At 35.3% G+C, this 72,089-nt stretch overlaps 5 protein-coding genes across 5 annotated transcripts in view; 2 read left to right on the top strand and 3 right to left on the bottom strand.

Annotated features, from left to right (window-relative positions):
* The window catches only part of LOC104114803 (uncharacterized), a 2,706-nt gene extending 2,240 nt beyond the window's left edge, over nt 1-466 (top strand). Inside the window, exon 3 of the mRNA XM_009625333.4 lies at nt 339-466. Within this exon, the coding sequence (XP_009623628.1) occupies nt 339-437 (99 nt within the window). The 3' untranslated portion in view covers nt 438-466. The remainder of the gene's footprint in view (nt 1-338) is intronic.
* A 17,926-nt stretch (nt 467-18,392) lies between these two features.
* LOC104114801 (uncharacterized) lies at nt 18,393-22,487 on the top strand. Its single transcript, XM_009625332.3, has 3 exons — nt 18,393-19,227; nt 19,760-20,299; nt 22,209-22,487. The coding sequence occupies exons 1-3, from the start codon at nt 18,421-18,423 to the stop codon at nt 22,305-22,307; spliced, it is 1,446 nt and encodes a 481-aa protein (XP_009623627.1). The 5' UTR covers nt 18,393-18,420; the 3' UTR covers nt 22,308-22,487.
* Nucleotides 22,488-23,435: 948 nt separating this feature from the next.
* LOC104114800 (uncharacterized) lies at nt 23,436-26,657 on the bottom strand. Its single transcript, XM_009625331.3, has 3 exons — nt 25,819-26,657; nt 24,583-25,122; nt 23,436-23,687 (listed from the first exon to the last, which is right to left on the bottom strand). The coding sequence occupies exons 1-3, from the start codon at nt 26,611-26,613 to the stop codon at nt 23,589-23,591; spliced, it is 1,434 nt and encodes a 477-aa protein (XP_009623626.1). The 5' UTR covers nt 26,614-26,657; the 3' UTR covers nt 23,436-23,588.
* Nucleotides 26,658-28,298: 1,641 nt separating this feature from the next.
* On the bottom strand, nt 28,299-39,251 carry LOC104098194 (protein RETICULATA-RELATED 4, chloroplastic-like). Its single transcript, XM_070188995.1, has 9 exons — nt 38,715-39,251; nt 38,164-38,375; nt 33,077-33,145; nt 32,232-32,363; nt 31,694-31,747; nt 31,548-31,592; nt 29,658-29,791; nt 28,809-28,934; nt 28,299-28,714 (listed from the first exon to the last, which is right to left on the bottom strand). The coding sequence occupies exons 1-9, from the start codon at nt 39,097-39,099 to the stop codon at nt 28,630-28,632; spliced, it is 1,242 nt and encodes a 413-aa protein (XP_070045096.1). The 5' UTR covers nt 39,100-39,251; the 3' UTR covers nt 28,299-28,629.
* Nucleotides 39,252-45,584: 6,333 nt separating this feature from the next.
* On the bottom strand, nt 45,585-68,921 carry LOC138902081 (uncharacterized; the record flags this gene model as incomplete). Its single annotated transcript, XM_070189892.1, has 5 exons — nt 45,585-45,887; nt 58,921-59,151; nt 59,812-59,932; nt 60,345-61,197; nt 68,696-68,921. Coding segments are annotated over 5 exons (1,734 nt in total), but the record flags the coding sequence as incomplete, so codon positions are not given.
* Nucleotides 68,922-72,089: the final 3,168 nt, after the last annotated feature.

Here is a 72,089-nt window from a genome sequence, read left to right as displayed (position 1 = left end):
GCATTATGGTAGGCTTTCGACATCACATCACTTGTGATGCGGCCCTTCCCCGGACCCTGCGTAAACGCGAGATGCATTGTGCACCAGGCCTTAGATAATCTACAAGTTACTGAGTATCATCCATAGATAGTGGCAGGAACTAATAACCTCAAAATTAAGCAAATTGAGTTAAACCAAGAAAATCTCAATTATACATTTTCCTCGTCTTCCTCCCCAAAATAGAAAGGAAAAAAGAAAAAAAGTGAATATATAATAACATCTACTTGTGTAAAAATTACAAAATCCTCGACTCTGATCTCTATATTTTATTATTTTTTGTTTTTCTTTGTTTTTTTCAGATTGATAGATGTGAATGTTGTGACATAATCCTTGAGGCCGGATCCAATAAGGCTGATATCAAGTATAGGGAGTGTAAGATAGATGAGATAATAGCTTGATCGATTCATCAATTAGTTGCTGTATAATATATATAAGCATTTGTGTTAATTATTGTCTTCTTTATTTATTTTTCCCAAACAATAATTTTTATGTACACTTGAAACTACGAGTCATGTGAAGCTGAAGGAACTAATTCATCGTAGTTTGGAACATAAGAAAATTCGTGAGAGAGATAAGAACGGATGAAGCTAGATTATTAGGCACGGGTTTAGACAATTTTAATATAGCTTTTGCTTAGATTATGTATTTGTATAGGAAATACATTAAATATATAATATATATTTAAATGTGAATCTAATAACTAAAATGACTATGCATTCAGTAGCAAAATAAGAATCTATAAACTCCAAATTAGTACTATGGTTGGGAAGTACGAATTATTCATTATTTATATGACTGAATAACTGAAGCATCATACCTTCCAAATCCATAATTAGTTCTCAATCGGAGTCCAGAAAGTCCTTTAAATTCATGATTTTCTAATTGTGGGAGCATCATTCCTTCTAATTAAATCTCATGTTTTTAGTAATAAAAAAGTAGTAATATATGCTTGTATAAAACTCAAATAGTAGTTTAGAATCCTTACCTCAAACCAATAGATCCTTATTCGCGTACTTCTTTCCCTGGTACTACTAGTATTTTCCTTGTGTTCCCTATTTTTAGATTGATACTATTAATTACTTGATGTTTCCTTTGCGTCATTTCTTATTTTTTCTGACTGTCATTATTATTTCGTTTTCCTTATAAGTTTTTTGTCATTACTGTTGTGATTTTGCTTTATTGAGTCGAGGGTCTTCCGAAAATAGACTATCTATCTTTACAAGGTATGGGTAAGGATTGCATACATACTACCCTCCCTAGACCCTACTTAACTATGAGAATATATTGGGTATATTATTGTTATTGTTGTAGTATTTCATCAAGAACTCCAACATGTGGGTTAAATTAAGTACCAAAAATGAAGTTGCAATGTGGGATTGGCGAACTCTATCGTTTATGTTTGTGGGAATCCTATTACCCTTGCATTACTTTGGTCACGCAGGAGTCAAAGTAAGCTTATATATACTTGACCAACTTTCCAGAAACATCATCATTAAAACAAAATCGGAAGCTTATAATTGGGATTGGGGGTTTTAATATAGCAGATGGCACGACCCAAAATTCAACTAGTTGTGATGACGTCTAACCCAACCCGTTAGGTAAACCAATTATCTACTATCCAATCCCAATGTAATTTAACAAGACAATTAAGTAAAAGAAAATATCTAAATCTTATACATTCCCCAAAGACTGGTAGTACAAATCATGAGCTTCTAAGAATAGAGTATACAAAGTTGGTACAAAGTAAATACATACTGTTTGAAAAGTACATAAACAGAGTTTTATAAATCTAAGGCTACCAAGAACAAGAGGCAGCTACAACCGGAACGCAGGTACATCTTCAAATCCAGATCCCAACGAACACAACAACATCAGTAACCAACATCTGCACACAAGGTACAGAAGTGTAGTATGAGTACAACCGACCACATGTACTCAATAAGTAACAAACCTAACCTTAGGTTAAAAGTAGTGACGAGATTGTACCAAGGTCAGAGTCCAACTCCAATAACCAACAGCATAAAGCAAGGATTAAATGAAGTAACTGACAAATAAAAATGCTCAGCTTAATCATGATTTCTGAAAAATAGTTTTGCCTTTTAAGTGTATCAGTGAAAACCCAAGTCGTTTACCGAAGTTGCCAAAAATATAAGTAAGTTTGAAAACAGTAATTTTCCCAAAAATCCTTTCAACAATAAATAAGATGTTTCATTTCCTTTCGAGATAGCCAGTGGAAAATACATCACTATGCTCATATGCCAATATGTGTGAGAAGTCATGAATGATGTGATACCGTATAACATGAGGAAAATACATCTATATGCTTGTATATTATGTGTGCATGTCAATGGAATGTATCTCAATGATAAAACCATATGCATACTCTCAGAGTATCAATTCACTCCTCACAGTCACTCAGTCCTCCCAGTCACTCAGTCCTGACAGTCACTCAATCCTCACAGTCACTCAATCCTCCCAATCGCTCGGCACTCGCACTCAGTAGGTACCTGCGCTCACTAGGGGTGTGTACAGACTCCGGAAGGTCTCCTTCAGCCCAAGCGCTATAACAAGCCAATCATGGCATAAATCAATCAACCATGTTGCGGCATGCAGCCCGATCCTATTTATATATACATATATAAAGCCAATATGGCCTGCTATGGCGTGCAGCCCGATCCCATAATCATCCTCACAATCAGGCCCTCGGCCTCACTCAGTCATCAATCTCTCCAGTCTCTCGGGCTCACAATGTCATGACAATAAGCCCAAAATTATGATATGATGAATCAATAAATAGCAACAGAGACTGAGAGATGATATGAAAGGAATGCACATGACTAAGTATGATGTTACAATTTAAACAAATAATTCGATAGCAGAAATGACCTCAGTGGGTCTCAACAAAATAGGCATGCCGTCTAGACATGGTTTCTAATATGGATCGCAGCGCAATAGCTCTAGTACATAGAGATTTCACGGTTACATATAAGTTCAGGTAACTACACAGTACCATATAAATAACTGAGTCACATTTCACACAGTGCACGACCACACGCCCGTCACCTAGCATGTGCATCACCTCAACACCAAACACATATCACGTATAATCAGGGTTCATACCCTAATCTTAGAAGAGTTACTTACCTCTAACCAGCCGAATTCAATGTCGAGCAAGCTAAACAATGCTTCAAAATTTTTATTATGTGCGTATCCACCTTCGAACAACCCAAACCCCGATGATTTCCTTGAAAATCCCTCGGCAAAAATCGCCACGAACCGAGCTTTCTTGATTCAGCTCTTTAGTAATATTAAAACCTCTCACTATTCTTACAACTTTAATCTACATCAACATAATTCAATTGGACCAATATTAGTAAATAATTTCCAGATTTTTGGTCATTTAGACATTTTAACAAACAATTAGTAATGGTGTTTCTTCATCCAACAAATCATCCCACCAGCATTCCTTAACAACTTATACTCCCAACATCACATGTATGACCAACCATTCACACCCAACCAATAAAATTCTACTAAATAATTACTTTTCAATCTCTACAATGGGTATTTATTTAATTTGGGAGTCTATGGCTTCCAATCACCATACCATGAATTCTAATAAATGATTCATACTCATATTCCCTTAATATTGTTACACCATGTACGTCCCAAGGTGACGTATAATAAATATGAGACTAGTTAATTATGATTTAAATGATTTTAAAATTATAATATGACTATATATGATATTTGGACAAAACACATAAAGTTTGGGGAAAATCGGATTTAAGTTGCGGAAAAAATCGACTAAGCATTTGCCATATAATAGAGCTTTTTGAGAAATATATTTCGTATACTATATGAGGTCTTTTGGGGACATATTATATACCAAATTGAAGGTTTTATAATGTAATTTCCAACACTCTTAACCGTTCATTTATATGATTTTCGGATAAAAATATATAAGCATCGGAAGGTGGGTGAATCAGAGGGTGCCAAGTTAGCACCTTTTGACTTTTCAAAAGTTTGATAAATATATTTTAACTCGTCTCTCTCTCTTAATTTTACATAGAATCTGACCAGAGACACCATAAAAGAACGTTCATTGAGCTCTCTAATAGCTTCAAATAATACTAACATCCCGGGTACGAAATCGAGAAGCGATAACATCAGAACGATCCCTACGACGTAAGTATCACTATATCACCTCTCTTTTTCTTTGTAGTTTGAGTTTTGGAATGTATTTATTAGTTAATAAAAAATATTAATTTCTGTATTTAAGCTTTAAAATATCAAGAAAAGTTGATAAATTCGTTTTCTAATAGTTAGACCTCACGGGACGGTGATCGGAAGCCGTGAGTTCGAGTTATTTGACTTGTAGTGGACTGTTTTATGGGTTGTTTTGTATTGATTTTGGGCTGTCTATTGTTCTTCTAATTTATGGAGTTTGGAAGGATAAAAATAGCGTGGAGAAATACCACATGTGGTAGGGTAGTAGGTTGGTCGCTCGTCGTTGTAGTTGCATGCTAATTGATAATTTGTTGATTGGGTATATTATGGTATATTTGGGGTTTTTGTTGTATTGAAGATCCCGGATTATAATTAGGGTGGTTTTGAGTTGCTGATTGTATTATGTTTGTATCTCGCTTATAGTAGGCTTGAGGGAGCAGTAAAATCAGGGAAAATGTTGTCCGTTTTATTTTAGAATCGAGTTATCGTTTGAGATACGTAATATGCTACCGTCATCTAAATTGTACACGTATTTCTTTGCTATAGGGTTGGTGCGCTAGTTGTCATAAGCTTGTTGTTGAGTTTTATTGACGACTTGAGGTATGTTAAGGCTATCCTTTTTTTTTCTTTTTGGCATGATCCAAGTGATACATATGAAACAAGCAAAATACGCAACATTCATAAATAACTTTATTCATAGAAATACTAGAGGTGTCTATATTCTTGATTTCCCATGTGAATTATTATTATATCCTATGTTCATGGGTCCCAGAAAAATACATATTTGATAAAGTTTGTCCGAAAGGAATATTAATTTTATGATATTCGAGAAATCTTATTAACGTAATATTTCTTATGCATTTCATGCATTTATACATGTACATTGACCCATGACCAGAAGGCGTTATATACGCGTATATTATATGTATATGGGATATGGGAAAAAGTTAAGGCGTTATATACGCACCACCACTTGATCAGCTGGTATATGTTGATGATTTTGCCCATAGTGGCCGAAATGATATGATGGGATGCCCTCAGAGGCTTGATGATGTTATGTACACCTATGAATATGCGTGGATCATACCTTTCATTCCACTTCCAGTCCCTATGTTAATAGGAGCGGGACTTATTCTTTTTCCAACGGCAACAAAAAGTTTTCGCCGTATGTGGGCTTTTCAGAGTGTTTTATTGTTAAGCATAGTCATGGTTTTTTCAATCTACCTGTCTATTCAGCAAATAAATAGCCGTTCTTTTTATCAATATGTATGGTCTTGGATCATCAATAATGATTTTTCTTTAGAGTTCGGATACTTGATCGACCCACTTACTTCTATTATGTCAATATTAATCACTACTGTTGGAATTATGGTTCTTATTTATAGTGATAATTATATGGCTCATGATCAAGGCTATTTGAGATTTTTTGCTTATATGAGTTTTTTCAGTACTTCCATGTTGGGATTAGTTACTAGTTCGAATTTGATACAAATTTATATTTTTTGGGAATTGGTTGGGCTGTGTTCCTATCTATTAATAGGATTTTGGTTTACACGGCCTGTTGCGGCAAATGCTTGTTGTACACTCTATTAGAGGTCTGTAGACAGTCATGTATAGTTATATAGTATGTGGCCTTGTCGGCTCTCCCTACAGTATATATATGTATGTATATATGTCTTTTGGGCCTGTTTTCCCACGTTAGTTGTTCATATGAATTAATAGTTTATTTTCAGACGTTATGCATGACCTACACTTTTTTCATGTTTATATCTTAGACAAATGCTTATGGGTGTTCGATAGGTAGAACTCATGCACTCGTCACGGCCTATCGGTTTGGGTCGTGAAAATATATCCATGCATGTAAGTCTAAGGGCGTAGGATTACCTTTTGGAAGAAATCTTGCAAATCCCTCATTTGAGTTCTTGAAGAAATTTCTTGAAGATCTATGTATTTTGTGTGTAGATCTCATCAATACTAGTGTAAAAATGATGGAATTTCACACCAAGATAATGGGGATTGCTTAACTTGAAGATGGGAGGAGTTGGTGGTAGGGCTGCTTATCAGGAGGATCGGGCAGTTATTTACTCTTAACGGTTCGTCTTATCGATTATCGGCTTTAAAATGAATTAATCTGCTAGCCACCCGATAAGATATCGGGCGGGTTGGTATCGGTTTAGCTATTATCGGACGGTTATCGATTTAGATTGTGCTTTTTTAATTAGTAAATCGTGTAATAAACCGAAGTATAAATATAAGATACGGAAAGATAACATTTTATATCTGCACGAGTTCCAGCAGCAGCAACACATTTGAGACCTTTCTTCAATATATGAAACTCGTTCCAGTGAACAAGCTTGTTGGGTCAAAGTTAAAAGTTTCATACATACAAGTTGGGAGTAATAATTAAAAACCTGTTTGGACAACACCTCTGCCCAGATAACTAATTAACCCACTACTTAGAAGAAATAACATCCAAGAATATCAATTCATATTTATGGATAAAAATAAATCAGTACAATTCACTTTGCACTTCGTACAATTGTCCAGAGCAGTAATATGGATAAAAATAAATTTTATATATATATGTATTCTCAACGAGTTAACGGATTATCAGTTAAGAAAATTGAATAATCCGCCCCAAAACCGATAAATCGTTAATAAAAAAATTTTAATTTGTTCCCCGTTCGTTAAACCGTTAAACCGATACCCATAAGCCATTAAGCTTCGGTTTCGGTTTCGATTTCGGTTTCGATTTCGGTTCGATTTTCGATTTCGGTTCAGTTTTGAACACCCCTAGTTGGTGGTCTTGAGAGAGTGGAGAAGAGCTCCAAAATTCGTCCAAATAAAATGTGGAAAATGAGCCCCGAATTGGTTTAAAAAGAGCTGGAGCTGGTCCGCGCCCGGTCTGGCGAAGTGACCCTCACTTCGCTATCCACTGTATGCAAGAGAAGGCAGGATCCACGCCCGGTCTGGCGAAGTGACCCTCACTTCGCTGTCCGCCAAAATAACTGGGTGATCTAACTTTGGTAATTTGATCATAACTTTTAGTAGGAATGTCCAAATGACAAATAACTTAATACGTTAGAAACTAGACTCAAAGAGATACACTCTAGGTGCAAAATTCATGGAAAGTATCTACACATTATGAGAGTTATATCCGTCCAAAGGTAGGTGTTTTGCAAATTGAGACACATTTTCTACTTAATATTTCCAACTTTCGCCAATTAGTGCCGAAACCTTCTAGACTTATACAAATGCAAATCATACGTCCAAGTCCAAAATCACCATCCGGACCTAACGGAACTATCAAAACTCTGATCCGAGATTGAATACTAAAAAGTCAAATTTGGTCAACTCTTTCAACTTAAGGCTTCGAACATGGAATTTATTCTTCCGAACATGTTCCGAAACACCTGAAAACAAAACTGATAATTCATACACGATAAGTCGGGTCGTTACATTCTCCCTCACTTAAACATACGTTCGTCCTCGAACGTGCCAAGAGTTCTTCCTAAACCTTCAAATCGCTATTCCACCTTACCACGCACATTCCCGGGGGTGATTCCATATCACCCTATTTCATATAGGCATGACGACACCACATAACTGAAAATTACTATTTTAGCATTAGCCCATAAACCTTGGAATCCAATTTCCAACATCCAAAAAATTTCTTTTCAACACCCGAATCTCATATCTACACTCTGTATGAGTCTTAACAAGTTGAATTAGTCCTTAACCATACCCTAGATATAATCACATAACATACTACACAACTCGCATACTCGTAGCACCATTTCCGATCACAGTAACTACTCAAAACCAACCTGGTACTAGTATTAAAGCTCATATCAAACAAAACCTCATTCCCAAAACATTCGTACACTGTTGATAATTAAAGAAACACGTGGAATCACATAACCACTTATCAGATCAACTAGTCATGGAGTTATCTCGCCCCAACCAGAATCATAATTACTTTCTAAGCTGACTTTCGATATCATCCTCCCAAATATACCATTATCAAATCCGATTGTACACATTCTAGGTCCAATGACCTTATATTTTTAAATACAACTATCCCACAGATATGCCACACCAATATAACTCAAGCCACAACTGTGCAATCTGTGTACCCAAAAATGAAAAATATCTCAAAGAAAAGAACCGTATTGCGAGTTCAACAAGCACTACCACAACTGCAATGCTATAAGCTCATTATATATAGTAGAACCAAGACACACAAGTTTATAACAGTAACCAGCTCTTCTAGAGCTCACATTAATATCACTCGCACAGACAACTCACGTGCTATAGTATCAATATCTGGACCCGCACGAACAACTCAAATGCCAATAACATAATCCGCCTGGCATGGTCACAGCCCTCCAGTCCAAGCATATCATATATGAGTAATCAAATAAGTACACATGTATATGATAAATGATATAAGATTCACACGCTCCTCGACTGATATAAATAACATGCCATAGGGTAGGCATGTGCAAGGTGTGCTATCACAACTTAAATCGGTAAGTTAACGCAGAATTAGTAACTACCCGATTTATTCAGGGAATTAGCCTCTTTGTAACCTCAAGTATAGCCTAGGTAGTTCTCGACAAAGGTACGAATACGAGAAATGTTATAAATTTACGCTTAACAGTCAAATCTAGGCATATCTTTGCCTAAGCATTCTTCCGAGTATGAATACTTGCTCTGATGCCCGCACATGGGCTCAAACCTCACATATATGCGCACTCATAGCGCGTAGCTATCACAAACAATTAGTGAAACTAGTGCCTCTACCGAGTTTAAATAAAATACTCACCTCAAATAGGTCGCAACCCTGAAACAATATGCTTTCGAGAACTCCCAATCTCCAGATTCATAGAATGCATAAATCACCGTAACTGATCCCTACTCCAGCACTCGAATGACTAACACATCTTTCATGCATGATCATCCCACGAGGAATACTTCTATAATTCTCCCGTGCCACATAGCAAAAATCTAAATATTAGCAGTCGATCAACCAGGCGAATACTGCAATATCAACGAAACATCCGTAAGTCAAAACACAATGTGCCCTTTTGAATGTACACTCTTCTGAGGTAATACCATTAGTGCCAATATCATAAATTATTTGTGCGCCATAAACTCATTACTTTCCTTTTGGAACTGAACTGTATACTTGCACATGCAAATCCCAATATCACTCCATGCACCGCCTCTATTAGGCCATCTTATGAAAACACGAGAACCTCATTAATACTTTGAGTCACAAGCAAAATACATACCTGGTTAGTTAGAAACCTTCAATTTTCTTCCTTCTAGAAGGAAATCACAATACACAACACGTTCCCCATACCGGTAGAAAATATCTGGTTCAAACCATGGTAGAAACATCAAGAACACTTTGAAATCTATTTGCACATAACCAAGCAATCAAAACTGAATTCCTCTAACTCGACCAAGCCACGTAGGTCACCAAACCCAAGAATACTGCAACCAAAAATATTTGTAGAGCCTCACACATCATACGTAACTAAAGAACCAATCATACCATTACCATACTGGTTCAGCCTACTACCCAGTCGTTCAATTTTCTCCGAGTTTCTTCTAAATTATCCTCAAGTTGACACTTCTCCTTGTCACAACTCCACAATCCTTACTCAAAGCTCACTACAAGACATCCTAACATAAAACCACACTGCCCTAAGACCCATAAGCCACTGTATTCTTCTTAAGCACCTTCATAAATACCACAACCGAGACACTCACTTTTAAAGACCTTATGTGAATTTAAAATTATTCATATTTCCTTTCTTCTACTAAAATGTAGAATCCATAGTGAAACAGAATCACCGCACGTCCCGGGACCATTAAACATAAATCTCATATTCTATCTATACACCAATCCGGAAAAATTCTCGATTGCTATATATAAATCTCAAACCTATTAGAACCTTCTAGAGAGTCATCCACTCTGCTCAAATCTAAATTGCACCGCCCAAACGGTCCCAAAGACACGTGCTCCCTTAGCTTAACAATACTCAAAGAGGTAACCCCACCTTAACACCACCAATCAATTCATACTCCGTGCGTACTACATCCAACAATAACAACCCAACTCATTAACTGATTTTCATATACTCATAAAGTGCGATATAACTCGTATCCAGGAATTTCAGTACTCGAGTCATCCTCGATCTCAACCTCTGCAAGTCATAACTAATCCAAAAGTATGCCTCAGACTAAAAATAAAATTTAACATATAACCATGAAATTGAATTGTCAATAGCAGGCTCCCCTACTTGGCTCAAATCCATAAATTAAAACACTCGATAACTCACAATACTCATACTCTATTACTGCCATAATACCGCAGTCAGTTCAAGAAAAATTCTTCACAAGCTCATGCAGTGCCAACCATAAGAATATTTCAATCATCCGCTAAACTCGCATTCATTCTCTTGACACTCAAGTTAATTTCTCAACCAGATTCAAATTCAAGTCTCAACACCTATGCCCCGCTGGCAGAAAAGAAAATCTCTACTCAATATTATAAGAAACACACCTAAATAGATTACTCTGTGGGGGATAACCCACATCCTTAGCCTCAAATTAGCATCTTGTTATACCCTTTCGCAGTCACAATTACTATGCAATCACTTAATCTTTCTGAGTTTGAACTCATCAACACGACATGAAAATCTGCTTCGCTCCACAATTAAATAGCATGACAAATCCCTCAACGCACTCACAACTCAAGAATGTACATCACATCAAAACAGGAATCAAGTACCCAATAGCAGACTCTTGAGGGACAAGTAAACTTTATTCGTCTTATTCAGCCCACCTGAACACATCCCGCATTCATATCATACTCATCATATAGTCATTCAACTGTTCATCGAGACACAAATTCCACTCATGGGGACACTACCGGACATATGAGTCCAAATGTACAACTTCACACAACTGAAGCTACCGAGCCTAAGCTGTGGTCTAAACCTTCCCATCACAAAAACACAGAATACACATCTCGAACCTCGTTCATGGAATCACAAGCCAGTGATGCACAGTTGATACCGAGCGCTCATATGCGCACACGAATACGTGGAAGGAATTCAAAGAGTTATATTTCAAGCTGAATCAATTCTACACGATAATGAGAAAAAGATGGGAAGTTTATCCTAAAATGCCTTGTAGCCTCTTGAAGATAAGTATGGACGTCATCATACCGATCCGCAAGACTCTACTAGACATTTTCTCATGACTTGTAGAACCTATGAAACTAGGGCTCTGATACCAACTTGTCACGATCCAAAATCCAACTAGTCATGATGCCACCTAACCTCAACCCGTTAGGTAAGCCAATTATCCATAATATAATTCCAATGTAATTTAACAAGACAATTAAGTAAAAGAAAATATCTAAATCTTATACATTCCCCAAGGACTGGTAGTACAAATCATGAACTTCTAAGAATAGAGTATACAAAACTGGTACGAAGTAAATACATCACCTGTTTGAAAAGTACATAAACAGAGTTTTATAAGTCTAAGGCTACCAAGAACAAGAGGCATCTACAACCAGAACGCATGTACATCTTTAGATCCAACTCCCAACGAACACAACAACATCAATAGCCAACATATGCACGCAAGGTGCAGAAGTGTAGTATGAGTACAACCGACCCCATGTACTCAATAAGTAACAAACCTAACCTTAGGTTGAAAGTAGTGACGAGCTTGTACCAAGGTCAGAGTCCAACACCAATAACATAAATCAAGGAATAAATGAAGTAACTCACAGATAAAAATGCACAGCTTAATCATGATTTCTGAAAAATAGTTCTGCCTTTCAAGTGTATCAATGAAAATCCAAGTCGTTTACCGAAGTTGCCAAAAATATGAGTAAGTTTGAAAACAGTAATTTTCCCAAAAATCCTTTCAACAATAAATAAGATGTTTCATTTCCTTTCCAGATAGCCAGTGGAAAATGCATCACTATGCTCATATGCCAATATGTGTTAGAAGTCATGAATGACGTGATACCGTACAACATGAGGAAAATACACCTCTATGCTTGTATGTCATGTGTGCATGTCAATGCAATGTATCTCATTGATAAAACCATATGCATACTCTCAGAGTATCAATTCACTCACTCCTCACAGTCATTCAGTCCTCCCAGTCACTCAGTCCTCACAATCACTCAGTCTTCACAATCACTCAATCCTCACAGTCACTCAATCCTCCCAATCGATTGGCACTTACACTTGACACTCGCACTCGGTAGGTACCTGCGCTCACAGGGGTGTGTACAGACTCCGGAGGGGCTCCTTCAACCGAAGCTCTATAACAAGCCAATCATGGCATAAATTTGTCAATCATGTTGCGGCGTGCAGCCCGATCCCATAAATTTTATATATATATATATATATATATATATATATATATATATATATATATATAAAGCCAATATGGTCTGCTCCGGCGTGCAGCCCGATCCCATAATCATCCTCACAATCAGGCCATCGGCCTCACTCAGTCATCAATCTCTCCAGTCTCTCGGGCTCACAATGTCATGACAATCAGCCCAAAATGATGATATGATAGATCAATAAATAGCAATAGAGACTTAGAGATGATATGAAATGAATGAACATGACTGAGTATGAAGTTACAATTTAAACAAATAATTCGACAGCAGAAATAACCTCAGTGGGTCACAACAAAATAGGCATGTCGTCTAGACATGGTTTCTAATATGGATCGCAGCGCAATAGCTCAAGTACGTAGAGATTTCATGGTTACATATAAGTTCAGGTAACTACACAGTACCACAGAAATAACTGAGTCACAGTTCACACAGTGCACGCCCACACGCCCGTCACCTAGCATGTGCGTCATCTCAACACCAAACACATATCACGTATAATCAGGATTCATACCCTCATCTTATAAGAGTTACTTACCTCTAACCAGCCGAATTCATTATCGAGCAAGCTAAACAATGCTCCAAAAATTTTATTATGTGCGTATCCACCTCCGAACGGCCCAAACCCCGATGATTTCCTTGAAAATCCCTCGGCAAAAATCGCCACGAACCGAGCTTTCTTGATTCAGCTCTTTAGTGATATTAAAACCTCCCACTACTCTTACAACTTCAATCTACATCAACATAATTTAATTGGACCAATATTAGTAAATAATTTTCAGATATTTGGTCATTTAAACATTTTAACAAACACTTAGAGTGCATAGCATTTAACTACCTCTAGTAATGGTATTTCTTCATCCAACAATTCATCCCACCATCATTCTTTAACAACTTATACTCCCAACATCACATGTGTGACCAACCATTCATACCCAACCAACAAAATTTCACTAATAATTATTTTTCAATCTCTACAATTGGTATTCATTTAAATTGGGAGTTTATGGCTTTCAATCACCATACCATGAATTCTAATACTTGATTCATACTCATATTCCCTTAATATATCTATACATGTAAGTCTAAGGGTGTAGGATTACCTTTTGGAAGAAATCTTGCAAAACCTTACTTTGAGTTCTTGAAAGAATTTCTTGAAGATCTATGTATTTTGTGTGTAGATCTCATCAATACTAGTGTAGAAATGATGAAATTTCATACAAAGATAATGGGGATTGCTTACATTGAAGATGGGAGGAATTGGTGGTCTTGAGAGAGTGGAGAAGAGCTCCAAAATTTGTCCAAATGAAATGGGGAAAATGATCCCCGAATTGGTATAAAAAGAGCTGGATCTAGTCCGCGCCCGGTCTGGAGAAGTGACCTTCACTTCGCTGTCCTCTGTATGTAAGAGAAGGCAGGATCCGCGCCCGGTCTGGCGAAGTGACCTTCACTTCGTTGTCCGCCAAAATAGGTGGGTGATCTAACTTTGGTAATTTGATCATAACTTTTAGTAGGAATGTCCAAATGACGAACAGCTTGATGCGTTAGAAACTAGAATCAAAGAGCTACACTCTAGGTTCAAAATTCATGGAAAGTATCTTCATATTATGAGAGTTATCCCCGTCCAAAAGTAGGTATTTTGCAAATTGAGACACCTTTTCTGCTTAATATTTTGAACTTTCGTCAATTAGTGTCGAAACCTTCTAGACTTATCCAAATACAAATCCGGGCATACGCCTAAGTCCAAAATCACCATCCGGGCCTAACGGAACTATCAACACTTCGATCCGAGGTCGAATACTAAGAAGTCAAATTTGGTCAACTCTTTCAACTTAAGGCTTCTAACATGAAAATTATTCTTCCGATGTTCTGACACACCTGAAAACAAAACCGATGATTCATACGCGTCATAATACATCATATAAAACTATTCAAGACTTCAAATAATTGGAAGAAGCGTAAATGTTCAAAATGACAAGTCGGGTTGTTACAACAGAAGGTGAGGAATTCAAAAGACGTTTAAAACGTTCATAGGGTAATAGGATCCTAGAAATATTATTATTGAAAATTAGGCCTTAGTACATGAACATTCATGCTTTTCCGGAAAAAAAGCATGAGTAATCAAATTCATTTTCACTACTAAAAAATTGCCTAAAACCATCTAGAAATACCGGCGGAAATCGGTCGGAAAACTGGAAAAACCGACCGATTTTCGACCCACTTCAATTCGTTGTAATTAGGCTGGTTGGTAATAAATAGCGACCGAAGTCGGTTACAATTTTCAACCGATTTCGGTCGATCAATAGAATTTTACAAGCGACCAAAAAAGAAAACATATGTCGAAATAGTCGGTATTTTTCGACCAAAGCCGGTCAGTATTTTAATTATGTAATTAAAAAATTCATAGTTTGAGAATCGAACTGAGGTCTATATTGTGGCAGGATACTATTTCACCACTAGACCATTAGTATATTTTCATTTAAGACTATCTTTTATTTTATTTGTACTCTTTAATTGCATTTTCGCGCGAAAATAACCGATCGATTTCGGTCGTTTTATTAAAAATATAAAATTACTGAACGAAATCGGTTGGTTTTTTTAAAATGAACGACTGAAATAACCGATCGATTTCGGTTCATTTTTTAAATATTAATTTTAATTTATTTTATATGAAAACCCAACCGAAGTTGGTCGGTTTCTTAAAAAATAAATTTCGGGGGACTCCAAAATAGTTTCCCGCATTTTTGCGCCCAAAAAACCGACCGAAATTGGTCGGTTTCGTAATATATATATATATATATATATATATATATATATATATATTTTTAAAATACCGATCGACATCGGTCGATTTTTTGACCGGCCGAAGTCAGTCGATTTGCCGTGGTCGATTTTGACCGAATTTCTAGTAGTTTAATTTGAAAGTGAAATGTGCATTTAAAATATGACGTTATGAAACATGATAATTTACTACTTCACATGTTTGTTTCTTTAAATTCTGTATTACATCAGGAAAGAGAAGGGATAGGGAATATTATGGTATTGATAGGGTGTGAACCAGTGTTTTAAAAGGCGTGGGTGTAAGGCGAGGCATTTTATATATGCATCAGCGAGGCATAAGCCTCGAGGCACGGGGCGTAAGCCCCATAGGTATTTAATTTTTAATATTTTATAAAATAATATAGTTACAGTAAATATTTATAAATAGATAAAAAAGTATAAAAATTAAAGAAAACTATAAATATGTGAAATATATATATATAGATGTGCTCCATCCCCATAAAAAATTAGTCAAAACAATCTATTATACGCTACTTACAAGCACAAATAACTTGAGTCAAAAAGAATAAAGTTTTCTACATGGAGGAACAAAAAGGATGACTAACCTGCAATTTGAACCTTGAACCTGCTGCTATGAAGGAGAATGAAGTTCTCTTTGTATTTGTAAAAAAAAATATTCAATTCGTTGCTTTTGGGAGATATTAGCAGACAAGATAAAGAATTGGGAAACCATGAATTAGGGCTTCAATCAATAAAAAATGTCTTGACTTTTAAATTTGATACATTTCAGTTCCTTTTTAAAACTTATGAGTAATTTCCAAGCTGATTTTTGAAAATTTGGGTATTATACAAAGAAATTATTTAATAAATTTTGTTTTAATTTGAAAAAGTCTCTGGGGCTTACACCTCACTAAAAGACACGCCTCAAATGCTCGGGCGTACGTCCCGAATTGATGGACGTACGCCTCTTGGGATTTTCGCCTCAGAATATTTTTGATACGCCTCACCCCAGGACTCGCCTTTTAAAACACTGGTGTGAACCCTCCATCAACCGCAGAATGTAGAGAGCTGCTCACCACATGAGCTCGCCCTCGCCCCTACTTCACATGTTTCAGTATATTAATTAAAAGTGAGCTTTTTTCCCACCTTTTTCCTATTATACTTCATTAAGAAAACAAGTCAACGCGGTAGAACCTGAAACCTTCCATTGTGAGGAAAGGTGTTAATTAGACTTGTAAAAGAAGATTTTTAGTATTTTCAAAATGCAGATTAAATTAAATATATTCCTTGCTAGCTGGTCCAAGTGGTGATATTTCTTAGTAATGTAAACATTCTTAGACCAATGCATGTTCTTGCGTCAAAATTAAAACAGAGAAATGAAAATTTTGAAATATAGTTGAAGACTTTAACATTGTTGTGGATCTAATGTATAAAAACTTAAAGCGAGAAGTACTTTTAATATTTGAAGAATGGATGTATATACAAGAGTTGTTATATCTATCCTTATAGGATGATAATATTAATAAAAATAAAGTGATTAACATAAAAAAGATTGTTCGTCATCTGTAACATTTGTCCATTTGCAATTTCAAGTAGCCGATTTATTGAATAAATCTTGAATAAATGATTATAAATTGGATAGAGATTCATAACAATGAGACTTAGATCCCAGAAATCTCTGCATCTCTAGATAATTAATTATACTATATATATATAGTCCAAGACTTTAGTAACTGTAGATTAACTAACTTGCTTTGAGTAAATTAACAGACTAATAATCAAACAACTGATTAATTAAAGGAACAGTCACTTTGAAGCTATTCTCTAAAATTAATTTATTGTTGCACAAATAAAACAGCTGCATTATGAGTGGGAGCTGAAAGATAACTTAAAGATTCAATTCCTAAAAATTTCCTTGTGATGAACTTAAAGAGATAACATTGACTTGTTTAATTTTTTAAATAAATCACATGAGCGCAGAGCTATGAAGTAACCTTTACATTAAATATCTTGATAAGGAAAATTATACGTTGACCTAATTTTTTAACCTTAGTTTATTTTTCAAAGTTAGGCAAATAATGAAGTAAAATGTCCTTTTTATTAATTATGCTCAAAGGTAAGTCAATAAATTTAAAGCAAAACAAAAATACTAGTATACTTCTAGTAGCAAACTCTTTACTTTCTAAAAACGCATGGATAAAATATAAATACTACTATTTTTTATTTTGTGAATCACCTCAACTAATTTCTTTTTATATATATTTTGGTATAATCATTTGGTGTCAAGAGCTCAGTAGCTCGACTAATCCAGATTCATGTTGCATAGAGACTTTAAAGGAAAAAATGCTCTCTACCAAGTGTTTCTCTATTCTCATGTTCGAACCCGAGACCTTTAATTAAGAAGGGATCATACCATCCCGCCACTCCATCTAGATGTACCTCAACTAATTTCTGAAACAAAAGTGTGAAATAAAAAAAACAATATATCGCAAATACATATTCTTTTGAAATAACATTCTGATAATCAAAAAAAAAACATAGGCGCTTCGACATTAAATTAGTGTTTGTTTTAAGAAAAGGTATATCACAAATACTTAGAAAGATGGGTTTAAAGATACCAAATTTTGGCTTTAGAAAGTCAGAACATGTTTAGAAAAGACACAAAATTTTTAGTCAAATAAATTACTACAAAGCCAATGTGACAAATTATGTTAGAACATATCATTATATTGTCAACTTCCAAAAGAAAAAGAGTCTATGGTACTGTTGTTGTTTTGTTTTTTTTTTCGTTTTTTTTTTTTGGGGGGGGCGGGGGGGGTTGCTTAGAACTTTGTAAAGAGAAAATAACTCATATAAGAATCAAATGATCATTGGTTCATTTGTTTACATTCAACAAATTCTCTCTACCTATTCTCTCATTAAAAATGTCTAAAATTGACAATTCTGCTGTCCTTAGCATTTGCAAAACAGTGCTAGTTTGTGGTTTAGTCCTATACGTGGGCACCATTATTTTTTTCAATGACTCTCAATGTCCATCTTCTGATCTTTTCTTTCCCTTGAAACTCACTATCTCTCCTTCTAATTCTCAAACAAATACATTATCAAATGATGCAAAAACCAATAATGCCACAAATATTAGCCATCTTCTTTTTGGACTTTTGGGGTCAGAAAAAGCATGGCATCATAGAATATCCTATGTTGAATCTTGGTGGAGACCAAATATTACAAAAGGATATCTTTTACTAGATTTTCCTCCTAAAGGTGATCTTTTACCTTGGTCAATAAATTCACCTCCTTATAAAATATCCGATGATGTTCCAAAACTTGTTGAAGAAACAAAACATGTTGATCCAACAGTTTTAAGATTAGTTCATGGGATTATGGAGGTGTTTCGAGAAGAACATGAAGGTTTAAGATGGTTAGTGATGGGGGACGACGATTCAGTATTTTTCGTGGATAATATGGTTGATATTCTCGCGCAATATGATCATACAAAGTATTATTATTTTGGTGGACACTCGGAGTTTATATTGTCGAATTATTGGTACTCATTTAATCAAGGTTTTGGTGGTGCCGGATTTATATTGAGTTATCCTTTGGCTAAAGCATTAGCAAATAATATGATGTCTTGTTTAAAGAGATATGCTCATTTGAAAGCTGCTGATAGAACTACAATGACTTGCATTGCTGATATTGGTGTCAATCTTTCACCTCTTCAGGGTATTCATCAGGTAATTCTTTTCAAAAAAAAAAAAAAAAGAGAGAGACAAGAATCAAAAAGGATAATGAAATGCACAATCATTAAGTAGTTATGTGTTTGGATAAAAGTGCTGAAAATAATAACAAGCAGTAAATGTATTCGATTTTCTAACGATTAAAATGCCCTAAAGTTATTTACTGAAAATATCAACTACTAGAAAGTATCCTTAGAAGGAGAATGACAAATGATGAAAAACACCCATAAAGATACTTTAAGGGTATTTTTAAAAAAAGGGTATTTTTGAAATTACAAAAAAATATTATGAAAAAAATTTTGGTCTAACTAAAAGGTCTTTTTAAGCTGAAAAATCATAAGTTGGGGTGATCAACTTACAACTTTTAACTGATTCCGACTTTATAAACACTTAGTATAAATAATTTTGGTATTTACCAAGCACGTAAATTTAATAAAAAGTACTTTTATGCGGCTCAAACCAGCTTATAAGTTTACCAAAAAACTATCTTTCTTTTAATCTTTATTAATTCTTGGATATTAATTTGCAGATTGATCTACGTGGTGACCTATCAGGATTTCTATCATCTCATCCAAAATCTTTATTAATGTCTCTTCACCATTTTGACATGGTTGAACCAATTTTTCCCTCTTTAGACCGTGCACACTCAGGATTTCATCTCTTAAATGCTGCAAATTATGATCAATCAAGAATGTTGCAACAAACCATTTGCCACAAAAGATCAAGTAATTGGACATTTTCAGTTTCTTGGGGATACTCAGCTCATATTTATGAGAAAATTATGCCTAGAAGTTGGATACAAAATCCAATTGAAACATTCAAAACATGGAATAAAAGTCCTAGGCCACCACATTATATGTTTGATGTTAGAAGTCCTTCTTTGGATCCTTGTGAAGCTCCTCATGTTTTTTTCTTCAAATCTGTTGAGAGAAATCCAAGAAATGAAATTGTTACTATTTATACTAGAGGATGGCCTAGAGGGATTGGAGCTTGTTTGTCTTCTGGAAATTATTCTGCAGAATATGTTTCTGAAATTCATGTTTACTCACCAGCAACAAAACGTATTGAGGTAATGTTCCCCACTTCCATAATCTCCTAATTTTGTATGATGATATAAATTGTAGGGGAGCTTTGGAGCAACGACGAAATTGTCTCCGTGTGAACTATAGATCACGGGTTCAAATCATGGAAGCAGCCATTAATGGTTATATTAAGATAGGTTGTTTACATCACATCTCTTGGTATGTGGCCCTTCCCCGGCCCCTTCGTGAACGTGAGATACTTTAAGACTTTTTTTACTTTTAACCCGTGCCAGAAACTATTTATATTTGGTAGCCGAAAAAGTATATAAAATTTGTATAATTTTTGTATATAACATACAGAATGTATATATATACAAAAAATATAAAAAATATATATATTTTTCGGCTATTATTTTAAGAGCGGCTATACAATGTCATTTTCCCGATACTTTATGCACCGGGTTGTCCACTTACCTAAAAGATAACTTCACGTAATAAATTAACCATCCGTTAAAAAATGAAATTAGTAACATAAAAAATAGTGTAAGGTGATATTCCTGCTAGAATAGGTTAAAATATACTGCCAGTATAAAGTTAAATAATCCATTTATATACTGAAGGCAGTTGGTTTCAATAGTTTTAACTATTTTTCTGTTTCAAAATTGAGAAGAACTGATTTTCTACTTAAAAGGGTGAAGAAATTATTAGTTTACCATAATAATATATTTTGGATTCAGAGACTGCATTAAAAATAAATAGGAATCAAACAGGAAGATTCATTCATTTTTCTTTAACTTGCCAATTCAGGAAAGAGAATTAAAGAGATAAATTGAAATTTGCTCAACGTACGTGATTGCAATCATATAAAGCAAGAATAAGAAAACAATTCTGCTAACAATTCTGCTCAGATTTATTATAAGTTTGCTTCTGAAATAATGTGAGTGAGTCTGTGTTAAAGTATTTCTATTGCTTAAAAATTAGTTTTAATTTATGAATAATCTCTAGGTCAACAGCCATAAGTTGAAGAAAGATAATAACTTGCAATTGTTGTCCTAATTAAACTAGCATATAGTAGCTGGTTTATCACAACTTAATTGTAAGGTGTGCAAAATGCACCATTTTCTTTTGGAATAGTTGATTTTCTTTTATAAATGAGCCAAAATGCATCTCCTTTCTTATTGACTTCTACTTTTCTATACATTTTTCCAATTATAAAATTAATTACCTTGAAAGGGTGAGAGATTAGGTAGACCCTATATAATTTATAAAATTAGAGCTTTTTTTTACATTATGTTAAGGACTAAGAGAAGTATCTCTTTCTTAAGGTTGGTATAAGCTTTTTTTTCTTTTTTCACAAACAGCATTTAGCATTATGAATTAATTAGCTTAATTTGAAAGTCAACTAATCATAATGCTAAGTCCTACGTGCTATTAAGTGAAGACAATTGGAGTGAAACATGCTGTCTTTAATTAGGGAAACCCCAAAGTATATTTTCCCTCTTCTAGAAGTACTTTGACAAATGGAGAAATAATAATAATAATAATAATAATAATAATAATAATAATAATAATAATAATAATAATAATAATAATAGTAATAATAGTAATAATAGTAATAATAATAATAATAATAATAATAATAATAATAATAATAATAATAATAATAATATAGGATTCGGAGTCGATGTCACTTTTAAGGAAGCAATATATATATATATATATATATATATATATATTTATTTATTTATTTTTATTTTTATTTTTTTGATGTTTTCACATCTTTGTTGAATATATAAGTTTAACCGAAAAGCAGGCCAACCTCGTATATTCAAATTACAAAAGTCATGATTGAAAATGAGGTTTCGTTCAATTGTGTTTGATTATGTCAAAAATCTCTACTCTGATCATTATATTATGTTTTTATTAATGATTTTTTTTTCTCATTGTAATTTTCAGATTGATAGGTGTGAATGTTGTGATGTAATTCATGAAGCTGGATCAAATAAGGCTGAAATCAAGTATAGAGAGTGTTTGATAGATGAGATAATAGCTTGATTAATCCATAATATGCTGTTGTATAAGCATTTATGTCAATTTTCTTTTTTTCCTTATTAGTATTTTTTTTCCAAAGGATAATTGTTATGTATTTAATTCAACACATGAAAGAGTCATGTAATGCTGAAGAGATATGTAACGTTTACGCACATAAATATGTAGCTTATCCATTTTTTTAAACGGAATTTAATATATTTTTATTTTGATTCACATCGAAAAATCGAACAATCATCTTGTGTCTATTACTTATCATTTGTAGTTATTCTCCTCAAGGAAAATAGATACATAAATAGAAAAAAGAAATTACAAAGAGAAAAAAAAATAAAGTTATCGTAAATGCAATCACATGTATAGTATATAACAGTAGTACATGAATTGTGAAGAAAAATTTCACTGTCTATGTTATACTTGAGTTATAGAGAAGAAAAATAGCTCCAATGATTAATTTTTTCACCTTATCAAAAATCTTCAACAAATGAATAATGTAGAATAGTAATGGAGTCCTAACCATTGCACCTCTTCCTTTTTAATTTTTTCTTATACATAACAAATTTTATATATATATATTTATTTATTTATTAGGCACGAATCTGATGACCAATATAGGTTAGATCGTGCTCCAAATTAATCCTCATTCTTGAAAGGTCGTTGAATTTTATTTTTTTTTATATTCATGTAGTATCTTCGATTAATTATATTAATGTCATGTAGGATCCGTTTAAAGGGGAAACGGTCCCTATCTACAGAGTTTTTTAAAATTCTTAGGACTCAAATTCGTGAATTATGATTAAGGATAGAGGAATTTCATCCATTTCGCCATACCACTTAGTGGTTGAAAGATCGACGAATTGCCTATTTTTTCACCTCTCCGAACTTCAGTTATCAACATATCCTTAGGGTATTAGTATACCAACAATTTGGTTATTAGTATTTCTTTTTTGTAAGTTATGTTTTCTTTATATCCAACTATATTTTTTCCTTATTTTAATATCCTTTATATTAATATTTGTCATATATTTTTATTCTAGCTCCATATCTATTTTTTCCTTTTAGAAAAAGGAACGAGAAAGATGAAGATCCCAACTCCCAAGCATGGCAAGGGTGGTTGTTAATTCAATGAAATCAAAATAAAAAATGACAACATTCCTTTGGAGATAGTTGCCAGATATGTATGAATTTGAGCCATTCAAAATACTATATAACAATTTTCTATTGGAAAAATTGGTAAAAATGAGAAAAATAAACTGATATTATTGCTTTTACAATAATGTTATGGATTGATCAAGCTATTATCTCATCTGTCTTACACTCTCTATACTTGACATCAGCTTTATTGGATCCAGCCTCATGAATAATGTCACAACATTCACATCTATCAATCTGGAAAAAAAATATATAAATAAGAGAATAAATAATTAAATAAAAGAATAGCGGTTAGAATAGAGATTTGTTTGTAACTAGTGGTTTAATTTTGATGTCTATAAATTTACTAATATTCTAATATTTATTTATGAATGATGTCGACGTCCATCGATGAAATCCACGCAAAAATTTTGTCCATTTTTGTTCAAGAATAAGTTAATTCGCCGTCTGCCTAAAAGCAACTTCTTATTAGTATTTCTTTTATCAAATAGAAAGAAATGTGCAGATCATTGCTTTCTATTTCTTGGTTTAGATGACAATAGCTATGTAACTTTGCTGATTTTAGTTTTTCTCTTTATTTATCTTACCTAAAATTTTCAAGTCATAGCAAAATGAGCAGATCTTATTATCAAATTCACATTAATTTGGATTATTTGCACCATATGGCCATTTTTGATGCCTCTTTAAATCTTGTCCCTCGTTAGTCCAGTGGGCTAAGTTTCAGCTTTAAAATAGAGAAATTTTCAGAAATCACTATAATTAAGTGGCTATTAACTTGCTATAGCTACAATATCTATATTTATTGGCCGAAGCTACAATTTCGTTGCTACCCGGTTGTATATGATGTATTCGCGTGATTGTTTTATAAATACAATAAGGTAATTCGCCTAATAAATAGGGATTACAACATATGATTTATTTTGTTTTTGAAAGACAATTTTAGCAGACTGGACTAACATGACACAAATTTATGCAGTGGCCTCAAAAAATGGTCATTTGTGCAAATGGCCATATTGACTTCCATGAACAATTCCTCATCAGTTCAGTCGGCTAAATTTTGGCTTTAAAAATACTATTGAGAATTTATGAGGAAAAAAAATGTAGAAGGAGATATGGAAAGTGAAAGACTTACCTCAATGCGTTTAATTGCAGGTGAATAAACATGAATTTCCGAAACATACTCTGCAGATAAATTTCCAGCATACAAACAAGCTCCAATCCCTCTAGGCCATGCTCTAATATATGTTGTAAGAATTTCATTGCTTGGAGTTTTCTCAACAGATTTGAAGAAAAATATATGAGGAGCTTCACAAGGATCCAAAGAAGGATTTCTAACATCAAACATATAATGTGGTGGATTAGGACTTTTTTGCCATGTTTTAAATGTTTCAATAGGTCTTTGTATCCAACTTCTAGGCATAATTTTTTCATAAATATGAGCTGAGTAACCCCAAGAAACTGAAAATGTCCAATTACTTGATCTTTTGTGGCAAATGGTTTGTTGTAACATTCTTGATTGATCATAATTTGCAGCATTTTGGAGGTGGAAAATTGATTGGGAACGATCCATTGAGGGAAAAATTGGATCAACCATGTCTAAATGATGAAGGGACATTAATAAAGATTTTGGATGAGATGATAGAAATCCTGATATATCACCACGTAGATCAATCTGCAAGTTATAAATTTCCAGTATATATATATATATATATTAGTAGTAATAAAGAAGAAAGAAGACAAATACATGTGTATATGCAGATAATTAATTTTCTAAAATATAATGTGTAAATATAATAGGCTGACAATGTTTGAAAAATAACGTAGAGTAAACATTAATTTGGGATTGGAAGTAAAGCTAATGAATCCCATTAAACATAGATCCACATTGATGTACAATATGAACTGTGACCAGGGGCAGAGCTAGAACATATGTTACTAGTTCGGCCAAAGCTAGTAGCTTTAATCCAAATCCTATATTTGTTTTAAGAGATCTATTGGATATGTATAAATTTTAAATTTAAAACTCGGTAACTTAACCGGACTAGAATCTCGTAACTCATAAACTTCAAATCTCGACTCGTCCTCTAACAATGACAATATGTCAACAATGCTTGTAAAAAAATCTTGCTTACGCCACTGTTAAAAGTCTTTATATTACGATAAGGATATAGTCGTGATGTTCCTTTATGGCCGGCGTGTTTAATATGGAGGTGAATGTGAGGATTTTCAAGAATATAAGACACAATTTTCTTTTTCTATCTATTGATAAGACAACTATTTTTATTGTTTAATTTTTGTTCGAAGTTTAAGAGAAGTGAGAGAAACCTCTGAGTAAATTTCTTTGTTTTTTTGGAAGAAATTAACATACCTGATGAATACCTTGAAGAGGAGAAAGATTGACTCCAATATCAGCAATGCAAGTCATAGTAGTTTTATCAGCAGCATTCAAATAATTATACCTCTTAAGACAATTAACCATATCTTTTGCTAATGCTTTAGCCAAAGGATAACTCAATATAAATCCAGCACCACCAAAACCTTGATTAAATGAGTACCAATAATTCGATAATATAAACTCCGAGTGTCCACCAAAATAATAATACTTCGTATGATCATATTGTGCAAGAATATCAACCATATTATCCACGAAAAATACAGAATCGTCGTCCCCCATAACTAACCATCTTAAATCTTCATGTTCTTCTCTAAACACCTCCATAATCCCATGAACTAATCTTAAAACTGTTGGATCAACATGTTTTGTTTCCTCAACAAGTTTTACAACATTATCAGATATTTTATAAGGAGGTGAATTTATTGACCAAGGTAAAAGATCATCTTTAGGAGGAAAATCTAGTAAAAGATATCCTTTTGTAATATTTGGTCTCCACCAAGATTCAATATAGGATTTTCTATTATGCCATGCTTTTTCTGACCCCAAAAGTCCAAAAACAAGGTGGCTAATATTTGTGGCAATGTTGGTTTGTGCAACATTTGATTGAGAATTAAATGGTGCCCATTTTGATCTAAAGGAAGAGAAAAGTTCAGAAGATGGACAATTAGAGTCACTAAAAAAGATAATAAAGGTTATGTAAAGGACTAAACCGCAAATAAGAACTGTTTTGGAAATACTAATCACTTTAGATTTGTCAAATGTAGACATGTTTGAGAGACTATGTAGAGAGAAGAAGAGAGTGGGAAAATGGTGAACTAATGCTCATTTGGTTCTTGGTATGAGTTATGTGCAAGGAGTATTTATGTGAAAGTTTTAAATAAATAAGATTTATGTTATATTCACTGGCTGTGTAAATTATTTTTATACAACCAGTACAACTTAACCTATTGTAGAAGGTTATTACCGTTATTTTTCCAATTACTAATTTTACTTACTATTAAAAGTTATCTTTAATTATTTTTAAGTGAATTGACAGCGTAATTTACAGTATTAGTGTATAAAAGTTAAACATAAAAAAAAGGATAATTAAACCCCCCCCCCCCCCCAAAACCACAACAATACACACTCTTTTTCTTGGAAGCTCATAGTCTGTCTTAATATATTTGTCTTGTTAGCTTTCGACGAACTCTATGATTAAAACTAAGACGAACTTTAATATCTCTAATCCCAACACTCAAAACAATAGAAAAATACCTTTGCTAAAAGTTAAATATTGCATCTTGTAGTACTGTAGTTTCTGATGTCAACATATTCTTTCCCAAAAATATACTCTCTCCGTCTCAATTTATGTAATATCGCGAATCTCAAAAGTCAATCAAGTTTCTTTTTAGCGTAATTTTTTAATATGTCATTTACATATTTTAAATTATTAATTAGTGAAACTCATAGTACTTTATATAGTTTTAAATTATGTGAAATTGATTTCAAAAAATTTAAAGATTATATGTCCGACAAAATCAAGAAGATTGAATCCGAACGGTGACACATAATTAAATAGGGATAGAAGACGTAATAATCATATTATAACTTTTATATCATAAAATAGTTGATAAGATCATGTGAAAAGGAAAGTGTGTATCGTAATTTTTCCGAGCTCTTAAACGTATATATATAAGAACTTACGTTAAGTATTAACTATTAATCATGTTGCTTTAACTCGAAAAGTCTTAATCAATGAGTAAATAATTCAGTTCAACATGGGTTAAACTAAATCTGGAAAAGCAAATAAGATTAACAAAATAATTAGCTTGGCCAGCATATTCTTTTCTCATTAAAATATGCATTTTATACGTGAAGGTTGCTTTATAGAGTTCCTAGACTCGTGTGACACATCTTCAAAATAAGCAAGTCAACGTTGTTTCCTTAAGTTGAAAATTTCTTCAAATTGAATCCACCGTACATCACAAGATTATGATCATTAACAGAGAATTAATTTCTTCAAAAAGACTAATCCTCACATTAGCTGCTTGATTATTAGACTATTAACTTAGTCAAACGAGTCGGCTAATCCTACTGGGTATGAAACATTAACCCAGTAGTTACGCTACACACAAATTTGGCCACTTTACAAACCAGCAACTAAATATCTAGTCAAATTAAATAGTGTAATACGATTTTTTTTCATTGGTAAATAGTACTAACACAGATTTATTTTTTATTACAAACTAAACGACTCCTAAACACTTCGAAACAACAACAAAAAACACAATATAATCTCACAAGTGGGATCTGAGGAGGGTAGTATAATTAAGCGGACTCATATGTTTATTACTTTTTAGTAGTGGAAAACAAACACATTAAACACAAATGTAAACACTAGTATAAAGCATAATGAGATTGAACTGCAATAAGTCTGTTCATGTTCAAGAAAGCATATCATCAATACGTATCCAAGCGCGAAAAAAACTGTGCTCTTATTATGAATCTGCTCAAATGAAAGTTGCATTCGATTTACAATCAGAATCCAATCCTGTAGTTGGTACTTATCAAGTACCAGAATAGATAGAAAATTTCAAGCAAAAACTTAGCAGAAGATATCTCAACCCAAAAGGAACATCATAAGGTCTTCAAACTACGATACACGTATAAATACTTGAGAGGCCTAAGAAGATGCTAGGTCTATAACCTCTGCTAGAGCGAATCATTTCCCGCTAACCTACTTCATGTCAAATGGTCTAACAAGCAAACATCGACATTTTGGAATTCAAAACCAAGCGGATGTACCTATGACTCAACTTCCTGAGCCTTTTGGATAGGAACTTCGTCATGAGCCTTTTGAATTCCGATCAAACGAGCATAATCAACCCACCTGTAAACCAATTGTCGAGTTTTTGTTATGTGATTAATGAGTTGAAGGAATATGAGGTATTTGTAATGTTTGTTAAAGGACTGAAGAATCTTACAATAGTGAACCCAAGAATGTGTTGCCTGTTCGCACAGCAAAGCACATTGCACTCAACAGCAACTTGTGTTGGTGTAGCATGGGATCCAAAATTCGTTGCTCAATTACACCAGCCACTACTTGATATCTGAGAAAGAAAAAATGTGCCCATTAAATGTATTGGCAGGGTTTGGCTTGGGGGGGGGGTTTAATTGGATTGGGTTGACAATATTAACATCCAGATGTCTACACTTGGTGTTTTCAGAATAGATCCCTGACAAAATATGACATCAGAATACCATTTTATATCATGATTATTCTCGCATTATGCAGCAACATTTTAGACCCTTTAACCCCCCCCCCCCCCCCCCCCCCCCAAAAAAAACAGAAAAATGAACAACAGCCCCTCCCTTGATAACAGGTGGCTGCACCGGAGCCCTGGAACACCAAACTGTATTCATTCAAACAATGAGAAATACTCTTTGCACGCAAGCTACATCAGAAAAGCTGTACCGCACCGAGGAAAAGAAGATGATTTCTCTGGATTCTAAGTTTAGAAAGTAAAAGGGTACGTTGCATGATACTTTACAAAATTGTGACCAGTGACATTCCATTCAGAAAGATGCTTATATTGGAGGAATATCTTTTGGACTAATATATGAAAGAATGTGGAATTATACAAAAATGAAAACAAGTGTTACTGGACTAGAGCTTCTATTTTGCTTCTTAGGACAAGAAAAATTATGATATTTTGAGAAAAGGCAAGTATGAGAAAAATAATGACATGAGAGGGCAGATCATAAACGATGAAGATCTCAAAATAGTTGAAACACAAATGATTAAGTGATCATACTCATCTAATCACACTCACCGAAGGTTGCTAGAAACTGCCATATAAACACCATAAGCTACACTGGTTGATAGAACAGGTAAAGTCTCCACCTCTTCGGACTTATCAACAGCCTTCTTAGCATTTAATACTGCATTTGTCACTACTGTGCCAACCTGGTGGAAAAGAAATTAATTTCATTTAGGTACCTCTAGGACCCATATCATTGTGCAAAGAAATTTGTCCAAGAAAGAAAACAATCTTCAACAAAAGGCAAGAAAGAAAATATTAGTGATATGTTTGAAGTGAAGTTAAATAAAAATTCTAATATAGAATCCATGACTCTTTTGAGGATTGATGACAGAAGTTATGCCAAAAACATTAATCACAGGACAGTGAGGTGATTCAAGTCAAAAAATTGCTCTTTTCCCTTCCAAAAACTTTCAACATTATCTTGGGTCAATGTGAATATCTTAGGATAAAAGTTCTAAACCAGGCTGCTGCGAGTGAGATCCATTGGTGCACAACAACTAAGCTCAGCCTCAGCATAAGGAATGGGCCCCAGGCTGCGTGCTATACAGCCATCCCCGCACACTCTTCAAAATTTCTAGCCATTCCGTGGCTTTATGCAAAATCCGCAAATAGTGTTGCCTCTTACTTTTTGCATGAGAAAAGTTTCAGCTTTTCTAGGAGCATTTTTTTTTTTTTGAGAAGGACAAAGTATTACGGTTGAGAGAGGCTCGAACAGTCGACCACATTTCTCGGAGCAATTTTTCCTAAGGAAAAACTAGCTCAAAAATAAAAGTCGAGCATTAAATTTCTGGTATTTGTTAAATATTAAGAGTTTCATGGTGCAATGGGCTGTGTAAAACATTGTCATTCTAAAATTAGTTCACTTTTAAGCTTAGTATGCTGGCTCAATTGAGTCATAGTTGAAATCTTAAAGTCACTATTCACCAGTTATGCAGGAAGAAACCCAGTGCCTTGAGCCCAATAAGAAATCGTAGAGCGTATAGTAGGCACAAAATATAGGTACTTTTAGGGCATCAAGAGATGGTCAACCAAAGTTGAGGCATTGGACAACAACGAAGAAATTAATTATAGGGGAATGAAAAACTAAACACCCTTGTATTCTTTTTCAAAAACCTTTGTTATCAGGAAAGAGCCCAAGAGTGTCGGGGACTTGGAGCATGTGGTATGTGCCTAGGCTTAGATGATTATGAACCTTTTGCATGCTATATGATAAGAAGTTTCAACAATGACCCTCAAAAGAGAATTTTGCTGGATAGCAAATGCTACTTATGTGGTAAGAAGCCTGGAAGTGTTAGCCACCTCTTTCTACAACTGCCCTGCAGCAGACCAACTATGGCAGCTCTTCCTCAACATTGTTAATCTTCGGTGGATTATCCTAAGACTACAGAACAAATGTTGAAATGTTGGAACAGGAAAGGGACTCAAGGAAAGATAAAATGGTGGAACACAATTCCCCCAATCCATATGGTGAATAATATGGAAGGAATGGAACATGGGAGGTTTTCAAGACAGTCAATTCCTTACAAAATCAGCTCAATTGTACAATTGTATACTTTTGTTTTCTTTTGGGGTAAAGAGGAACTAGTAGATGAAGCAGAACTAGTTTTAGACCTCACAGAATCCTTACAAGACTACAGATTGGATTGATTTTGTTTTTGCTCGATATGTACAGCTAGAGCACATCCTTGGTGCTGGAGCAATAAAATTTACCTAACACTTCAAAAAATAATAATGACCTCACAAGCACATCACTAAAAGGATAAATAATGATAGGATCTTTACAGAAAAACAATCAACGCCAACAATGAGTTCATTTGTAACATATAAGGATAAAGGCAAAGACGAAAAAGTCTCAGCACAAACACATCTAAGACGAAAAAATGAAAAGTTGAACATTACCAGGGAAGAGGCGGTTCCAACAGCGAAAAGTTTACTCCCGTTGCGCTACAAATTTGATTCAATCAAAACCAGTTATTAGTCAGTAGTTCATTCTTGAAGCTTTAGTTCCCAAGAATGGGGCATGAAGTAAGACAAGAATTACATACCGCTATTGCACCTAATCTTTGCAACAATGAGTACGATGTTCCAGGCAGGGCCATCTGTATATAATAGCCCGTGTTATCAAAGGCGAAAAGCGCAAAAAAGCTCTAAGGCCCGTTGGGGCTTTAAGCGCAAATAAAGCGTGGGCTTTAATGAAAAAAGGCGCAACTGGAGAAAAAGTAAAAATATGTATATGTAGTCCAAGACCAATAATTATAAGCATAAATAACAAATATATGGACAAAAAAATTTAAAAAAAAATTCCAATAAAGTGAAATATCAATTGTTCAGTGCGCCTTTTCAAGATTACACTCATTGGCAAGGAAAAGTATGCCTTAGAGCCTTGATGTGACACTGAAGCGTCCCCAAAGCGAGGCGAAACGCTCAACATGTTTTGAGCCTCGCTTTAGGGCTTAAGCGCGCTTTAAGCGTGCCTTTGACAACACTAATAATAGCAAGTCAAATTTTATTCTTTAACCTTTCTTAGCGTACAACCCAGTGTTTATGACCCAAATGGAATTTAAAATGATAAACATTAATGACCTGAAAGGCATTATCTGGGCAGTTGTAGAAGAAATTGGCAATTCGTCCAGCATCAACTGCCATTCGTGGTCGGAGAGAAACAGTAGGAGCAGGAAGATAGACGAGCATGAAATCTGCTATTACGGCCATCACCTATGCAGAACAAAGGAAAAATATTAAAGATAGAACTGTGCGACCTAGAGCATTGTTTGGTCCATAAGAGTGCATCGTTATCTTCCTTCTTCCTAAAAACAAAAGTTGCACTGAAAGGAATGGATTTCTGCAGCTCAAGCGCATTGAGGAAGTGCACCATTTTCTTCAGAAGTACATGTATTGACAAAATGATAAACATTTCTGGATAAACATGTAGAACTTCTTAAAACCTGACCTTCTCACTTACCAAGGATTAACAATACCTTGGAGAGAATCATCGGTGATTGTCCATGAAAATATCAGTTTCTCATTCACAATGGATAAACAACACCTTGGAGAGAATCATCAATCATTTGCAATTTAAAATCTAAGCTTCTCATTAACCAATGATACATGACATCTTGGAGAGAAACATCAATTATTTGTCCAAGGTAAATGGAAAATGTTTCGGGCAGTGAATTTGATCTACTTTAAAGAAAGATGAACTTCAGGGAAAAAAAAATGGAAATACAACATATATGGATAAAAGGAAATTGCTCCCGCGAAATTGACGGCCTCCATGAAAGCTCAATAATTCTCACATCATAAAATCAGAGGAAGCAAAAATAGGTCCGCATGGAAGAAAATCTTGTTTTCTGTTAGCATTACAAGCAAAAAAAAAAATCAAATGAAAACAGATGTATATATTAGCAATCAGAAGAAGAACAACGTACCACATCTGCCACAACAATTTCCAGCTCGTTAAAAAAGTTTTCCCGGCGGCGCTCATACTCAGCAGCAGTCTGAAATAAAGCAGATTAAGTAACAAACAAATATTCGTACTATTTTAACAGGAAAGTAACAGAAATTTGCTGTAGCGCACAGGTGAAAAATGAGTTACCAATTAAAAGCACAGAGAAATAATCTCAATTTTATACATAAACAGATATAGACAACACGAAAATAATCTGCAACAAAAAAGTAACATAACATTATTTTTCTTTTTGTTCGCCAAGAACAGCCAGAGCAGCCTATCATGCTGAACTTTCAAGATCTTTGGGAATGGAGTCCCTGTTAATTGGGGTGATTGGGAACATTTGCAATAAATTTTCCCTATACGGCACAATGAAAAACCATAATGTTGTCGACTCAAGTTCTTACGGACCCATACGCCCAAAGATATAAAGATGGATCTCTAGCTTAGCCAAGTATGGTGACATTAAAAGCCATAGTAATAGAGATAATAAAGTAGACCTACCAATATAAAAAAATATAAAAATTATAAAGTAGACCTATCCCATAAGGAAAGCAATATGTGCAGGACAAAGGTTGGTAAATTATGCACGCCTGAAAGGGAACATGAATCCAGAGAAGGAAATATAGCTGTTGGACTTTGGCAAGCGATCAAGACAAAAAGAGGATTCAGCCAATGAGGATTGCCGTCTAGCAACAACAACAACAACAAACCCAATGCAGTCCCACAAGTGGGGTCTGGGGAGGGTAGAGTGTACGCAGACCTTACCCATGCATTTAAAAAGGTGGAGAGGTTGTTTCCGGTAGACTCTCGGCTCAGGAAGGGAAAGGGAAGGGGCGATAACAAGCAACTCAATCTGACAACCGAAGCGAAAATACAAAACTAACACTAAGTAATGTAATCAGAAAATCGAAACAAGGCAGCAACAAGTAATAACAGCAATCTAGGGATAAAACACGAATGACACTAAGTGATGTATCAAAGCTACAATGATAAACAAGGACAACACTCGGCTACCTAGCCTTCTACCCTTTATTCTCAACCTCCACACCTTCCTATCCATGGTCAAGTCCTCGGTCAGCTGAAACAATGCCATATCTTGCCTAATCACATCCCCAATACTTCTTCGGCCTGCCTCTACCTCTTTGTTGTCCCTACAATGCTAGCCTCTCACACCTCCTCACCGTGGCATCAGTGCCTCTCCTCTTAACATGCCCGAACCATCTAAATCTCGCCTCCCGCATCTTACCGTCCACAGGGACCAGACCTACCTTGTCTCGGATAACTTCATTTCTAATTCTATCTAACCCGGTATGCCCGCACATCCATCTCAACATCCTCATTACCGCCACTATCATCTTCTGTACATGGGAGTTCTTGACTGGCCAACACTCACCCCATACAACATAGCCGGTCTGACCACCACTCTATAAAACATACCTCTAAGTTTTGGTGGCACATTCTTGTCACACAGAACACCGGAAGCAAGCCTCCATTTCATCCATCCTGCCCCAATACGGTGTGTGACATCCTTGTCGATCTCCCCATTCTCTTGTATAACAGACCCAAGGTACTTGACACTTTCTCTCTTAGGAATGACTTGTGAATCAAGCCACACGTCTTCGTCCACTCCCTGAGTCGCGCTACTGAACTTGCACTCCAAGTATTCTGTTTTGGTCCTGCTCAACTTGAAACCTTTAGACTCCAGGGTCTGCCTCCAAACCTCTAACCTCTCGTTAACACCACCTCGCGCCTCGTCAATCAGTACAATGTCATCTGCAAATATCATGCACCACGGCACCTCCCCTTGAATGTGTCGCGTCAACGCGTCGATTGCCAAGGCAAACAGAAATGGGCTAAGGGTTGACCCCTGATGCAACTCCATCACAACCGGGAAGTATTCCGAGTCTCTTCCCACTGTCCTCACCCAAGTCTTAGCTCCATCGTACATGTCTTGAATAGCCCTAATGTATGCAACAGGAATGCCTCGAACCTCCAAACATCTCCACAACACCTCCCTTGGCACTTTATCATAAGCCTTCTCTAAGTCGACGAACACCATATGTAAATCCTGATTCCTTTCCCCATACTGCTCCATCAACCTCCTAACAAGATGAATAGCTTTTGTAATAGAACGCCCCGGCATAAATTCGAATTGGTACTCTGAAATAGACACAATCCTCCTCACCCCTTGCTTCACTACCCTCTCCCATACGTTCATAGTCACCCCCTGCTTCACTACCCTCTCTCATACTTCCATAGTATGGCTCAGTAGCTTGATACCCCGATAGTTGTTGCAATTTTGGATCACCCTTGTTCTTATACAATGGGATCATCGTACTCCATCTCCATTTCTCATACATCTTCTTCATCCTAAAAATGACATTGAATAGCCCAGTTAGCCATTCCAAGCCCGCCCTACCCACGCTCTTCCAAAATTCCACCGGGGTTTCGTATGGCCTGGTCGCTCTTCCCCTGCTCATCTTACGCATAGCCCCCTCTACCTCCTCAACTTTTATACGCCTACAATACTCAAAGTCCCGACGACTCTCGGATTGTTCTAAGGCACCTAGCACAATGTTCCTATCCCCCTCTTCGTTCAAGAGTTTATGGAAGTAAGTCTGCCATCTCCGACGAATAAGTGCTTCATCCAACAACACTTTACCGTCCTCATCCTTGATGCACTTCACCTGGTCCAGATCACGGGCCTTCCTCTCACGCACCTTGGCTAGCCTGTACAACTTGTTATCCCCTCCCTTGCCTCCAAGTTCTTCATATAGGCGTTCAAACGCGGCAGTCTTAGCCGCAGTTATTGTTGTCTTCGCTTCCTTCTAAGCCACTTTATACCACTCTGCCTTCTAGTACTACAGAAAAATAATCCACAGCAATGACTTTGGAATTTCCCACTTCTTAAAGCAAAGATGAAGCAGTTGCATGCTTGCACAAGAAAGAGTCCTTTATCGAACATAAAAATTATCGACCATGAGAAACAAGTTTTCCATAGCTGCTCCAAATGCTTCTCTGACTGGTCACATGAAACTATATTGGTTAGGTCTATACGAGTATAATTTCTTTTTCTATATATTTCTTTCTCCTGTGAAGAAGTTGAAGCTCACTTACAACCAAGGGTGTGGCCTAGTGGTCAATGAAGTGGGTTGAGAATCATGAGGTCTTAGGGTCAAATCTTTGCTTAGGCAAAAAACACTAGTTGATTTCTTCTCATTTGTCCAAGCCTTGGTGGGAGGTAGTAGGTAACAATGGAATTAGTCGAGGTGTACGCAAGCTGGCCCGTACACTACGGTTATCAATAAAAAAAAAAGGAAGTTGAAGCTCACTCCGGGCAATCTAATTTTGGCCATATAAGAAGCCCACGAAATAACCTTTGAAATACTCCACTAAAACATCTCCACCCTGATCCCAACCCTCAAAGACCCTCAAAACTGCATCTGGATGAGGGGTCTGTGCAACCAAGAGTTCATAGCTATCCCGCTTAAACCCAAATGGGCCCCAGCTTTACAACAAAGAGAAAGGAGAGGCCGAATCCAATACTCTCATTAAATTTCATCTTACCTAATCAATAAACAGACATGACATTTTACCAAGCATAACATACATAAAATAAAAGTTAGGAAACCCGATGTTCCATTATAACTAAAGAAAAATTTCAAATATTCTTATCGTTAGCATGACCACATAGGACGTTAAGGACTTGAAAGGATTCTTGGAAAGCATCTAGAAACTAGATGTTTTGACTATTATTTAAAGAACAAAGATTGAAGAAAGGGAAAGAGATAAACAAAGACTTGTAGACTTCCCCTGGTTCCATAAATTTTTGAAGGTTGCACGGTAAAGCACAAAGTACTCCCCACTTTTCATCATCTTGCTCTCCTACATGGTAAGCTTACTCCTATTGTCGACAATTCCCGGATAGTTCTATTACTCATAAAAAAATATGTAATTTTTAATTTTTTTCTAGAGTAGGATTTCACCTTTCACTCACCCCAAATGCAGTTTAACTAAAGTCTTAACACCAAAATACCAGCAAAGTCTTAATATCAAACACAAAACTATGAAAGAAAAAGGCCTATTTTTTAAAAAAATTAAATAAATTCCTCAAGTACAACGTTTTTCTTCATAACCCAAGTGTGCTTCAAGAAGAATGCATCCTAATAGTTAAACGAGAGAAAATAAACACATAATATGAGCTCGATAAATCTCCTTTATTGTTAGTTTATTACGAGGCAATGCTCATATTGTCTGAACCGATGAGTTCACAGCCTACTAGTAAGCTCAGCTGCTGATAATCTCTCCCAATGATGGTTTCTTGATCGACTCCAACACTTCAGCAAACAGACAATAGCCAAATTAACAAATATCCTCCCAAAATTTCAATCTTTACTCCCAATAACTATACCCTCTTGCAGCAATCTTAATTTTTGCATAAAAGTCTCTAGTTCGTCCATATTATATTCGTCATGACAGTTAAAACTTAGAAAATTCTCCATCCTATAGTATGTCTCCCATCTAGGAAATCACTACAAATGTGTCAAAAAGGACAATCAAATACTACCTTATCCATCCATAATTAAACTCAATTTTGACCAACTTCCAAAGTTACATGACCTAGATAAATTCACCTTTTAATAATAGACCCGACATTTAAAAACTATAGAGTAAAATTACAAATTTTTACCATTTCAGCGTGACAACATAGTACAGAAAAAATGAAAGAAAAGTCTCTTATATTTAGGAGTAGGTTCAAAATGGTCCCTTAAATATACTCCTGAGTAGTTTTGGTCCTTTAAGTTTGCGCTCACTTTTGGTCTTCGTCATATATTTAACAAACTAAAGAAAGTAATATAGGTGTTAGGTCCCGTTAATTAAGAAGTACCCAACCACCTAGAAACGCATGCCTTCCCCACTAGAAAATCGCCTAAAATGTGTCAGAAAGTCCAGTCAGAGAGCAAATATTTTTAAAATCAAGGCCAAATAAGTAAAAAGGCATTGAACTTTAGGGTGGAAACTAGAAAATTTTCAAAAATTGACGTGCTAATGCAAATTCCCAACCTTGGTGAATATACCAACGCCACATTCCATAGCAACCTTAGCTAAGAAAAGATCATCTGCCAAAAGCCGCTCCCTAAACCCTCCAAACTGAAGCAACCATGCAAATAATGGAGATTTCTCTAGCTCAAAGAACCTTAATACTATGGATCCAGGTATTCTCCCATCCTCTATCGCCGCCTTCATATCCTTCGGCAAACTCTCCAATGACCTACCTACAGAAGCAGATACGGATCCAACATTTAAATGAGTTTAAGTTATATGCTTAAAGTGTAAAAAGAATTACACAATCAGATCAATTATAAGCATTAATTGGTAATCTAATAAAAGGTAACTACTGCTAACTGGCTAAAATTCATGGATAGTATAAAGAAAAAAAATACAGCCCGCATATATAACTTAAATCCAATTTAAATTAGTAAATACAGATTGTGATTGCACGACAGAGAGGAATTCAGTATTTTATATCGGTTCAAATTAATATATGTATTTTATTTATTTATTTGAAAAAAATCACTGTATATATAGAGTTTGAGGTAAGAACAGCGAGTTACCTGCCTCCGTCAATGCCATCAAAGCTTCCTTTTTGTTGTTTTTCTTATCGCCGCTCTCCTCGTTATCACCGCCGCCGCCACCTCCGCCGTTTCCACTGCTGCCTCCGTTACCTCCGTTGAAATTATCGTCTCCACCGCTGCCGCCAGAAGCAGCGAAGGATAAGAGCAGGAATGTGCGGCGGCTGGCGGTGAAATTAGGGCGGGAATTCATGGAGAGCGAGAGGGAAGTAACACGAGCTGTCGTTGTGTTGACGGCGTTAGAGATGGAAACGGAGGTGCGAAAGGGTGAAGAAGGTGGTGAGGCGAATGTGCCGCTGTAGCGTGTTGTCGTCGGATGGAAGTTGACGGCGGCGGTGGCGGCGGCGGCGGCGGCGGCGATCGGCATGTTTGATTGTGTTTGGGGTTAATGCCTTTTTGCTGTTTGATCTTTTGCTGCTGTTTATATATATACTGTTTTTGTTTTGTGCTTTTTTCTATCTGAATAGGTGAGAGTAGCTGTTTGAATGAACGTTTAGTACTATGGTTTGCAGAAGAGAGTGGGAGGTGTTATAATGGGAGTTTAGGTATTTATGAGGGAGAAATAAATAAGTATGCCCACGCGCACAAAAACATAGGTGGACTACACGCTTAACAACTTTGGTCCCAATAACATTGGAAAAAAAAAATTAGAAATAGCCAGATTTACGACTGATAACTGAAAAATTATTATAATTTTAAAATTAATCAAAATTTAGATATTTTTTCATGTAAAGATATAAACTGAACAAAAATACCTTTAAAATTTGGAAAACTTCCGGCATAATATGCTGGATCTCGAATTTTTTACACTCACTTGAGTTTTGTTTTGGAGAAAGCATTGTGGAGCAGCAAAAGGCATAGGGAAGTCGGATGCCTGAACACTTCCGGCCATGAATTTTGTCCCGACTTAGTCTGTATGGGCATTCTGGGCAGGTCGCAATCTCAAGCGCATCATTTTCGTGGCTTTATAAACTGAGATTCCAGTATAACATGCTGGAATTTCATAATGTGCTGGAGTTCCAACATAATACGCGGAAAGTTTAAATGGAGGAGTTTTATAATCCAGCATATTATGGTAGAATTTTCTATACTGGAGTTCCAACATAATATGCTGAAAGTTTATACGTAAGAGCTCCATAATTAATATGCTGGAACTTTTCGTGTTTCAGCAAAATAATGGCTATTTTTCAATGACTTTACAAACGCTGACTATTTTTCGATTACCAGTCCGAAAACTGGTTAGGCCATGCTATTTTCACACACAATAGGTATACACAAAAGAAATCAACTAGCGCTTTTGCACTTTTCCGAGATTTAAATTTGAGACTTTATGGTTCTCAATTTACTTTATTAATAATTACGCCATACCTTTAGATGCAAGTAGTGTCATTATGATAAAGAATGAAAAATACTATTGTTATTTTATATAATATTATTTGATTCGACACGAAGATTAAGAAAAAAGATCATTGATTGGTACTAAAGGTATTAGAAGAATTGTGATCTTAAACATATCATGATATTCTTATAATAATAATAAAAAATATGTCATTAAACGTTAAATTAGAAGTTTAAAGTTAAATTGTTAAATATAAAAATATGTTACGTACTTTTTTTAACAAACTAAAAAATAAGGTGTCATATAAAATAAAAGACAAGTATTAATCTCACCATTTCATTTTACCTAAATCTTTTCTACTAAATATCAGATTTAAAATGGAAAATAAAATTCTTAAAACCTGTAATTTAAGACAAGGCATGATATTTTTATGACTATAAAATCATGACATCAAAAATAAAATAAAAAGCTTGAAATTAAATAATTTTTTAAATATAAAAAATATTATTCTATCTAGAACATATATTTAAAGAAAGAAAGAGTGCCCATAAGATGAATATAGTAGCAGTAGTAGTATGTACTAGTCCAAAGAGAGGCTATTGACTAGCAAACTTTGGGAAGTCCGCAGAGGTAAAAGTACACAGGCGCGTGAGTTACACGTGGAAGCACAAGCGTGGATATGATGGAGTCGTCGTGTGGGGAGTATCGAAATATTAGTCGTATAGCGGAAAAGTCACGTGCATCGTAAGTGGTTGGTGTGGAATTAGACTTCCGCTTCGTTGTCTCAGCTATCCTTTTCCTGTTTACTTTCCGTTGGTTTTTATTTGTTCTTTTCCTTTAAATGAGTAGACTTTTGCTTAGATCATTTTCCTTTAAATGAGTAGACTTTTGCTTAGATCATTTTCCTTTAAAAGGGCCAAATATACCTTCTATTTTCATATATTGTCTATATTTAACTTTCGTTATATTATCAGACCAAATTTATCCTTATCGTTATACTATCGGGTCAAATTACTCCTACAATCAGCAAACTTTTAAAAATACCCCTTGATCTGTTAAGTAATTCAAAATCTCCCAAATTCATTTTATTTAAATCACTTGTTGTTCTTCTTGGTCCACTATTTTTAAAATAATTGGCATTTACCTGCTTTCTGAATTAGAGGAAAAAAAATAAGAGAAAAAAATTTAAATAATACATCCGGGAAAAAAAAGTATAGTAAATTGAAAAATCTAAATTAGGTAGCTTTTCTAAATTCTAAAAGTATTTACAACATCCCAATTTTAATGAATTCGTTGCACCAAATGTATGGAGACTTAGCAAGTATTAGTGATTGAAGTTGAAGTTTCTCAGAACTTTACATTGTCTAATTCAACTTTGCTTTAATTAAATGCCTACACATTGTGCACTCTTAAGTTAGTCGATCGAACTCTATACTAACCAGGCAATGACAAAATATATTTGAATATACATGTACATACATGATGATCAGATGCATATAATACACAATAAATAGACCCACTAAATTCTGCGGTGTGTGTATGATTGAAAAATAAATAAAATTCTAAATTAATTTTATTTATTACAATAAGAGAAATGGGTACATTGGTAATTTTAAAAAATTATGAATAATTTGTATAGTCTAGTAACTTTAGCATTCACATCAATAGTAATTTTTGAAAATAATGGAGCAAGAAGAACAACAAGTGATTTAAATAAAAAGAATTTGGGAGATTTTGGATTACTTAACAAATCAAGGGGTTTTTTTTTAAAGTTTCTGATTGTAGGGGTAAATTTGGCCGATAGTATAACGTTAGGGATAAATTGGCCCGATAGTATAACGAAGGTTAAATGTAGACAATATGTGAAAGTAGAGGGTTATATTTGGCCATTTTCCCATAATAAAAATATTATACATTTTGATAAAGTTCCGAGGTAGGTTTTGTGGAGATGTTTGGAGGCTATAAGTGTACATGTTGCATACGTTAGGTTGATTAAGGACATGTATGATGGAGTAAAGACCCGAGTAAGGACGGTAGATGGGGACTCAGACCATTTTTCGGTTATGATGGGGTTGTATCAAGGGTCGGCACTCAGCCCTTTTTTGTTTGCTCTGGCGATGGACGTACTGGCGTGCCACATCCAAGGGGAAGTGTCGTGGTGCATGCTATTTGCAGATGATATTGTATTGATTGACGAGACGCGAGATGGTGTGAATGCGCAATTAGAGGTATAGAGGCAGACCCTGGAATCTAAAGGTTTCAAGTTGAGCAGGACCAAGATAGAATACTTGGAGTGTAAGTTCAGTGGCGAGACTCAAGGAGGGGAAGGGGAGGTGAGGTTGGACTCACAGGTCATCCCTAGGAGAGAAAGTTTTAAATACATTAGGTCTATTATTCAGAGGGATGGGGAGATTGATAAAGATGTCACACGTCGTATTGGGGTGGGAAAAATGAAATGGAGACTCGCTTCCGGTGTTTTGTGTGACAAGAAGGTGCCACCGAAACTTAAGGGTAAGTTCTACAAAGTGGTGGTCAGACCAACGATGTTGTATGGGGCTGAGTGTTGGCCAGTCAAGATCGCTCATGTCTAGAAGATGAAGGTAGCAGAGATGAGGATGTTAAGATGGATGTGCTGGCACACCAGGTTAGATAAGATCAGAAATGAGATTATTCGCGACAAGGTGGGTGTGACCCCTATTGAGGACAAGATTAGGGAAGCGCGACTTAGGTGGTTTGGTCATGTGAGTAGGAGGAGTACAGATGCCCCGGTGAGGAGGTGTGAGAGGTTAACATTGGAGGGCCTACGGAGAGGTAGATGTAGGCCAAAAAAGAAGTGGGGAGAGGTGATTAGGCCAGACATGGCGCAGTTTCAGCTGACCGAGGACATGACCCTTGATAGGAAGGTATGGAGGTCGAGGATTAGGGTAGTAGAGTAGGTAGTCTAGAGTGTTCATAACAATAGTATTGGCACACAGTCTCGCTTTCTGTTGGTAGTAGGTTTTTATAACTAACCGTTATTTTTTTCATTGTTCATCACCTCACTACCTTGTTGTGTTTTTATTCTGGTTTTATATGGCTTTTTGGTACTGTCCCTCATTGTCTATATTTTTATTAATGTGGTGCTTATGCTTTTCTGAGCCGAGTACTCTATTGGAAACAACCTCTCTATCCTCACAAGGTAGAGGTAAGGTCTGCGTACACACTATCTTTCCTAGACCACACGGTGTGGGATAATACTGGATATGTTGTTGTTGTATTATACAAAGCTTGCTAGAATGGTTCCTCTAAGGTGTCAAGTTTGCTGTAATATCAAATTAGGTTCTCTTTGAGAGAATGAATTTTCACCATTTCAAAAAAATGGTATTCCTTCTATATTAAGTATGAGTATTAAGTTTGGAATTAGAGAATATTACACTGAAATAGATAGGTCTAAAAATGATTAGTGCAATAATTGCCTCATCCTTCCTATATTCTTTGTTTAAGCATAGTTATAAAGGTTTTACCAATCTACATTTTGAAAGTTTAACTTTTGATTAAAAGGAAGCAACAACAATAACAAACTGAGTGAATTTTTACAAGTAGGGTCTGAAAAGGATAATGTATACACAGACCTTTCCTTTACCCTGCGAGGCAGAAAGGTTGTCCCCGATAGAACAAAAATGCAATGAATAAAAGGAAGCCTTTTTTCTAAACGGGAAAGGGTCAGCTTTGCCCCTGAAGTATTAGATTTGGTCTAATATTGCCCCTCATCCACCTATTGGGCTAAATATATCCTCCCCGTTAAGGTTTTGGCTCACACATGCCCTTTAAGTTAACAACCCATTTCAGATTAAAAATCAAAATTATTTTTAATGACGTGGCTTTATCCTATTGGTTGATTTAAAATCCACCCCAAATATGTCCAACCCACCCACCCGTTTGAGATCGACCCGACCCAACTCCTACATTACCCACTAAACCATATAACCCATCAGCCAAATACACTAATACTCCCCCATACGACTGATAGTCCTCTCAAAATTAGGGTTCTTGTTGTTCTTCTTCTTCCCTCTGTCAAATCTGAAAATCAGAGTTCTTACATCTTCTCCATCTTGTTTTAGCTTCAAAATGACTGAATCTTCTTCTGCTTCTTCCGAAATTCATACAACTGATACTCCCCTCTCTGAAAATTAAGGTTCTTTTTGTTCTTCCCTCTCCCAAATCTGAAAATCAGAGTTCTTACATCTTCTTCATCTTGTTTTAGCTTCAAAATGTCTTAATCTTCTTCTGCTTCATCCCGTGACCAAAGTAAGAACCGTACATGTTATTGTGGATTGATTGCCAACCAATTTACTGCTACGACACCTTTGAATGGTGGTCGTAGATTCTACAAATATTATCGTTATGATACTAATGGTTGTCGATATTGGGAATGGCACGACGAAGAACTTCTACCTCATGTGTCAATATTTATCCATAAGCAAAGAAATTCGTTGAATGTCTTTCGTCTCGAAATGAACAAGCTGAGAAAGACAGTGGATGATATGGTTGGGAGTAAAGCTGCAGATTTGAATAACGTATCCTTAGAAGAGAAAGTTTCAAACTTGGAGCAGAAATTGAAGCGATGGAAAAGACTTGCGATATGGTCATGGGCTATTTTTGTTATTTTTGTAGCTGGCACAATGATGTATTGAAGTTGGTGGCCTTTAATGTTTTGTGTTGATGATGAAAAGTTCCAACATATCTGCGTATTTTTGCGTTGATGGCAAAATGATGGTCTGGTTTGTATTAATGATGAAAATCTGCTGATATTAGTTGTTTAAACTAGTTTGTTTTGGTTGATAAATGAAGGAAATACGTATATTTTAATTGTTTAGATTGGTTGTTTTGATTGTCAAATGTAAAAAATCTACATAAGTTGATGAGAGGAAACTGATGTTGTTAAGTATGTAAGGACTGTTGGTTTATTTTGTTTGTTAAGATTTCTGTTAGTTTATTATGTCGGTCTAATAGAATGGTTCACAATTTGCAATAAACAAATTCAAACAACACAAAAGTGGCAATGGAGAGAATACGTGTTTTTGTTACCCTTTTGATGGTGTTGATTGTAGTAGGAAAATAAATGCATAATGTTAGTGCAAATAACCCTTATGCTTGTTGGGGTGGTTGTTACAATGCATGCGACATTTTGTAACCTACTAGCAAGAAAATACTAGCAATGATACCCATTACACTGTAGTTTACCAGAATTACACTTAACAGTTTCAATATTTGAACTTTACAGCCATTACACTGAACTTAAGTCATTACACTTAACATTTTCAATATTTTACTAGAAATGACTACACATAACAGTCATTACACTTTTCAGTCATTACACAATAATGATTGTAATAACCAAAACAGTCATTACACAACTAATTCACCACTTAAACAACAAAAAACAAGGTCTGAATTAATCAGTACATAACAGTCAAATTACACAAAAATCATTTAACTACACAAACTACTCTAATGCTTGTCCTTTTTAGTCTTTAGTTTTCTAATTTTTTTCCCTTTTCTGCTACCAACTGAATTGCGGACATAGCTGATTTGCCTCTCCAAGTGAGCTTCTTTGGTGAATAAGGCAGATTAGTAGGCACATTAACACCATCTACATTTTCTTTGAAGCCAATCTTCCTAGTACCAATAGGTTCTTGATGCAACTTTCTTTGTTCAAGCCTAGTCTTAGCTTCAGATATTACCTTAGGCATCACATTCGGCTCTTCATCTTCATCTTCATTTTCATCTTCACCCTCATATTCATCATCAACTATTGTTGAAGGTGCAACAGACACCTTCATTTGAGCTATGTTTGAAGGTTCATCACATTGACTCACTCCAGGAGTAGGCATGAAAGAAAAATTCTGAAATTTGACTGTCTTGTGGTGCCGTTAAGGGCACATCTTATACTGTTCGGGAGGTTCCTTCACCATTAGCCTGTAAGAGTTGTTCATTAAATGGTGTTTATAAATTAAAATTTGTTGTCAGGTAAGAAAATATATGAAAAAAACTATTACCAAAAGGCATTTTCTTTTGTTGTGGCCTGTTGTACCACAGAACCCACATGTCATTATAAGTCCTTTTCTTGAAGCTGACCAGACCCCCTCCCTTTTCCTAGCCTCATCTTTTGTAGGTTTCATCCTCTCATACCATTTCATTCAGCACTCCATGTATCTCCCGGTGCTTCATAGAGTCACGATCCTATTATGCCTTACTATGGGCAGCCAACATTCAGTGCATATTCAGCTCCTATCAGTGCATCACCACTCCAAAGTTACTACAACGGTTATCCGGCCCATTTGGGTTAACTTCAGCTTCAGCTTCAGCAGCCACATCATCAGGATGGGTGTTATGAGTGTGGGAACATTGGTCACATCAGGAGGTATTGCCCTAGATTGGCAAGTAACAGATCTCGGCAAGATTCTCGTGCCATTATACCAGCACCGGTTGCTTCACCGCCTGCTCAGCCAGCTAGAGGTAGGGGTCAGTCAGCTAGAGGTGGATGACAGGCCATTAGAGGTGGAGGTCAGACCATTAGAGGTGGAGGTCAACCAGTTAGAGGCCGTCCCAGGGACGCAGTTCAGAGTGGTGGGGCCCATCCCCGATTTTATGCTTTTCCAGCTAGGCCTGAGGCCGAGTCATCTGATACTGTGATCACATGTATTATTCCAGTTTGCCATAGAGATGTTTCAGTTCTATTTGATCCAGGATCTACTTATTCCTATGTGTCCTCCTATTTTGCTTCATATTTGGTTGTGCCTTGTGATTCTCTGAGTGCTTCTGTGTGTGTATCTACATCGGTGGGAGACTCTGTTGTAGTAGATCATATCTATCGTTCGTGTGTGGTTACTATTGGTAATCTTGAGAGTAGTGTGGATCTTCTACTTCTTGATATGGTAGATTTTGATGTCATCTTGGGTATGGATTTGTTGTCACCTTATCATGCTATATTGGATTGTCATGCCAAGACAGTAACCCTAGCCATGCCGAGGTTACATCGGTTAGAGTGGAAAGGAATTCCTAGTCATTCTGCCATCAGGGTTATTTCTTATATGAAAGCTCGGCGTATGGTAGAGAAAGGATGTCTAGCCTATTTGGCTTATATTCGCGATCCCAGTGCGGATGTTCCTTCTATGGACTCAGTACTAGTTGTTCGTGAATTTCCAGAAGTATTTCCTGCAGATTTGTTGGGGATGCCACCCGACAGAGATATTGACTTCTGTATTGATTTGGATCTAGGCACTCAGTCCATTTCTATTCCACCATACTGTATGGCCCCGCCGGAGTTGAAAGAATTGAAAGAGCAATTGCAAGACTTGCTTGATCAGGGATTCATTAGACCCAGTGTCTCACCCTAGGGTGTACCAGTATTACTTGTAAAGAAGAAAGATGGCTCTGTGCAGATGTGTATAGATTATCAGCAGTTGAACAAGGCCACTATCAAAAACAAATATCCGTTGCCAAGAATTGATGACTTATTTGATCAGTTTCAAGGTGCGAAGGTATTTTTGAAGATTGATTTGAGGTCTGGTTACCATCAGTTGAAGATTAGGGCATCTGATGTCCCCAAGACAACTTTTCAAACTCGGTATGGGCATTAAAAATTCCTAGTGATGTCATTTGGGTTGACAAATGCCCCAGCAACATTTGTGGATTTGATGAATCGGGTGTTCAAGCCCTTTTCTGATTCTTTTGTGGTTGTATTCATCGATGATATCTTGATTTACTCCAGCAGTCGAGAGGAGCATGAGCAACATCTATGGAGTGTGATTCATACTTTGAAGAATAATCACTTATATGCTAAGTTTTCAAAATGTGAATTTTGGTTAGACCCCAATGTGGTGGCCGATGCTTTGAGTAGAAAGGATGTGAATATGGGTTAGACTTAGTTGCCTTTTGGGGGTATGTTGTGTCGGTAGAAGGCATAAAGGTGGATCCTAAGAAGGTAGAGGCTGTTTAGAATTGGCCTAGACCTACTTCAGTTACAGAGATCCGGAGTTTCCTGGGTATAGCAGGTTATTATCGCCGGCTCGTGGAAGGGTTTTCATCTATAGAAAGCCCATACACCAGACTAACCCAAAAGGGTGTCCCATTCAGATGGTCAGATGAGTGTGAGTTGATCTTTCAAAGGCTCAAGACCGCTTTGACTACGACGCCAGTGTTGGTATTACCCACAGGTTCAGGATCGTATATGGTATATTGTGACGCATCTCACATTGGGCTTGGTGCAATATAAATATAAGATGGTAAGGTAATTGCATATGCGTCATGGCAGTTGAAGGTTCACGAGAAGAATTATCCTGTTCATGACTTAGAATTGGCAGCCATTGTTCATGCGCTGAAGATTTGGAGGCATTACCTCTACGGTGTCTCGTATGATGTATTTACTGATTATCGTAGCCTTCAGTATCTATTCAAACAAAAGGATCTTAATTTGAGGCAGAGAAGATGGTTGGAATTGTTGAAAGACTATGATATCACCATTTTGTATCACCCCGGAAAGGCCGATGTGGTGGCCGATGCTTTGAGTAGAAAGGATGTGAATATGGGCAGTCTTGCGTATATTCCGGTTGGTGAGAGGCCATTAGCTGCAGATGTTCAGACTTTGGCTAATCAGTTCATGAGGTTAGATGTTTCAGAACCCAGTCGAGTTCTAGCTTGCACAGCCGCTCGGTCTTTTTTATATGAGCGCATCAGAGAGAAGCAGTATGATGATCCACATTTACTTGTCCTTAAGGACACAGTGCGGCACGGCGATGCCAAATAGGTTACTGTAGGGGAAGATGGAGTTCTGCGAATGCAGGGCCGTATCTGTGTGCCTAATGTGGATGGGCTTCGTGAATTAATTCTTGAAGAGGCACACAGTTCCAGGTATTCTATTCATCCATGTGCCACTAAAATGTATCAAGATTTATGGCAACATTATTGGTGGAGGAGAATGAAGAAGGATATAGTTGCATATGTAGCTCGGTGTCTGAATTGTCAGCAAGTTAAGTACGAGCATCAGAGACCTGGTGGTTTGATTCAGAAGTTAGAAATTCCTGAGTGGAAGTGAGAGCGTATCACTATGGATTTTGTTGTTGGGCTCCCACGGACTCAGAGAAAATTTGACGCAGTTTGGGTCATTGTGGACAGGTTGACCAAGTCAGCGCATTTCATTCCAGTGGCAGTTATCTATTCTTCAGAGAGGTTAGCTAAAATTTATATTCGTGAGATTGTCCGCCTTCACGGTGTACCCGTGTTTATTATTTCCGATCGAGGTATGCATTTTACCTCACATTTATGGAGGGATGTACAACGTGAGTTAGGCACACGAGTGGAGTTGAGTACAACATTTCATCCACAGACAGACGGACAGTTAGAGCGCACAATTCAGATATTGGAAGATATGCTCCGTGCTTGTGTTATAGACTTTGGGGGGTATTGGGATCATTTCTTGCTACTTGCGGAGTTTGCTTATAATAATAACTACCAGTCGAGCATTCAGATGGCTCCATATGAGGCATTATACGGAAGGCGATGCCGATCGCCAGTTGGTTAGTTTGAACCGGGAGAGGCTCGGTTGTTGGGTACCGATTTGGTACAGGATGCCTTGGATAAGGTCAAGATTATTCAGGATCAACATCGCACAGCTCAGTCTAGGCAAAAGAGTTATGCCGACTGTAAAGTGCGTGATAGTGCATTCATGGTTGGAGAAAGAATATTGCTCCGAGTTTCACCTATGAAAGGTGTAATGAGGTTCGGAAAGAAGGGCAAGTTGAGCCCTAGGTATATCAGACCCTTTAAAATTCTTGAAAGGGTGGGTGAAGAAGCCTACAAGCTTGCATTACCACCTAGTTTATCAGCGGTTCATCCGGTGTTCCATGTGTCTATGCTCTGAAAAATATCATGGTAATCCGTCCCATGTGTTAGATTTCAGCTCAGTCCAATTGGACAAAGATTTGACTTACGAGGAGGAGCTGGTAGAAATTCTAGCCCGACAAGTTCGCCAGTTGAGATCAAAGAGTTACCCTTCAGTTCGAGTGCAGTGGAGAGGTCAGCCTATTGAGGTGGCTACTTGGGAGTCCGAGTCGGATATGCGGAGTAGATATCCCCACCTTTTCACCAGCCCAGGTACTTTTCTATGTCCGTTCGAGGACGAACGATTGTTTTAGAGGTGGAGAATGTGATGACCCAAAAGGTCATCTTATATTTTAAAACTCGAATCTGCGCTCTTAAGCCTTAAAAATCTCATTTTTACCCTCCTCGACTTGCGTGCGCAGTCTGTGCAATTTTCCGAAAAGTTTTTATGTAAAAAATGGATTAAAATATGAAATAGAGCTTTAAAAGCTTAACTGAGTTGACTTTAGTCAACATTTTAAGCAAACGGACCCGAATCAGTGTTTTGACAATTTCGGTAGGTTCGTATCGTGATTTGGGACTTGGGCATATGCCCGGAATCGAATTCCGAGGTCCCTAGCTCGAGATATGGAATTTTAATTTTAAAAAAAATTAAAAGCTTGAAAGCTTAATGATTTCTAAGAAATTACTGATGTTGGATTTATTGACCTCGGACCTGTACTTTGGTTCCGGAGCCCGGTATAGGTCCACTATAATATTTATGACTTGTCTGCCGAAATTGGTGAGAAACAGAGTTGATTTGACGTGATTCGGACGTCCGGTTGTAAAAATATAAGTTTTAAACTTTTCTTGAAAATTTCCTTTGATTTGGTATCCGATTCGTAGTTCTTGGTGTTAGTTTGGCGATTTAATCACGCGAGCAAGTTCGTATGATGTTTTAGGACTTGTGTGCAAGTTTGGTTTGGAACCCCGAGGGGTCGGGTGAGTTTCGGATGGGCTACAGAATGATTTCGAACTTAGAAAATCTGGTTTTCTGCAGACTTCAGGCTTCTGGTGTGTTCTTCTTCGCGTTCGCGAAGGTACTCTCGCGAACGCGAAGAGCAAATTGGGACTGGCACGTTTTGTGCTTCGCGTTCACGACAGAGTGACCGCGTTCGCGAAGGGAAAGAGGCTGGCCAGGATAATTGTCTTCGTGTTCGCAAAGGGTATCTCGCGTTCGCGAGGGCCGAGCTAGGCAAGCTTAGCGTTCGCGAAGAGTAAAATTGGACAACACAAATTTGTGCTTCGCGAACACTAGGCACTAACCGCGTTCGCGAAGGGTAAACATCCCAAAAACAGAACTTAAGTTCTGGAAATGGGGTTGCGACCCATTTCCAACTCTTTTCCATTTTTGAGCTCGGGTAAGGCGAATTTTGGGCGATTTTCACGGAAAAATATTGGGGTAGGTGTTCCTTATCCTATATTGATTATATTTCATGATTTTATACTCATTTATATCATGAATCCGTGAATTTATGGAAGAAAAATCAGATTTTTATAAAATCTTCTCAAAACCAAAATTTAAGATTTGAGGGTCCATTTGACATCGGAATGGGATAATTTTTATATGTTGGGACTCTTCTCGGAATGGGTGTTCAGATTTTGTAAGTTTTTTCGGAATTTGATACATGGGTCCTACTACCGAATATTTAAATGAATTTCGAATTTTTATCTGAAAAATTTATAAATTCACATGGAATTAATTCCTATGATTAGTATTGAATATATCGAATTGTTTGTGAATAGATTTGAAGCTTTTAGAGTCAAATTTAAAAGGAAAAGTTGTGGTTGAGTAATTGATTGGAATTTGTAATGCGAGGTAAGTGTCGTGGTTAACCTTGACTTGAGGGAATAGAACCCTTAAATTATTTGTTATGTGAAATGCATGTGAACAACATATAGGCGAGGTGACGAGTGTCTATGCGTCATCAAATTAATTGTTTGCCTGCTTACTTGAAAAATCATAAATTGTTTAAAATCACAAATTAATTATTATAATAATTGTTTCTCTCCTACTCTTTGTCAAATATTAATTCTTGAATTTCTGCATTAATTGTCACATGCTATTTGAATTATGTCTTTTAATTGTTATTTGACATTTAGCATATTAAATATTAAACTGCCTATTTTCTCCCTGATTTCCATAATAATTTGTATTTGTCATTGTTTGTTTCATGATTAAATCATAATTATTGTATGCTTGTTGTCTTATAATTTTATATCAATTGTTGCCTTTATTGGGGAAATTTTTTCTATAAGAATTGGTAAATGGATATATTGGAGGATCGGGTTGCATGCCGCAACAGACTTATTAAAAGTCAATATTGGAGAATCGGGTTGCACGTCGCAATAGACTTATTAAAAAGTCCATATTGGAGGATCGGGTTGCACGCCGCAACAGACTTATTAAAAGTCAGTATTGGAGGATCGGGTTGCATACCGCAACAAACTTATTAAAAAGTCTATATTGGAGGATCGGGTTGCACGCTGCAATAGACTTATTAAAAGTCAATATTGGGGGATCAGATTGCACACCACAACAGACTTATTAAAAAGTCTATATATACTTGATTGAAATAAATATATGACAGACTTGATTAAAATGAATATATTGGAGGAGCAGGTTGCACGCCACAACAGAACTGAATGTGAATATATTGTGAGAGCGGGTTGTACGCTGCAACAGAATTGAATATGAATATATTGTGAGAGCGGATTGCACGCTGCAACAGAATTGATGGAAATGATAATTGGTTATGACTGTTGAATTGGCTTCAATTATTATAAATGAGTTACCTGAATTATTTCTATTATTGTTATTGTTACTAATATTGCGTACAGGTTAATGTAAGTGACCCGCCTTAGCCTCGTCACTACTTCGTCGAGGTTAGGCTCAACACTTACCAGTACATGGGGTCGGTTGTACTGATACTACACTTTGCACTTCTTGTACAGATTTTGGAGTTGGTCCCAGCGGCGTACCATAGACTTTCTCGGATTTCAGATACCAGAGGAGATTTGAGGTATAACTGAATGGCGTCCGCAGTTCTGAAGTCCCCGTCTATTTTACTTTAGCTGTGTGTTTATTTCCAGACAGCTTTATTTTATTCAAACCTTTATTTGTATTTATTCTAGAAGCTCGTGCACTTGTGACACCAATTCTAGGATGGTATTTAGACACCGTTGTATTTATGGATTATTCACTATATTTCAAACTTTACTTCCGCATTTGTTTCTTTGATTATTAATAATTTAAAAATTATTTAAAAATTAGTTAATATTATTCTAACGTTGGCTTTCCTAGCAAATGAAATGTTAGGTGCCATCACGGTCCGAAGGTGGGAATTTCTGGTCGTGACATACATCATCGACTGTTTTAAGTTCAAGCGCTCGAGTAGACAACTAATTAAGTTAATTCTTATATCCCCTCCCAATTCTCCATTAGCCCGAGCGACCTCTCCCACCATGACGGGTAGTACCTGCCCGGGTTTTACCAGGTTAACTCGGCTGACATAACAGGCTTAATTAACTTTGACTAGTAAAAAGCCAAAGGGAGAATGATCGAAATAGGATCATTTAATGCCACCATTTATGTAACGACCCGGCCGGTTATTTTGAGAGTTAGAGCCCCGAGCCCCTATTAACTATTTTCCCCATATCTATTTTTACTATTGTGACTTACCGGGATGATTGGTTTTGAGTTTTGGAGTGTTTTGGGACACTTAGTTCCTAAATTAGAGCTTAAGCCTTAGAATTTGGACCGTAGTCGGAACTGTGTGAAGACGACTCTGGAATAGAATTTTGCCGATTCCGTTAGTTCTGTTAGGTGAATTTGGTTTTAGGGGCGTGTCCAGATTGTGTTTTGGATGTCCGTAGCTCATTTAAGCTTGAAAATGGCGAAAGTCAAATTTTTGAAATTTTTGGCCGGTAGTGGAATTTTTGATATCGAGGTTATTTTCCGATTCCGGAAGTTGGAGTAGCTCTGCAATGTTGATTATGAATTGTACGCAAAATTTGAGGTCAATCGGACGTGATTTGATAAGTTTCGGCATCAGTTGTAGAATTTTGACGTTTTAAGTTCTTTAAGTTTGAAGTGGAGGGTGATTTGTGATTTTAGCATTGTTTGATGTGATTTGAGAGCTCAACTAAGTTCGTATGTTGTTTTAGGATTGGTTGGTATGTTTGGTCGAGCTCCCGGGGGCCTCGGGTGAGTTTCGGGTGCTTAACAGATCACTTTTGGACTTTGAAAGATAGTAGATTTCTGGTGTTATGTTGCAAGCATTTTCTTCATCGCGTTCGCGAAGGAGTCCTCGCGTTCGCGTAAGGTATCTGGGAGGGGCAGATGAATTACTCTTCGCATCCGCGATGTTTCTCTCTCATTCGCGAAGGTGTGGAACCTCGAAGCTACGCGTTCACGACATGGTCCTCGCGTTCGCAAAGAAGAACTGGAGGCAGGCGAGATTTCGTGCTTCGCTTTCGCGATGGAGATCCCGCGTTCCCGAAGGGTCAAGGTGAGCGGTCTTCGGGTTCGCGACATGTGCATCGCGTTCGCGATGGATGATTTTTGGACCGATGTAAATTGTACTTCGCGAACGCGAGGTTGTGGCCGCGTTCGCGAAGAAGGACGCGTCCGGGCAGTATTAAAGTTCCAAAAATGGGGGTTATGCCATTTTTATCAAAAACTTAAGTTGGGAGCTCGGATTTTGGACGAGGGATTGAGGGATTTTCAGAGATATCGATTGGGTAACAATTTTTAACTCCTTTATGGTTATATTCCACTAATCTATGCTTGAATTCATCGTTAAATTTCGGATTTGGAGTAAACAATTGAGAAAAGTTCTTAGGCTGAATTTTGGGGTTTTGATCGAGATTTTGGTATCGGATTTGAGCAATTTTGGTACGAGTAAACTCGTGAGTGAATGGGTGTTCGTATTTTGCGATTTTTACCTGATTCCAAGATGTGGCCCCCACAGGCGATTTTTGAGTTAATTTCAGAATTTTTGTTAAAATATTGATTTTATTAATTAGATGAGTCTATTATGGTTGTATTTACGATATGTAATTGATTTTAGCTAGATTTGGGCCATTCGGAGCCAGATATTCATGGAAAAGGTATTGTGACCGATTTATTGAGCTTGGTTCGAGGTAAGTGGCTTGCCTAACCTTGTGTTAGGGACTTTCCCCTTAGGCTATTTCGATATTATTGGTGCGTGGGCACCGTGTACATGAGGTGACGAGTACGTACACGGGCTGTTATTGCAAAAATAATCATGTTTATCCTTTTTAAATCATAAATGGTTTCTCTTATTGAATTGCACTAATATGTTTAATTGTTTAGTTTAGAGTAGAAAAGCATACTTACGTGTTTTAACTGCTTAATTGACATTTTGTGCGCCATGCTTAGTTAAATCCCTATTTTCCTTATCTGTGATTAGTGTAAACTGTGTACTTCGAGGCCATACCTGTCATTTTATCTTGCATTGCATATTTAAATTGGGAATACAGACGTATTCCGGGAGATCCCCCAGCACTGCATATTTACTTTGGGACTACGGACGTATTCTTGGAGATCCCCCAGCACTGCATATTTACTTTGGGACTACAGACGTATTCTGGGAGATCCCCATGTACTGCATATTCATTTGGGACTACGGACGTATTTCGGGAGATTCCCCAGTGTGTTTACCTTATTTTGAGCCGAGGGATCCTTTAACTGTTAAATTTTTTTAGAATTTCTTTAACTGTGTTACCGTAAATTTTACACATATCTTTTACTGTTTAATTTATTATATTTACTCCGGTAGGGCCTTGACCTGACCTCGTCACTACTTGACTGAGGTTAGGCTTGGCACTTACTGGGGTACCATTACGGTGTACTCATGCTACTCTCTGCACATATTTTTCAAGTGCAGATCTAGGTGCACCTTATCAGCTGTACTATTAGTGAGCCGGGACAACTTTGGAGACTTCAAGGTATATCTGCCGCGTCCGCAGACCTCAGAGTCCCCTTCTTCTCTTTCTCATGTCCATTATTTTCTGTATCTTCCTTGATAGATTCTGATGTATAGAGACACTAGACTTTTCTTTTTATAGTTTGTGATTTCACGATGTTCCGAATTTTTGGGGATTGTTGTGAATTTTTGAATAGTTGGTTAAATTTTTATTTTTATTTTATTATTCCGCAAAGTGTTAGGCTTACCTAGTTGTAGAGACTAGGTGCCGTCACGATGTCAGAAGGAGTGAAAATTGGGTCGTGACAAGTTGGTATCAGAGCACTAGGTTCGTAGGTGTCGTGAGTAAGGCTGGCAAGTGGGCCGGTCCAGGCCCGGGACCGCGGGCCAAACGGGTCAAACGGCTAAACAGGCCAGGACCGTTTGGTCCTGTTTTAGCGGGCCTGGTCCGGTCTCGTGGGCCGGTCCTATGTTTGGGTCCGGAACCGGCCCGGTCCCTTAGCGGGCCTAGCGGGCCCAACGGCTATTTTTACCAAAAAAAAATTAATTTTTTTTATAGCCATTTAACCCCCAACTTTGTTTTAATCCCAAACTTTTTATAATTACACTTTTTCCCTATTTTCAACTATAAAGATATTGCCATGATTTTTAATGCTATAATAAAAATATAACGCATTGATTTGAATATCTCTTTACAATATTTTTGTCTTTTTATATATCTTAAGCTATACATATAGTATAATATAGTATAGTTTAGTATAGTATATATATATATATATATATGTGTGTATATATATATAGTATATAATATATTATATAATATACTATATATACAACTTAAGATATATAAGCTATATTTGATATATATATATATATATATATATATATATAGTCTATACTATATATACATCTCATAAGATATATAAGCTATATTCGATATACATATATATATAAGCCTATATATATACTATCGAATACGGCTTATATACTATAGTATAGTATAGTATAGTATATATATACTATATATACAACTTAAGATATATAAACTATATTCGATATACTATATATACATCTTAAGATATACTATATATACTATACTATATATACATCTTAAGATATATATACATCTTAAGATATACTATATATACTATACTATACTATATATACATCTTAAGATATACTATATATACATAGTATACTAGATATACTAGATATATATATATATATAGTAGATATACATGTATATATAGTATATCTTAAGATATATATATATAAATCGAATATAGCTTATATATAGTAAGATGTATATATATTATAGTATAGTTTATAATATATATATATATATATATATATATATATATAGTAGATATACATGTATATATAGTATATCTTAAGATATATATATATAAATCGAATATAGCTTATATATAGTAAGATGTATATATATTATAGTATAGTATATATATATATATATATATATATATATATATATATATACTATACTATAATATATATAAATCTTACTATATATATTATATATATCTTAAGATGTATAATATCGAATATGACTTATATACTATGTATATATAGTATAGTGTGTGTATATATAAGATGTATATATAGTATAGTGTGTGTGTATATATATATATATATCTTAAGATGTATATATAGTATATAAATCGAATATAGCTTATATGTAGTAAGATGTATATATATTATAGTATAGTATATATACTGTACTATACTATTCTATATATACATCTTACTATATATATTATATATATCTTAAGATGTATACTATCGAATATGACTTATATACTATGTATATATAGTATAGTGTGTGTATATGTAAGATGTATATATAGTATAGTGTGTGTGTGTGTGTCTATATATATATATATATATATATATATATCTTTTTATGTATATATAGTATATCTTAAGATGTATACTATCGAATATGACTTATATACTATGTATATATAGTATAGTGTGTGTGTATATATAGTATATCTTAAGATGTATATATAGTATATAAATCCATATTTCAGAAACATATCTATGTCGAATATTTCATATCTATCTTATATATACCATGAAAGTACCTAGGCTCTGATACTATTTTATGTGCCACAGTAGCGTATTTTCTCTGGGCTTCATACCATTTACCAGAGTAGAATCTAATCAGATATTCATGTTTATCAATGGGATTTATTTGTTTCAAAATCCCTCCGTAACCAATATTAGACGCATCAGTCTCTATAATTTTTTGTCATGTAGGATTAGCAAGGGTTAAGCAAGGTAAAGTTTTAACACGTTGCTTAATAGTTTTGACCAAAGCAGTGTGACTATCAGTCCAAGGATTTTTATAATTCTTTTTTAGCCTATCAGATAAGGGGGCTAAATCACGTGACAGATCTTTATAAAAAGGCGAAATATAATTTAAACTTCCCAAAAATCTTTGTAACTGAGTTCTATCAGTAATAATATCGGGAAATTTTGAGGCAAAATCAATCGATCTTTGAATAGGAGTAATTTTTCCTTGACAAATATAATGTCCTAAGAATCGAATGTTAGTTTGGAATAAACTCATTTTTTGTTTTGAGATTACCAAACCATTTTGTATAACAATTCTTTTGAAAATATCTAAATGCTTAATATGCATTTCAAGTATTTTGAAAAATACCAAAATATCATCGATATAGACAATGACGAAGTCTAGATAGGGGTTGAAAATATCATTCATAATTTTTTGGAATTTTAAAGGGGCATTTTTCAAACCAAAAGGCATAACATTCCATTCATATTGCCCAAATGGAACATTAAAAGCAGTCCTATAAGTATGCTCTTTAAATATTTGAATCTGCCAATATCCAGATTTTAAATCAAATTTTGAAAATATATTGGCGTCATATAATCTAGACAATAAATCTTTTTTATTAGGAATAGGATACCTAACCCATTTCAAATATTTATTCAAGGGCTTATAATTAATGACCAATCTAGAAACACCACGTTCCTTTTCAGCTGCGTTATTAACATAAAAAGCAGTACAAGACCAAGGAGATTTTGAGGGTTTTATTAATCCCTTTGATAGCAAACTATCAATATCTTTTTTGTAAAATTCTACCAATTCTGCATTCATCTGATAAGGTCGAGATTTAGTAGGAATATCATCCTCAGTGAAATTATCTTCATAAGGAAGAGTGACAATATGCTTTTTTCGATTCCAAAAAGCACTAGGATGCTCAGCACAAATATCAATAGCAATCTGCTCGGAAATCAATTTGATTTTTCCCTGTACTTTAGTAGAATTTAAAGTATCAAATATATTCATACTAAACAATTCTAATTATAAAGAATCAACATGTTTTTGCTTCATATTAATTAAAGCATTAATATCTCTGGTTACTGGATCTGTAACAAAAGTATAACTTATCTTTTTATCCTTATAAGTAGCAGTAAAACCTTTCGAGTCTATGCTAGTAAAAGGATAAACGGCGTTAATAAACGGTGTTTCAAGTATAATTGGAGGGTATAACTGATTTTTTACCAAGAAAAAAAAGTGAGGAATACAGACTTTATTCTGACAAATACCCGTATTAGGAAGTTTATACTTTATATCTAAAGCATGTCCGGATGCAGATCTAACCATGTGAGTAATTTTTTAAAAATATTTCGTAGGTACTAAACCTTCTTGAATGCAGCTAACATCTGCTCCACTATCAATCATAGCAATGTTTGTAATTGAAAAATTATTATCAATGAGAATAGTACATTTGATGTACTATTTATGAGCAGTAATAATTTGCATCATCCCTAAAAACATATCATGTTTAGGATTAAAACTAATAGGTTTTTTTTCAATATCATTTTCAAAAATACCTTTGTTTTTATCATTAGATTTCTCAGCTGGAGAATTGATTTTCTCAATCTGAGTAATCCTATGATCACAAATTATTTGATTTTGTTTAAGAGATTTGATTTCTCGTTTCAAGTTTTCAACTTTAATTTTTAAATCATCAAAAGAAGAATCTCTTGCTGGAGTTGCATTTTTGTTTAACAGACGGTTATTAACCTCCAGTAAAGAATAAGGCGGGGAATATTCAAATTCTTTTTCAAAAGGTTTTGCAAAACTAGAACTTGAAGTAGAACTTGAACTGGTAGCTAAATTAATAATTTTTTCACGAAATTTTTCATCAGTAACTTCTTTTAAAAGTTCTATTACATTATCAGATGTAATAGTTTTCATGTTTAGATTTTCAAATTGTGATTGTAATTTATAAAATTCATCATCACAAGTACATGTATCACCTTTACAAGTTGTACAAGTATTATCAACATTTTTTATCACTATCAGATAAATCAAGTAAATCAATTTCAGCTTCGGATTCTGATTTAGAATAATAATCAGATTCCGATCCAGAAGTGTATAATAAACTATAAACCTTATCACGTAGTTCATCGTCTAGTCCTAAGGTTTTCAGTTTTTGAAGCTTACAATTCGGAGCTATATGGCCAAATTTACCACACTTATAACACTTAATGTCAGCAAGATCTCGCTTAGACCTATTTTTGGTAAATCTAGTAGACTTGCGATGTGCTTTCTTGGCTTCTCGTTCTTCTTTAGATCTATATCTAGATCTCTTTCTCCTATAAGGACTGTCTTGGTTGGGGTATCTATGATACTTATGTTTCTTCTTCTTATGAGTAGAAGTCTCGGGTAAACCGAACTGGGTACAAAAGTCTCCTAACTGGTTTATTTCCTTAAGCTTATCCATCTTAAGCTGTCTGGACAATCTTAATTCATTGCACAGGTTTAACCCTTCCTGTGTGAAAATTCCTATCAATTTATCGTAGGTATAGTCTACGTAAGGAATTTCCCCATAACTACCTCTTAAAACCTTTCTAACTCTTTCGGCAAATAAAGAGGGAAGGCCATCTATGAACTTAGCTTTCCAATGTTCAAGCTTATTTTCAGGTAGTTCCATCACTCTACTCATAAAGGTGTCTTTATACCACCTAAACTCACTTAAAGTCTTACATCTAAGGCTATTAAGGAGGGTACGAACAGTCTCATTCTGGTTGGTAAATCTACCATTGAAGTGTTCTAATATAGTAAGAATAAGGGTATAAACGGCATCTTCTCTATTTGCTACTAGGGCCATGCCTAAGTTATCAAGTCCTTCGTCAATGGCTTTAGCGTTAATAACCATTGCCCTTTCGTCGACAAACAAATAATTGTCCCACCAGCCACGAAGTTGGCCAGTAAAACCTGCAACAATCATTCTGCAAATATTCCTAACAAACGAATAGTCTAGCTGATAAATTAGATTCTACTTTTGACTATAAAAAGGATATTTTGTCAGAGTTTAATAAACTCAGAAGTTACCCCAAAAAGAATAGTAAGTTTGCAGATAGCAGATATGCTGATAAACCTAGAATGCAGACTTATTATTACAATCGTCCTACTCCTCAAGATGTTTTAATAGAGGAACGTGATTGGAATCAGACTAATACGTCTTACAGTGGTTCCGAAATTTATGAATGGAATCTTGATGGTTTGACTGATAGGCAGTTAACTATTCTAGTACATAGAATGCTTATGTATGCAACTATCTGTAAAAGTGTGAAGAATACAGATAGGAATATTTGCAGAATGATTGTTGCAGGTTTTACTGGCCAACTTCGTGGCTGGTGGGACAATTATTTGTCTGTCGACGAAAGGGTAATGGTTATTAACGCTAAAGCCATTGACAAAGGACTTGATAACTTAGGCATGACCCTAGTGGCAAATAGAGAAGATGCCATTTATACCCTTATTCTTACTATATTAGAACACTTCAATGGTAGATTTACCAACCAGAATGAGACTGTTCGTACCCTTCTTAATAGCCTTAGATGTAAGATTTTAAGTGAGTTTAGGTGGTATAAAGACACCTTTATGAGTAGAGTGATGGAACTACCTGAAAATAAGCTTGAACATTGGAAAGCTAAGTTCATAGATGGCCTTCCCTCTTTATTTGCCGAAAGAGTTAGAAAGGTTTTAAGAGGTAGTTACGGGGAAATTTCTTACGTAGACTATACCTACGGTAAATTGATAGGAATTTGCACACAGGAAGGGTTAAACTTGTGCAATGAATTAAGATTGTCCAGACAGCTTAAGATGGATAAGCTTAAGGAAAGAAACCAGTTAGGAGACTTTTGTACCCAGTTCGGTTTACCCGAGACTTCTACTCATAAGAAGAAGAAACATAAGTATCATAGATACCCCAACCAAGACAGTCCTTATAGGAGAAAGAGATCTAGATATAGATCTAAAGAAGAACGAGAAGCCAAGAAAGCACATCGCAAGTCTACTAGATTTACCAAAAATAGGTCTAAGCGAGATCTTGCTGACATTAAGTGTTATAAGTGTGGTAAATTTGGCCATATAGCTCCGAATTGTAAGCTTCAAAAGCTGAAAACCTTAGGACTAGACGATGAACTACGTGATAAGGTTTATAGTTTATTATACACTTCTGGATCGGAATCTGATTATTATTCTGAATCAGAATCCGAAACTGAAATTGATTTACTTGATTTATCTGATAGTGATAAAAATGTTGATAATACTTGTACAACTTGTAAAGGTGATACATGTACTTGTGATGATGAACTTTATAAATTACAATCACAATTTGAAAATCTAAACATGAAAACTATTACATCTGATAATGTAATAGAACTTTTAAAAGAAGTTACTGATGAAAAACTTCGTGAAAAAATTAGTAATTTAGCTACCAGTTCAAGTTCTACTTCAAGTTCTAGTTTTGCAAAACCTTTTGAAGAAGAATTTGAATATTTCCCGCCTTATTCTTTACTGGAGGTTAATAACCGTCTGTTAAACAAAAATGCAACTCCAGCAAGAGATTCTTCTTTTGATGATTCAAAAATTGAAGTTGAAAACTTGAAACGAGAAATCAAATCTCTTAAACAAAATCAAATGATTTGTGATCATAGGATTACTCAGATTGAGAAAATCAATTCTCCAGCTGAGAAATCTAATGATAAAAACAAAGGTATTTTTGAAAATAATATTGAAGAAAAACCTATTAGTTTTAATCCTAAACATGATATGTTTTTAGGGATGATGCAAATTATTACTGCTCATAAATGGTACATCAAATGTACTATTCTCATTGATAATAATTTTTCAATTACAAACATTGCTATGATTGATAGTGGAGCAGATGTTAGCTGCATTCAAGAAGGTTTAGTACCTACGAAATATTTTCAAAAAACTACTCATATGGTTAGATCTGCATCCGGACATGCTTTAGATATAAAGTATAAACTTCCTAATACGGGTATTTGTCAGAATAAAGTCTGTATTCCTCACTTTTTTTTCTTGGTAAAAAATCAGTTATACCCTCCAATTATACTTGGAACACCGTTTATTAACGCCGTTTATCCTTTTACTAGCATAGACTCGAAAGGTTTTACTGCTACTTATAAGGATAAAATAATAAGTTATACTTTTGTTACAGATCCAGTAACCAGAGATATTAATGCTTTAATTAATATGAAGCAAAAACATGTTGATTCTTTACAATTAGAATTGTTTAGTATGAATATATTTGATACTTTAAATTCTACTAAAGTACAGAAAAAAATCAAATTGATTTTCGAGCAGATTGCTATTGATATTTGTGCTGAGCATCCTAGTGCTTTTTGGAATCGAAAAAAGCATATTGTCACTCTTCCTTATGAAGATAATTTCACTGAGGATGATATTCCTACTAAATCTCGACCTTGTCAGATGAATGCAGAATTGGTAGAATTTTGCAAAAAAGATATTGATAGTTTGCTATCAAAGGGATTGATAAAACCTTCAAAATCTCCTTGGTCTTGTACTGCTTTTTATGTTAATAACGTAGCTGAAAAGGAACGTGGTGTTCCTAGATTGGTCATTAATTATAAGCCCTTGAATAAATATTTGAAATGGGTTAGGTATCCTATTTCTAATAAAAAAGATTTATTGTCTAGATTATATGACGCCAATATATTTTCAAAATTTGATTTAAAATCTGGATATTGACAGATTCAAATATTTAAAGAGCATACTTATAGGACTGCTTTTAATGTTCCATTTGGGCAATATGAATGGAATGTTATGCCTTTTGGTTTGAAAAATGCCCCTTCAGAATTCCAAAAAATTATGAATGATATTTTCAACCCCTATCTAGACTTCGTCATTGTCTATATCGATGACATTTTGGTATTTTCCAAAATACTTGAAATGCATATTAAGCATTTAGATATTTTCAAAAGAATTGTTATACAAAATGGTTTGGTAATCTCAAAACAAAAAATGAGTTTATTCCAAATTAATATTCGATTCTTAGGACATTATATTTGTCAAGGAAAAATTACTCCTATTCAAAGATCGATTGATTTTGCCTCAAAATTTCCCGATATTATTACTGATAGAACTCAGTTACAAAGATTTTTGGGAAGTTTAAATTATATTTCGCCTTTTTATAAAGATCTGTCACGTGATTTAGCCCCCTTATATGATAGGCTAAAAAAGAATTATAAAAATCCTTGGACTGATAGTCATACTGCTTTGGTCAAAACTATTAAGCAACGTGTTAAAACTTTACCTTGCTTAACCCTTGCTAATCCTACATGGCAAAAAATTATAGAGACTGATGCGTCTAATATTGGTTACGGAGGGATTTTGAAACAAATAAATCCCATTGATAAACATGAATATCTGATTAGATTCTACTCTGGTAAATGGTCTGAAGCCCAGAGAAAATACGCTACTGTGGCACATGAAATGTTATCCATAGTAAAATGTGTTTTAAAATTTCAAGATGACTTATACAATCAAAAGTTTTTAATAAAAACTGACGCACAATCTGTTAAATTTATGTTTAACAAAGATTTTAAACATGATGGCTCGAAAATGATATTTGCAAGATGGCAGGCTCAATTAGCCCCTTTTGATTTTGAAATACAATATAAAAAGGGAATTGATAATTCTCTGCCATATTTCTTATCTCGTGAATATTTACAGGATGGAACCCCCCTGGGGTAGAGGAAGAGGTAGAGGTTGGGGAAGATCATCCCCACAGTACAAAGGAAGGTCATCACCTTCAGGATCGTCATACAGATCCTCATCAAACTCCCCAGTTATACAAATGGGAAGAAGGAGTTTAGTCAATGAGAGGATATCTCTCAGAGAAGAATCATCGATTGGACCATCCATCCATCTGGAAGATATTCCAGAAGATAGTCCGTTATACGCACATTTGCAGGCATATTTGACTGCTCAGAAATAGAAAGATACTTCTGTTAAGCAAAGTGATACTTTTGCTTCCATTACTAAAGATGACAATGATGATATCAAGTCATACGAAATTTTTTCAAAAAGAGATGATATTTCTCTTAGAAAACTCTGACATTCAGAGAAAAGAAGAACCGCAGAAGATATTCCAAAGGTATTTGATAAATGAGTTATATTATCCGGGTGAGTCATACAAAACCCGTTCCTACTATGAAACGATACTAACCAGTACTGGCAGTGCAGATTTTCAGCACTTTTCTGGATATAGCACAGACGAGAACGTTTATAACTTCTCGAAGATTATAATTAAACAGATTATATCTGTTGAAGACTGGGGTATATCCACAATGAAAGAAAGGCAGATAAGCCTTAACAAAAATAAAATGAACTTTACCTATTGGGATTATATCCAAGCTTTTGATAAAGTATTATACTACAATAATGATAGACACAAACATACTTGGTTTATAAAAGTATGTGCAAAGATATTTGCAGCAACTATTCCTAATTGGTTTCTAAACTGGTGGTCATACCACGGTCTAACAATAAAGATTTTACCAGATCCATTCCTCATGTTATACAAAGAATGGATAAAAATTTCTCCTTTTATTAACGATTTATATCACGCAGATCATATCTGCTACCCAGAAAAATTAACCAAATATATTTCTTTCTGGAATTTTCTATTCCTTGGATACACAAATGGAATCCGGAAGTCGGATTCACTGAAGAACAAGTCCCCTGCTTATACAGGACTTTTTACAATAATTTTTGGGACAAGTTAATGAAGAAAGATCCCAAAACAAAGACCTTATATGGTCAAGAGCTCTTGGATTCAATCGAGATAAAAATCCAAGAATATTCCAGCAAACCTCAGAAAGAGGTAATTGATGACAGTTAGGTAAGACATATTGCCAGAAGAATCTCCTTTCAAGAAGGAGATAAAACAGAAATGATTAACAGTTACTTGGAAGAAGTTAAAAGAAATTTACTGTCTTCCATTAATCAATATGAAAAGTCAGATACGTCAATGCAAAGTGAAACAAGCAACGATGATATTGCTGAAGATTCTCAGCCCATTGAAGCAGAAAGAATATTATCTGAAGAAGAATTACGTGATACAGAAGAATTCATCCGCAAAATAAAAAAAGCGGAAAAAAGACCAGCACAGTGAAACAGCTGGACCCCACAGCAACAGTGAAGCCGCCGGACCCACAGCAACAGTGAAGCCGCCGGACCCCACTCAAACAGTAGATACACTGTTCATCAACAGTAAATACACTGTTTCAACAGTAGATACACTGTTTCAAACAGTAGAAACACTGTAACAGGGACCCATGGGACCCATTTTTTTACTGTTCATAGATTCCTTTTCTTTTTCTATTTATAGAATTCATTCGTTTATTCTTCAGAGGCAGAACTCGAGACTCTCTCTCTCTAGAACTCTCTCTAGAACTCTCTCTCTCTCTCTCTCTCTCTCTCTCTAAGTTGTAAGTAAAGAGTTAGTTTAGTAGTTTGCTCATTGTAACAGAAGAACAAGTAAATAAAAGTTTTCAGTTCTTCATCTTCAGGGCCTTGCTTCTTGGCCACAAGGTACATACTTCTGTCTTTATTAATTAGTATTTCTTCTAGTCTCTCCTCTCTGGCCGTGACGATGTCCGGCTAAGAGACTTCATATCTATGTTGAGTATCTAACTTCTCTCCTATATACACCATGAAAGCGACGGCATCTATTAAAATATAAATGAGTTTTATATATAGAGTTTTGACTTGGTGTCAAGATGGTTGGTACAGTCTGATATAACACTGCTCTTATTGGCTTTGCCTTAGTGGCTTCGTCTAGCCAGCCGTGAACCTCAGCCCGATAAAGGAGTTAAAAGGGCATCTTCTTTCACGGTTAGAACTGCTAGACACATGGGCTCAATAAAAGTATGTATTATATTATGACAGATCCCTTGCTTGAGTAAAGGTTTTTAACCTTCCATACAGTCATTAAACTATATATAAAAATTCAAGTATATTTCAATTCTTATATCCTTACTGATTGTGCGGATTACCGCCAGTCTTTAAATATAAGGATACTGAATTAGCTAGATTAAGAATTCTCAAATATGTTAAAATAGAAATCTTTAACTGGTGGAAACCTTCCAAGCATATAAAAGCCAGATGTGAGGTGTGAAACAAGTCCAGTTCCCGGTCAAACAGTGATTTTTGTTTTAATTTAATTGAGAAGGCATGGCGGATTACCGCCCGCCACTTGATCCTGTTAAAATGGTATCAGAGCCTGTTAAAATATACATCTTAAGCAAAAATATGTTGATTCTTTACAATTAGAATTGTTTAGTATGAATATATTTGATACTTTAAATTCTACTAAAGTACAGGAAAAAATCAAATTGATTTCCGAGCAGATTGCTATTGATATTTGTGCTGAGCATCCTAGTACTTTTTGGAATCGAAAAAAGCATATTGTCACTCTTCCTTATGAAGATAATTTCACTGAGGATGATATTCCTACTAAATCTCGACCTTGTCAGATGAATGCAGAATTGGTAGAATTTTGCAAAAAAGAGATTGATAGTTTGCTATCAAAGGGATTGATAAAACCCTCAAAATCTCCTTGGTCTTGTACTGCTTTTTATGTTAATAACGCATCTGAAAAGGAACGTGGTGTTCCTAGATTGGTCATTAATTATAAGCCCTTGAATAAATATTTGAAATGAGTTAGGTATCCTATTTCTAATAAAAAAGATTTATTGTCTAGATTATATGACGCCAATATATTTTCAAAATTTGATTTAAAATCTGGATATTGGCTGATTCAAATATTTAAAGAGCATACTTATAGGACTGCTTTTAATGTTCCATTTGGGCAATATGAATGGAATGTTATGCCTTTTGGTTTGAAAAATGCCCCTTCAGAATTTCAAAAAATTATGAATGATATTTTCAACCCCTATCTAGACTTCGTCATTGTCTATATCGATGACATTTTGGTATTTTTCAAAACACTTGAAATGCATATTAAGCATTTAGATATTTTCAAAAGAATTGTTATACAAAATGGTTTGGTAATCTCAAAACAAAAAATGAGTTTATTCCAAACTAACATTCGATTCTTAGGACATTATATTTGTCAAGAAAAAATTACTCCTATTCAAAGATCGATTGATTTTGCCTCAAAATTTCCCGATATTATTACTGATAGAACTCAGTTACAAAGATTTTTGGGAAGTTTAAATTATATTTTGCCTTTTTATAACTTATCTTTTTATCCTTATAAGTTGGCCAGTAAAACCTGCAACAATCATTCTGCAAATATTCCTATCTGTATTTTTTACACTTTTACAGATAGTTGCATACATAAGCATTCTATGTACTAGAATAGTTAACTGCCTATCAGTCAAACCATCAAGATTCCATTCGTAAATTTCGGAACCACTGTAAGACGTATTAGTCTGATTCCAATCACGTTCCTCTATTAAAACATCTTGAGGAGTAGGACGATTGTAATAATAAGTCTGCATTCTAGGTTTATCAGCATATCTGCTATCTGCAAACTTACTATTCTTTTTGGGGTAACTTCTGAGTTTATTAAACTCTGACAAAACATCCTTTTTATAGTCAAAAGTAGAATCTAATTTATCAGCAAAATCATTTGATAAATCAATAGGTTTGATATTCAAACCGGATAACTTTTTATCAAAAAGTTCTTCTAAGTCACCAAAAAATTTAAATTTAAAATTCTGAATATCGGGGGGTCTTTGAATATGAGTAACAACAATTTGAGGTTCTGATTTGCTTCCTGAAGAAGAGGCAATATCAGTCAAAGTCTTTTTAGTACTCATATCTTTAATTAAGACTGTTAAATCATCAAGTTTCTTATTAAGAAAAGTAATATTTTCACCCAAAACTTTAACATATAAACTCAAATAATTATTTTGAGAAATTAGTTTATTAATTTCTGTGATGCTGACTGCAGCAACATCTTCATCAATAAATTTTTGAAATGCAGTAAAAGTAATACCTGTATTATTAGGTAAAACAAAAGGCGCTTGAGGAGGGTAAATGACTTTAGTAATATTGCCATTCCCGTCTTTATAAGATATTTCTAAAACTTTTATAAAAAGTGTTAAATAGGTGGTTACAAACCAGGGAACAAAATACATAATTTGATTATGTAAAACACAAGTTTCATAAAACTCTTGAGAAATATTGTTTAAATCTTCCTTACTATAAGTATCAAAAAACCAAGTTTTAAACTGGTTCCATTTTTCAGTGAAAAATTCTTTTTGAATATAACCTCTAGCCTGTGACCCTGGACTAAAATTAATTTGGTGTAGAATCATTAAGTATCATTGGGGTCAAAGTCCATCTCGGACGCAGAAGAAATATCTTTATCAGGAATATTATCATTATCTTGAACAATATTTGTCTTGGGGTTAATTTTAACCCTTTCAACTGGCTTATCACCTACTTTAGTAGAAATTGTGTGTAAAGATGCAGCACGATTTCTAGCTGGTCCATAGATTGGTTCAACAGGAGAAATGTGTTGAATATCAGGCAACAGTCTACGACTAGTAAAGGAATGTCTATTATAATTAGAACTAATAGTAGGCAATAGTCTATTGTTAGAAAATGACTGTCTATTATAAGTGAAACTATTATCGTCAAACTGAATGCAAATCCTACCATCCGGATTTTGAGTAATATGAGAATACTCAGTATTACTGACAACATCAATTATCTGACTGAGGGATATAACCGAATCCAAAGTCCATGTGGTTGGAAAATTAATTTCTTCCCACTTAATAGGTCTTCTCGTGGTGACCTTAGACTTTGCAAAATTCGTTTCCACTAGAATAGTCTGATCAGATGTATCATATAATTTACATCTGGGGTTTAACGTAGATAGTAATTTAAAATATATTCTATATGATAAACATATCAGTTCAGAACCAGGCGCATAATTATAACCATGCGTTTTCACATTTAATGTTAATGCATCAAGTATATTAACATCAGATAAAGATAATTGCAAATTGGGTTGAGTATTAAAATATACTGGGCCATAGGCGACAGTAGATTCAATAGAACCCATCAGAGACTGTCTAAAATTCAAATTTCTGGCATCTCTGAGAGCAGCCAAAAATGTCTCTGGTAACCCTTTAAGGGTTAAAGGCTTAAAAGCAATTTGAACCATACCAATATGCAAATAATTATACTGGTGTTTATAAACATCTACATCATACTTGTTTAACAAACGAATAGTCTGTTCAGACGAATTCAAAGCTAAAGATTGCTCAGTTGTTTTAACAAATTGTTTAGAAGAGAGTTTATCAAACCATCCATAATCATAGATTGTTTTAATAGGGACTTTAGGAATAGTCCATTTGTTTAACAAATCAAGGTTTTGAGGTATATCTACCTCTTCCAATCTAGTATTTTTCATACTAGTTTCTCCTAAATTCATATTTCAGAAACATATCTATGTCGAATATTTCATATCTATCTTATATATACCATGAAAGTACATAGGCTCTGATACTATTTCAACAGGATCAAGTGGCGGGCGGTAATCCGCCATGCCTTATCAATTAAATTAAAACAGAAATCACCGTTTGACCGGGAACTGGACTTGTTTCACACCTCACATCTGGCTTTTATATGCCTGGAAGGTTTTCACCAGTTAAAGATTTCTATTTTAACATATTTGAGAATTCTTAATCTAGCTAATTCAGTATCCTTATATTTAAAGACTGGCGGTAATCCGCACAATCAGTAAGGATATAAGAATTGAAATATACTTGAATTTTTATATATAGTTTAATGACTGTATGGAAGGTTAAAAACCTTTACTCAAGCAAGAGGTCTGTCATAATATAATACATACTTTTATTGAGCCCATGTGTCTAGCAGTTCTAACCGTGAAAGAAGATGCCCTTTTAACTCCTTTATCGGGCTGAGGTTCACGGCTGGCTAGACGAAGCCACTAAGGCAAAGCCAATAAGAGCAGTGTTATATCAGACTGTACCAACCATCTTGACACCAAGTCAAAACTCTATATATAAAACTCATTTATATTTTAATAGATGTCGTCGCTTTCATGGTGTATATAGGAGAGAAGTTAGATACTCAACATAGATATGAAGTCTCTTAGCCAGACATCGTCACGGCCAGAGAGGAGAGACTAGAAGAAATACTAATTAATAAAGACAGAAGTATGTACCTTGTGGCCAAGAAGCAAGGCCCTGAAGATGAAGAGCTGAAAACTTTTATTTACTTGTTCTTCTGTTACAATGAGCAAACTACTAAACTAACTCTTTACTTACAACTTAGAGAGAGAGAGAGAGAGAGAGTTCTAGAGAGAGAGAGTCTCGAGTTCTGCCTCTGAAGAATGAACGAATGAATTCTATAAATAAAAAAAGAAAAGGAATCTATGAACAGTAAAAAATGGGTCCCATAGGTCCCTGTTACAGTGTTTCTACTGTTTGGAACAGTGTATCTACTGTTGATGAACCGTGTATTTACTGTTGATGAACAGTGTATCTACTGTTTGAGTGGGGGCCGGCGGCTTCACTGTTGCTGTGGGGTCCAGCTGTTTCACTGTGCTGGTCTTTTTTCCGCTTTTTTTATTTTGCGGATGAATTCTTCTGTATCACGTAATTCTTCTTCAGATAATATTCTTTCTGCTTCAATAGGCTGAGAATCTTCAGCAATATCATCGTTGCTTGTTTCACTTTGCATTGACGTATCTGACTTTTCATATTGATTAATGGAAGACAGTAAATTTCTTTTAACTTCTTCCAAGTAACTGTTAATCATTTCTGTTT

Source organism: Nicotiana tomentosiformis, chromosome 11, assembly GCF_000390325.3.
Source record: "Nicotiana tomentosiformis chromosome 11, ASM39032v3, whole genome shotgun sequence".
NCBI classification, from domain to species: Eukaryota; Viridiplantae; Streptophyta; class Magnoliopsida; order Solanales; family Solanaceae; genus Nicotiana; species Nicotiana tomentosiformis.
Note: the sequence above shows the minus strand (reverse complement) of the source record. Positions and strands in the feature narration are given on the sequence as shown.

What these genes read in the sequence shown, in the direction of transcription:
- LOC104114801 (XM_009625332.3), top strand. Translation starts at nt 18,421, where the DNA reads ATGTCTAAAATTGACAATTCTGCTGTCCTTAGCATTTGCAAAACAGTG. An exon ending in CTCTTCAGGGTATTCATCAG is followed by an intron (nt 19,228 to 19,759) that starts GTAATTCTTTTC and finishes ATTAATTTGCAG; the next exon opens with ATTGATCTACGTGGTGACCT. An exon ending in CAGCAACAAAACGTATTGAG is followed by an intron (nt 20,300 to 22,208) that starts GTAATGTTCCCC and finishes TGTAATTTTCAG; the next exon opens with ATTGATAGGTGTGAATGTTG.
- LOC104098194 (XM_070188995.1), bottom strand. Translation starts at nt 39,099, where the DNA reads ATGCCGATCGCCGCCGCCGCCGCCGCCGCCACCGCCGCCGTCAACTTC. An exon ending in AAAGATTAGGTGCAATAGCG is followed by an intron (nt 31,593 to 31,693) that starts GTATGTAATTCT and finishes TCAAATTTGTAG; the next exon opens with CGCAACGGGAGTAAACTTTT. An exon ending in GCAGTTTCTAGCAACCTTCG is followed by an intron (nt 28,935 to 29,657) that starts GTGAGTGTGATT and finishes TTTCTTTCTCAG; the next exon opens with ATATCAAGTAGTGGCTGGTG.
- LOC104114800 (XM_009625331.3), bottom strand. Translation starts at nt 26,613, where the DNA reads ATGTCTACATTTGACAAATCTAAAGTGATTAGTATTTCCAAAACAGTT. An exon ending in CTCTTCAAGGTATTCATCAG is followed by an intron (nt 25,123 to 25,818) that starts GTATGTTAATTT and finishes TATAACTTGCAG; the next exon opens with ATTGATCTACGTGGTGATAT. An exon ending in CTGCAATTAAACGCATTGAG is followed by an intron (nt 23,688 to 24,582) that starts GTAAGTCTTTCA and finishes TTTTTTTTCCAG; the next exon opens with ATTGATAGATGTGAATGTTG.